Genomic DNA, 71,008 nt, shown 5'->3' on the forward strand with positions numbered 1-71,008 from the left:
TAAAGGACTGTCCATATAAATGCAAAGATGCAATCATCCCTCAGCCTGATCCTGATGGACCATTAAGAAGCTAACACAGGAAGCCAGAAGTAATTCTTTCATATTTGGCAAGTTTTAATAAACCAGTTGCTCACTGGACAATCCTTCCTACCGTCATGGAACTGTAAGAGGTCTGAGAGACCGCAGGTGAGCCATATGAGGAGCCCTCTTGCAGACCTCCCTCAATCCTGCCACCCATTGCAAGGCCATCCAACTGCTCACACTCCACCTTCTCCCAGTATCTCGAACCTTCTAGCACCAGAGAAAGGAAATAGGAATTAGCAGAAAACAGAAGCTGCCTTCTCCCTTTCTGTGGCTGCTGGAAGAAGAAACTGAGTTCCGTCAGACAGTGGGTGTCTGAATGAGCCATTTGTCTATTCCAGTGCAGTATTAGTCTGGGTGCCAATTACAAAGCAAATAAGCTGTGCAATGTGTGTGTGTTCCAGAAAAGATGAAACAGGGCCAATCCATATAAAATTTAAAGGGAGGGGGGAGGGAGGGAGGAAAAACCACAGAGAGGGCTGTATACTTACTGGAGATCTCTTCCTTCTAAGGGACTATTGGGGGGAAATCAGAATATTTAGTTTTAATTACATCGATTCACTTGTATTCTGTTAACATTTATTTCTGTTTCAGTTCCCACCCTGGTATTATATGAATGTAGCTTGCCTCACAGAGGATGGACCCACAGATCTTAATTAATGAAGGAGATTGCCCCCCAAATGGTTGAAGACACAGTCAGTAACAACTCAGTCACATTAGAGTGGGTGAAAGGGCAATGCCTATTGAAAAGCCACCCCAAGCAGGATTGCACTTGACGGGTGGGACATAAACATTTAAAAAGAAATAAACATCAATGCTAGATTTCTGCAAAGAGTCCACGCTAACCTCCCAGTCGGACACGAGTGTCTCTTAACCTAGTCTACTTGGGTGATCACAGCCAGGCTCAGAGAAGTAGATTAGAGCAAGTCAGATCCATTGACTCACCTGCCAGTCCTCTAGAGGGGTCAGGGTTCTTTCCGTGGCCTTGTTGCCCCACATACAAGCCATTCAGCCATTCAGATAAGTCTGGAGTGGCATTCTCACCCTAATACTCCCAAGCAGCCAACGACTGACATACCTCACCCAACTCAAAATTCCGAAGGGTGCTCATGCAAAACTCCCTTCTATCCTCTCCCCTCCACTGCCGCCAGCACTGAACCAGCCAGTTTTGACCAAAACTACTAAAGAAGACAAAATGGAGCAGACAAAAAACTTCTCAAACTTGGCAATTTGGGAGGAAGCAAAACAAAAATCCTGATTTCCCCTCTGAGTCCCAGGGTGACCAACTAAGCCAATTTTGTCCCCAAGGAGGGAGGGAGGGATGGGCATAGGTGATCTTGCCAAGTGAGATGCAAAGCAGGGTGCCAAACCTCTGTCTCCGCACTGAAGCCGAGCCCTCTCCCCTCCCAAAGCCAAGCATACCTCTTTGAAGCTGCAAATTCTGTGGCGCAAAGCCACCATCACGCTGCACAAGACTGGGAACATGGCCATATCTCGCATGTTCACCAGCAAATCCTGAAGGTTAAAATTCTTCCTCCTAATGTGAACGGGACCCGGGTGCTCATACCTCATTACTTAGTGTATTTACACTACTAGTAGCTTGTGCCCTGCCTGCAAAATGGCAATAAAGGGTTGCCAAGTTGTGCCTCCAGGGAAACAATGATGCTCTCTAGTGCATTTTCACTTGTAGTTTTTCTGCAAAGGTAAAGACAACCTTGCTTTGTAGGACTAAATGTTGAGTTATGGGGCAATTCCATCAAAAGCTCCTTCTACTGCATACATGAGAGAAGAGTGAGCCACAGTTGCCCCATGTCAGACTGGCTCAGAAGTAGAGCCATATCCACAGAAGAAAGGGAAATGACATCGCTCGCTGTCCTGCGTTCCACCCTTCCTGTGTTTCAGTTTAACTAGGAGATTCTTCGACATTCATTTTGAGATTGGGGCCAAATAAGTTGCTGCAGCTTTTATTTTCCTCAGTTCAATGGCAAAGTTTACTCTTCTCCATTCCTGATACACGTTTGTGCAAATCCAACAAACACCTCTCTAAGTATCAGTGAAAAGATGCTCAAGATAAACTCAGATTGCTTGCAAATATATGAGCAAAACTCACCTGCCAATGGGGAAGGGAAGAGTGTTCCTGGAATAGAGAATGGTGCAATTACTTTTTGTTCTTACTTTCACAGAAGCTAATGGGGCAAATCAAATCAATTCCCCTCTAAAGAGAATTGAAAGAATTCTCAGTACAAACTCACAGATTGCCTCTGCAAAATCATGAGCAGTACTCACTGCCACATGACCAACTAGAAGTGTGCAGTTACTTTTGTCCTCTGTCTTGCATGTTTCTTACAGACTGATTTATATATGAACAATACTCACCTCCCAATGGGGAAGGGAAGAGTGTTGCTGGAATAGAGAAGTGTGCAATTACTTTTTGTTCTTACATTAACAGAAGATAATGGGGCAAATCAAATATATTCCCCTCCAAATAGAACTGAAAGAATTATCAGTAAATATTCATACTCCATACTCCTATGGAGTCCCATACCATAAGATCCTCTTCTTTGGGCCCCCAAATAGTCACATGTCCTCTATAAAAGTCCCTAGATGGCAACCCTGCCACCCAACCTCTCACTTCTACCAGTGCCTTGCGCCTTCTAGCACCAGAGAGAGGAAGTAGGAATTAACAAAGTCTCTGCACAGACTACCACTTACCCCCTGGACCTTACTGTATCCCTACTTTGGCTCCCCAGATTTCAAATTGGTTATCATCGGGAGAAACTTGTAGAAAATGCTAGCAGAAAAATACTCTGTGTACTTGTGCTCTATTGATGACACTAAGGTCACATCCAAAAACCAGTTACCTCCACAAACAAATGAAAGTCATGTTCCTCAAAGAGTCTCAGTATAAATTCCAAGTTTGCCTATACAATTATGAGCAGTACTTACATTGTTTACAACTTATATACCCAACAGGCTGCCCAATGTGTGTGTGTGTGTGTGTGTGTGTGTGTGTGTGTGTGTGTGTGTGTGTGTTTTCTGGGGATAGTCATGTTAAAGAGTAAATTTCCCCTTCATGTTATATGGCCCTTAGATTAAAGGACTGTCCATATAAATGCAAAGATGCAATCATCCCTCAGCCTGATCCTGATGGACCATTAAGCAGCTAACACAGGAAGCCAGAAGTGACTCTTTCATATTTGGTAAGTTTAAATAAACCAGTTGCTCATTGGACAATCCTTCCAACCGTCATGGAACTGTAAGAGGTCTGAGAGACCGCAGGTGAGCCATATGAGGAGCCCTCTTGCAGACCTCCCTCAATCCTGCCACCCACTGCAAGGTCGCACCACCACTCACACTCCTCCTTCTCAAATCCTAGCACCAGAGAAAGGAAATAGGAATTAGCAGAAAACAGGAGCTGCCTTCTCCCTTTCTGCCGCTGCTGGAAGAAGAAACTGAATTCTGTCAGACAGTGGGTGTCTGAATGAGCCATTTGTCTATTCCAGTGCAGTATTAGTCTGGGTGCCAATTACAAAGCAAATAAGCTGTGCAGTGTGTTCCAGATAAGGTGTGCAGTGTGTTCCAGAAAAGATGAAACAGGGCCAATCCATATAAAATTTAAAGGGAGGGAGGGAAAACCACAGAGAGGGCTATATACTTACTAGAGATCTCTTCCTTCTAAGGGACTATTGGGGGAAAATCAGAATATTTAGTTTTAATTACATCGATTCACTTGTATTCTGTTAACATTTATTTCTCTTTCTGTTCCCACCCCGGTATTATATGAATGTAGATTGCCCCACAGCTGATGGACCCACTGAAGGAGATTGCAACCCCAAACGGTTGAGGTGCATTCTGGAGTAGTAATCTTAACCCTCACACTGCCAAGCAGCCAACAGTCTACACACTCCACCCAACTCAGAATGCCCAAGGATGCTCATGCAAAACATCCTTCTATCCTCTCCAACCTCACACCGCTAGCACTGAACCAGCCAGTTTTGACCAAAACTACTAAAGAAGACAAAAGGGAGCAGGCAAAAAACTTCTCAAACTTGCCAGTTTGGGAGGAAGCAAAACAAAAATCCTGTTTCCCCCTCCCAGGGTGGCCAGCCAAGTGGATTTAGTCCCCAAAGAGGGAGGGAGGGGTGGGCACAGGTGAGCATGCCAAGTGAGATGCAAAGCAGGGTACCACACCTCTGTCTCCCCACTGAAGCCAGCCCTCTCCCCTCCCAAAGCCAAGCCCACCTCTTTGAAGCTGCAAGCACTGGTTGTGACAAAGCCTCCACCACCCTGCACAAGACTGGGAACATGGCCATATTTCTCATATTCACCAGCAAATCCGGAAGATCACAATTCTTCCTCCTAATGTGAAAGTAGTGATGATACCTCACTACTTAGTGTGTTTACATTACTAGTGACTTGTGCCCTGCCCTGCCTAATGGCAATAAAGAGTTTCCAAGGTGTGCCTCCAGAGTAACAGCGGTGCCACTCTAATGCATTTTCACTTGTAGTTTTTCTGCAAAGGTAAAGACAACCTTGCTTCGTAGGACTAAATGTTACCATGGGGAGTTATGGGGCAATTCCATCAAAGGCTCCTTCTACTGCATACATGAGAGATGGGGGAGCCACAGTTGCCCCATGTCAGAATGGCTCAGAAGTAGAGCCATATCCACAGAAGAAAGGGAAATGACATCGCTCACTGTCCTGCATTCCACCCTTCCTGTGTTTCAGTTTAACTAGGAGATTCCTCAACATTCACTTTGGGATTGGAGCCAAATAAGTCGCTGCAGCTTTTATTTTCCTCAGTTCAACAGCAAAGTTTACTCTTCTCCATCCCTGATACATGTTTGTGCAAATCCAACAAATGCATCTCTAAGTATTCGTGAAAAGATGCTCAAGAAAAACCCAGATTGCTTATGTAATCATATGTGCAATACTCACCACCCCAGCAGATCCCTGGAATAGAGAACGGTGCAATTACATTTTGTTCTTAAGTACACAGAAGCTAATGGGGCACAACAAATCTATTCCCCTCTAAAGAGAATTGAAAGAATTTGCAGTACAAACTCACAGATTGCCTCTGCAAAATCATGAACAGTACTCGTTGCGACATCACCAACTAGAAGTGTGCAGTTACCTTTTGTCCTCTATCTTGCATATTTCTTACAGACTGAATTATCCTCTTGGCACAGGGTAGAAAGCACGACTTGTCCACTTAGCTAAGCAGGGTGTGCCCTGGTTGCATATGAATGGGAGACAAGAAGTGTGAGCACTGGAAGAGATTCCCGTCAGGGGATGGAGCCATTCTGGGGAAAGTAGAAGGTTCCAAGTTCCCTCCCTGGCAGCATCTCCAAGATTTGGCTGAGAGAGATTCCTACCTGCAACCTTGGAGAAGCCGCTGCCAGTCTGTGAAGACAATACTGAGCTAAATAGACCAATGGTCTGACTCAGTATATGGAAGCTTCCTATGTTCCTATGTTCCATTTTCTCCACCTGGGAATGCTCCTTGCTCCCTGATGGCTTGTCATATGGCACTGCCTATTTCTAGCCCAGACTGTTACCTTTAGCCTGCCATTTTCTATTTTGAAAGGGAGCATCTCTCCAAGATTTGAGGCAGAGTCCTGCTCCCTCAGATCCTAGTCTGAAATGAAGAACCTAGAAATGGAAACAGGGTCTTTCTGCATGGAAACAACCTGCTTCCTAACCCTCAGCTAAGTTACTCCCAGAACAAGTGCCTCCCTTCCCTCTACTCGATGTCATTCTCTCTGTTCTTAATTAGGGCTGTGCAATCAGATTGCCAGCAACGACACCCTGAAATGTAGAATTGTGCAGTTGTGTTTTGTTCTTATGTTTACCTCACAAAATTTTCACCGAGGTGGGCAGAGCCTGAATCATCATCAAGGCATCCAAAGCATTTTCTCCACTTGAGGAATTCCCTCTCCATGACTTGCCACATGGCATTGTCTCGCTGTACGTCTGTTTGTTTTAGATCAGCACCAATCTCTGCACTGTAATTCAGCGACTCTCCAAGGTTGGAATCAGAGTCCTGCTCCCTAAGAACCTAGCCTGAAATTGAGGTCCAGAATTTGAATCTGGCTCTTTCTACACGCATGTGCTTTCTATCCCTCAGTTTACAGTTTCACAGTTTGGTCTGGTTTTTATTAGGACTCTGAAAGCAGCAGAGTATCAGCTGCAATCTATTTCCACTCCAATTAATATACAATTGTATCAGTTCACTGATACAAATGATTTCATACATTGAGTTAATACTTGGAGCTATATAGGATCAAATCCATTGCATGGCCACTTGGAAAGAATGGGAAATAAAAATCAAGGATATCCCCAGTTCCATTCCAATCCATTCAATTCCAATTTGTTTGGAAATGGGGGCTGAATAATTCCCTGCAGCGTTTTCATTCCTCAGTTCAGTTGTATGTTCTTCTCTCTGTTCTTAATGCACATTTAGGCATTTGATCAAACATGGCAGAGAAGCATCTGGATGTGACCATACGTATGACTGCATCAAGAGGTTTTGACACCACTTAGGTCACAAGAATAGAGCACCAATTTCCACAGAAGCTCAAGAGTGGGACAAACACATCCATGGCCTGCTAAGTCGAAATGAAAAGATTCTCGGAATAAACTCAAAAAGATTGACTATGCAGACCAATGGGCAATACTCACTACCAGATCACCAACTACAGGAAGGCCACCCTGAAATGGAAAGTATACAGTTACTGTTTGCTCTTATGTTGCCCTCACCAATGTTTCACAGAGGTGGGCAGAGCCTGAATCATCATCAAGGCATGCAGAATCCAAAGCATTTCCACCACCTGGGACGTTTACACACAGCAGGCTTTACCATGAGTTTACTGGGAGGCTTTACTGCAAACTCGAAGTTGGAAAAAAACAAACCCGACACAAATAGTGGACTTTTTACGCTGGATATAAATCGGGCTACACTCTAATGTGCTGTGAAACACCTGAATTGTGTGTGAACTGCTCCCCGATAACTCTCAGGGACTTTGGGGTAAATCTGGCCATTTTGTGAATGCAGCCCCCTTCATTCCAAAAGAGATGTGAGTTAAAGGGCTTTAAAAGCCCCATCTGAAAAACATCCTGGGGAATTCCATCCCCATAGCTTGTCATATAGCATTGTTTTATTGTATGCCTGTTAGTTTTAGCTCACCACTCTTTGCACTGAAATTCAGCCACACGGCAAGGTTTGAGGCAGAGTGCTGCTCCCCAAGAACCTAGCCTGAAATGGAGGTCCAGAAACTGAATATGGATCTTTCTGCATGCATGTGCTTCTAATCCTCAGTTTAGTTTTGCAGTTTGGTCTGGCCTTTATTAGGGCTGTGCAAGCAGCAGAGAATCCAATCCTATCTATTTCCAGTCCAATTTGGATCTAATGGTCTTGATTCACTGATACAAATGATGGCATACATTGAGTTAATAAATGGTGTTAAGGGCTGTATGAGTTCCACAGAGTTGGAAAACTGAGTCTGCGAAGGGCTCCTTCTGTGAGAGGCTCAGCGATTATTGGAGGCTGCAAAGGGTTCACACTTTCGTTCATTCGTTCACTCTGCCTGGAATCTTCTGGTGCCAGCAGAGAGGAAGTAGGGAGTCAGAGCAGAAAACAGGGCTGTTCTCAGACCCTTCTGCTGCCGGAGGAGATAACTGAACCAAGGAATACCTACCTTACAATTTTGATATTGGTTTATTGCAAGCTAGCGGTCAGGGTTTCCCAGAAAGGCAGTGAGAAGGTCATGTTTGAAGTCAGGCTGCCAGGCTGGCTGGTCATTCTCCCCTTCCTGCCTCGCTCTTGCTCCCCTGCTGGTATGTGTGTCACCTGGTCTCCTCAGCGATGGTGTGGGCCGATGGCAGTCAGTGCTCACTGCATACCCAGATGACAGAGCCGGCACTCAGAGGGAGCAGATAGGCATAGCCGGTAAAGGAAGGAAGTTCCTTCCGCAGCTGGCCTGCCCTCCGGCTATGCCACCACAAATCCAAGCCATCCCCACCCCCTCAGCTCTACCCACACTGGTTCCCTCCTGCCCAACAAACCAATGAAACAACAAATTTGACTCTCTCTTTCTCTTTCTTGTTGCTCTCGTGACGAGCAGAGTGTCCGGCGTTGCCGCCCGGAAGCCGATCGTATGGTGCACACTAACATTGCCAACCAGAAGCTGATGTGATGGCGCACACTGCTGCCCCTCCCCTTGTCTAAGCTCCTTTGCATGCTGCTTCCCACTCCCAGATCTTCTTCCCTCCCTTCTGGTGCCATGTGCCAGCAGTACTGCCCACAGCCGCCGGCCGACCCGCACTACAGAATTCAGACTCTGTGACTGTGAGTCTGTCTGATGACAACAACAACAATTTTTTTTTAAAAGTGATCCCAACTCAAGGTTTGGGCACACGCCCTTATTTCCTCTCGGAGTCAGTCAGGGTCAGGCCAAAATCTGCCGCCATAGGCAGGTGCCTACTCTGCCCGTCCCCTGATCCACCCCTGCTGCTGGTTGATGCCTTGATCTCATTTGGGGTCAGCTTCGGATGGGCAGGGATCAGCTTTAGGTCTGTGATATTGCTCTGAGCAATGATGCAATCGCCCAATATTGAGCGGGGGGAATGTCCCATCTTGGCTCAGAGCTGCTGATAGTTGCAAGACTATAAAGGCAGTGGAGAGGCCAGCTCCACTGCTATATAGCTTCACGTGGCTATTTGGTTTAAGAAAGTTTTGACCTCTTCCTTCCAGGACTCTACCTCCTGACTTTATTGGTGTGGCACAATGAAGCTGTCCTTTTTCCGTTGGGTCTTTCTGCCTTTTTTATGCTGGAACCACACTGAGAACACATGTGTGCAAGAGTGGGTCTGCAGTTTTGGCACAGCAAACCAATATCATTTCATCCATTGCATTCATGGTAAGTTTCTACAGTACACTTCTTTGCACATTATGTTCTGCAATCAAAAGCAGGCAGCAGGAGGGGAGCACAGCTGGAGAGAATCCCTACTATCGTTTTCTTGTCACTTGACCTCTTTCTAATCAATTTCAATATTTCTGGTTCTCCAGCTTTACAGAAAGGGAAATTATGGGGGGCAGGACTGCTCAGCTATTTTATTGGAAGCAAGCTCAGATTCTTTCCTAACTAATGCAAATCAAAAGGAGCAGCTTGATTGTTTATTCAGGAATGGAAGAAGGAACAAAAGAAGGCCTACATGTGCATTTTGCACTGGTGCTTTATCGGAGGCTCTCCAGAATGAAGAGGTCAGCCTTTACTGTAGCACATATGAATAGCTACAGTGGTGGCTGGTCAATAGGGGCACAACAAAACAAACAAGCTAACAAAAGATCAGATTTACCAGAAGCCAGGGAAACCTTCAGAGCAGGGAGCTTCTTCCAAACCTCCTCCCCTGCATGTAACTTCTTGTTTTGGTCCTATTGGCTAGAACAGCTGCTACTCAAGCTGCTCCAGCCAATCTGATTCGTAGGGTCCTCCTCCTAGCACTGCCCCCAGGAAGAACTAAAATAATAGGTTAAAAATGCACTTGCTGGTTACTTCAGGGAGAATACTTTTAATACATTTTCCCCTTCTTCCTGGGAGCAGTGCCAGGAGGAGCCCCCTAAGAATCAGATTGGCTGGAGCAGCTTGAGTAGCTGGTAGATTAAGGGAACTTTATACAAGATTGTTGTCACTTTAACTGAAATGCCATTAATAAAAAGCTCACTGCAGTGGCATCACACGGCTCTCAGCATCACAACTTTACAGTTGTTTATTGCTATTGTTCAGGCCAAAGTGCAACACATTCATAATACTAAAAACACTCAGCAGTGAGATATGGACACCTGAGTCCCCTTTATCTTAGTGAGAACGAGTTGCTAAGAATCAACCAGAGGAATGAAATGGATTGGAATGGAACGGGGATATCCTTGATTTTGATTTACCATTCTCTTCAAGGGGCCATGCATTGGATTTTTTTCCTATATGGCTCCCAGTTTTAACCCGATGTACTGTATGCTATCATTTGTATCCGTGAATCGATAACAATCATATCTTAATTAGACTTTGCATTTGATTCTCTGCTACTTGCGCAGCCCTAATAAAGGCCAGACCAAACTGCAAAACTGTAAATTGAGGGTTAGAAAGAACATGCAGGCAGAAAGATCCAGAATCCATTTCTGGACTTCCATTTCAGGCTAAGGGAGCAGGACTCTGCCTCCAACCCTGGCATGTGGCTGCATTTCAGTGCAAAGAGTGGTGAGCTAGAACTAACAGGCGTACAGTAAGACAATACTATTTTATCCTAGTCCAAGATGAAGGCCCTAGATATGGTAACGAGGTCTTTCTGCATAGAAACAACTTGCTTTATAACCCTCAGCTATGATCAAGTGTCCTTCCCTTAATGAAGGACATTGCCCCAAGCAGTTTAAGAAATGGTCCGTAACAACTTGGTCACATTAAAGTGGGTGAAAGGGCAATGTCTATTAAAAAGCCACCCTGAGCAGGATTGCACTGAGGGTGGGACATAAAGATTTTAAAATAAATAAACATCAACAATAGATTTCTGCAGAGGGTCCATGCTAACCCCCCAGCAGGGTGCTAAACTCTAGGCATCAGGTCAGACATGGGTGTCTCTTACCCCGGCATACTTGCATGATCACAGCCTGGCTCAGAGAAGTAGATAAGAGCAAGTCAGATCCTTTTTAATTCTTGTCAATCCTCTAGGGGGTCGGGGTCTGTCTTTCAGTGGCCTCGTTACCCCACACACAAGCCGCTCAGCCTTTGAGGTGCAGTCTGGAGTACCAATCTTAACTCTCACAGTCCCAAGCAGCCAACGGTTGACTCAGCCCACCCAACTCAGAATGCCCAAGGGTGCTCATGTAAACACCCTTCTATCCTCTCCCCCCGCAAACCCTCCAGAACTGAACCAGCCAGTTTTGAACAAAACTACTAAAGAAGACAAAATGGAGCAGGCAAAAAACTTCTCAACCTTGCCAATTTGGGAGGAAGCAAAACAAAAATCCTGATTTCCCCTCACAGGGTGACCAGCCAAGCCCCTTTAGTCCCCAAGAAGGGAGGGAGGGGTGGGCACAGGTGATCATGGCAGGTGAGGTGCAAAGCAGGGTACCACACCTCTGTCTCCCCACTGAAGCCAGCCCTCTACCCTCCCAAAGCCATGCACACCTTTTTGAAGCTGCAAGTGCTGTGGGACAAAACCTCCACCGCCCTGCCAAAGACTAGGAACATGGCCATATTTCTCATATTCACCAGCAAATCCTGAAGGTCACAATTCTTCCTCCTAATGTGAAAGGGACTCGGGTGTTCATACCTCATTACTTAGTGTGTTTACATTACTAGTGGCTTGTTCCCTGCCCTGCAAAATGGCAATCAAGGGTTGCCAAGTTATGCCTCCACGGAAACAATGATGCCATTCTAGTGCATTTTCACTTGTAGTTTTTCTGCAAAGGTATAGACAACTTTGCATCCTAGGACTAAATGTTACCATAGGGAATTATGGGGCAATTCTATCAAAAGCTCCTTCTACTGCATACATGAGAGATGAGTGAGCCACAGTTGCCCCATGTCAGACTGGCTCAGAAGTAGAGCCATATCCACAGAAGAAAGGGAAATGACATCGCTCACTGTCCTGCATTCCCCCTTCCTGTGTTTCAGTTTAACTAGGAGATTCCTCAACATTTATTTTGGGATTGGAGCCAAATAAGTTGCCGCAGCTTTTATTTTTCTCAGTTCAACAGCAAAGTTTACTCTTCTCCATTCCTGATACACACTTGTGCAAATCCAACAAACACCTCTCTAATTCTTAGTGAGAAGATGCTCAAGATAAACTCTGATTGCTTGCAAATATTTGAGAAATACTCACCAGCACTTTAGGAAGGTCATTCTGGAATAGAGAAGCGTGCAATTAATTTTTGTTCTTATGTACACAGAATCTAATGGGGCACAACAAATCTATTCCCCTCTAAAGAGAATTGAAAGAATTTTCAGTACAAACTCCATCCCTGATACACACTTGTGCAAATCCAACAAATGCACCTCTAAGTATTAGTGAAAAGATGCTCAAGAACAACTGTTTAATTCACAAATTTTTCACAGAGGTGGGCAGAGCCTGAATCATCATCAAGGCATCCAAAGCATTTTCTCCACCTGAGGAATTCCCTCTCCATGACTTGCCATGTGGCATTGTCTTACTGTACATCTTTTTGTTTTAGCTCATCACCACTCTCTGCACTGAAATGCAGCGACTCTCCATGGTTGGAGGCAGAGCCCTGCTCCCTAAGAACTTAGCCTGAAATGGAGGTCCAGAAACTGAATCTGGATCTTTCTGCATGCATGTGCTTTCTATCCCTCAGTTTACAGTTTCACAGTTTGGTCTGGTTTTTATTAGGACTCTGCAAGCAGCAGAGTATCAGATGAAACCCATTCCCACTCCAATTAAAAAACAATTGTATCCGTTCACTGATACAAATTATTATTATTATTATTATTATATTTATATCCCGCTCTTCCTCCAAGGAGCCCAGAGCGGTGTACTACATACTTGAGTTTCTCTTTCACTGTGAAGCAGGTTAGGCTGAGAGAGAAGTGACTGGCCGAGAGTCACCCAGCTAGTTTCATGGCTGAATGGGGATTTGAACTCGGGTCTCCCCGGTCCTAGTCCAGCACTCTAACCACTACACCATGGAGCTATATAGGATCAAATCCATTGCATGGCCACTTGGAAAGAATGAGAAATAAAAATCAAGGATATCCCCAGTTCCATTCCAATCCATTCAATTCCATCCCTCAGTGTATAGCCCTGCAGTTTGTTCTGCACTTTATTAGGGCTGGGCAAGCAGCAGAGAATCAGAGCCAATTGTTTTCCAGTCCAATTCGGCTGTGGTTCACTGATACAAATAATGGCATACTTCGAGTTAATAGAGAGAGTCATAAGGATCCAATCCAATCCATGGCCCCTTGGAAAGATTGAGAGGTCATGGAAATTAATATTTAATTTCACGGAGAATGAGATTATGCCTTGTCAGCACCTTCCTATATTGCTGCTGCCCAATATAAGTGTTTCCCATAGTCTGGGAAACATACCAGCGGGGATTTGAACTGATAGCCTCTTGCTCTCTAGGCAAGTCATTTCCCCACTGCCCCTTTAGGTGGTCATCACATGGGATTAACTCCGTGTCAAATTCTAAATAAAATTTAAAAGGTAAGATAAATAGGGACATGGCTGAGATCATTGCCCTGTGCTCCATTCCTCCTCTTCTCCTGCTTAACAAATGCATTTTTCATCATTTCGTTTGGAAATGGGGGCTGAATAATTCCCTGCAGCATTTTCATTCCTCAGTTCAGTTGCCGTGTGTTCTTCTCTCTGTTCTTAATGCACATTTAGGCATTGATCAAACATGGCAGAGAAGCATGTGGATGTGGCCATATGTATGACTGCACCAAGAGGTTTTGACACCACTTAGGTCACAAGAACAGATCACCCATTTCCACAGAAGCTCAAGGGTGGGACAAACACATCCATGGCCTGCTAAGTCGAAATGAAAAGATTCTTGGAATAAACTCAAAAAGATTGACTATGCAGATCAATGGGCAATACTCACTACCAGATCACCAACTACAGGAAGGCCAGCCTGAAATGGAAAGTATACAGTTACTGTTTGCTCTTATGTCGCCCTCACCAATGTTTCACAGAGGTGGGCAGAGCCTGAATCATCATCAAGGCATGCAGAATCCAAAGCATTTCCACCACCTGGGACTTTTACACACAGCAGGCTTTACTGGGGGTTTACTGGGAAGCTTTAGTGGAACCTGAAGTTGTCCAAAAAACCCGACACAAAGAGTGGATTATTTTACCCCGGATATAAATTGGGCTACACTCTAACGCGCTGTGAGAAACCTGAATTGTGTGTTAACTGCTCCCCAATAACTCTCAGGGACTTTGGGGTAAATCTGGCCATTTTGTGAATGCAACCCCCTCCATTCCAGAAGAGATGTGAGTTAAAGGGCTTTAAAAGCCCCATCTGAAAAACATCCTGGGGAATTCCATCCCCATAGCTTGTCATATAGCATTGTTTTATTGTATGCCTGTTAGTTTTAGCTCACCACTCTTTGCACTGAAATGCAGCGACTCTCCATGGTTGGAGGCAGAGCCCTGCTCCCTAAGAACTTAGCCTGAAATGGAGGTCCAGAAACTGTATCTGGATCTTTCTGCATGCATGTGCTTTCTATCCCTCAGTTTACAGTTTCACAGTTTGGTCTGGTTTTTATTAGGACTCTGCAAGCAGCAGAGTATCAGATGAAACCCATTCCCACTCCAATTAAAAAACAATTGTATCCGTTCACTGATACAAATTATTATTATTATTATTACATTTATATCCCGCTCTTCCTCCAAGGAGCCCAGAGCAGTGTACTACATACTTGAGTTTCTCTTTCACTGTGAAGCAGGTTAGGCTGAGAGAGAAGTGACTGGCCCAGAGTCACCCAGCTAGTTTCATGGCTGAATGGGGATTTGAACTCGGGTCTCCCCGGTCCTAGTCCAGCACTCTAACCACTACACCATGGAGCTATATAGGATCAAATCCATTGCATGGCCACTTGGAAAGAATGGGAAATAAAAATCAAGGATATCCCCAGTTCCATTCCAATCCATTCAATTCCATCCCTCAGTGTACAGCCCTGCAGTTTGTTCTGCACTTTATTAGGGCTGGGCAAGCAGCAGAGAATCAGAGCCAATTGTTTTCCAGTCCAATTCGGCTGTGGTTCACTGATACAAATAATGGCATACTTCGAGTTAATAGAGAGAGTCATAAGGATCCAATCCAATCCATGGCCCCTTGGAAAGATTGAGAGGTCATGGAAATTAATATTTAATTTCACGGAGAATGAGATTATGCCTTGTCAGCACCTTCCTATATTGCTGCTGCCCAATATAGGTGTTTCCCATAGTCTGGGAAACATACCAGCAGGGATTTGAACTGATAGCCTCTTGCTCTATAGGCAAGTCACTTCCCCACTGCCCCTTTAGGTGGCCATCACATGGGATTAACTCCGTGTCAAATTCTAAATAAAATTTAAAAGGTAAGATAAAAAGGGACATGGCTGAGATCATTGCCCTGTGCTCCATTCCTCCTCTTCTCCTGCTTAACAAATGCATTTTTCATCATTTCGTTTGGAAATGGGGGCTGAATAATTCCCTGCAGCATTTTCATTCCTCAGTTCAGTTGCCGTGTGTTCTTCTCTCTGTTCTTAATGCACATTTAGGCATTGATCAAACATGGCAGAGAAGCATCTAGATGTGGCCATATGTATGACTGCACCAAGAGGTTTTGACACCACTTAGGTCACAAGAACAGATCACCCATTTCCACAGAAGCTCAAGGGTGGGACAAACACATCCATGCCCTTCTAAGTAGAAATGAAAAGATTCTTGGAATAAACTCAAAAAGATTGACTATGCAGATCAATGGGCAATACTCACTGCCACACCACCAACTACAGGAAGGCCAGCCTGAAATGGAAAGTATACAGTTACTGTTTGCTCTTATGTTGCCCTCACCTAAGCCTCTTTTTGTTGCGTAAACTAGAGAGAAGGGATCTTCGGTAGCTCACACGGGATTAACTCAGTGTCAAATCCTAAATAGTCACCAACAAGAAGGACAACCTTGAATGGTGAAGGTGGTTATGGGACAGTTTACCAAAGGCTCTTTTTATAGTGCAAATGGGAGAGAAGGGACCACCATTAGCTCACATGGGATTAGAAAGAAAAAGAAAAAGGTTGTGCAGTTGAGTCGCTCGCTGTCGACTCCTGGCGACCACAGAGCATGTGGTTTTCATGGTGGAATACAGCAGGGGTTTACCATTGCCTCCTCCTGCACAGAATGACATGATGCCTTGTCAGTACCTTCCTATATTGCTGCTGCCCAATATAGGTGTTTCCCATAGTCTGGGAAATATACCAGCGGGGATTCGAACTAACAACCTCTTACTCCCTAGGCAAGTTACTTCCCCGCTGCGCCATTAGGTGGCCTTCATATGGGATTAACTCCGTGTCAAATCCTAAATAAAATTTAAAAGGTAAGATAAAAAGGGACATGGCTGAGATCATTGCCCTGTGCTCCATTCCTCCTCTTCTCCTGCTTAACAAATGCATTTTTCATCATTTCGTTTGGAAATAGGGGCTGAATAATTCCCTGCAGCATTTTCATTGCTCAGTTCAGTTGCCGTGTGTTCTTCTCTCTGTTCTTAATGCACATTTAGGCATTGATCAAACATGGCAGAGAAGCATCTAGATGTGGCCATATGTATGACTGCACCAAGAAGTTTTGACACCACTTAGGTCACAAGAACAGATCACCCATTTCCACAGAAGCTCAAGGGTGGGACAAACATATCCATGGCCTGCTAAGTCGAAATGAAAAGATTCTCGGAATAAACTCAAAAAGATAGACTATGCAGATCAATGGGCAATACTCACTGCCACACCACCAACTACAGGAAGGACACCCTGAAATGTAGAAGTGTGCAGTTACTGTTTGCTCTCATGTTGCCCTCACCTAAGCCTCTTTTTGTTGCATAAACTAGAGAGAAGGGATCTTCGGTAGCTCTCACGGGATTAACTCAGTGTCAAATCCTAAATAGTCGCCAACAAGAAGGACAACCTTGAATGGTGAAGGTGGTTATGGGACAGTTTACCAAAGGCTCTTTTTATAGTGCAAATGGGAGAGAAGGGACCACCATTAGCTCACATGGGATTAGAAAGAAAAAGAAAAAGGTTGTGCAGTTGAGTCGCTCGCTGTCGACTCCTGGCGACCACAGAGCATGTGGTTTTCATGGTGGAATACAGCAGGGGTTTACCATTGCCTCCTCCTGCACAGAATGACATGATGCCTTGTCAGCACCTTCCATTATCGCTGCTGCCCAATATAAGTGTTTCCCATAGTCTGGGAAATATACCAGCGGGGATTCGAACTAACAACCTCTTACTCCCTAGGCAAGTTACTTCCCCGCTGCGCCATTAGGTGGCCTTCATATGGGATTAACTCAGTGTCAAATCCTAAATAAAATTTAAAAAGTAAGATAAAAAGGGACATGGCTGAGATCATTGCCCTGTGCTCCATTCCTCCTCTTCTCCTGCTTAACAAATGCATTTTTCATCATTTCGTTTGGAAATAGGGGCTGAATAATTCCCTGCAGCATTTTCATTGCTCAGTTCAGTTGCCATGTGTTCTTCTCTCTGTTCTTAATGCACATTTAGGCATTGATCAAACATGGCAGAGAAGCATCTAGATGTGGCCATATGTATGGCTGCACCAAGAGGTTTTGACACCACTTAGGTCACAAAAATAGATCACCCATTTCCACAGATGCTCAAGAGTGGGACAAACACATCCATGGCCTGCTAAGTCGAAATGAAAAGATTCTCGGAATAAACTTTAAAAGATTGACTATGCAGATCAATGGGCAATACTCACTGGCACAACATCAGGTACAGGAAGGACACCCTGAAATGTAGAAGTGTGCAGTTACTGTTTGCTCATGTTGCCCTCACCAACGTTTCATAGAGGTGGGTAGAGACTGAATCATCATCAAGGCATGCAGAATCCAAAGAATTTTCTCCACCTGAAACTTTTACACACAGCAGGCTTTACCGTGGATTTACTGGGAGGCTTTACTGCGAACTCGAAGTTGTCCAAAAATCCTGACACAAAGAGTGGGGTTTTTTCCCCCCTGGATATAATCTGAATTGTGTGTGAACTGATCCCTGATATCTTGTAGGGACTTTGGGGTAAATCTGGCTGGTTTGTGAATGCAACCCTCCCCCCCTCCAGTCCGGAGGAGATGCGAGATAAATGGCTTTTAAAGCCCCATGTGAAAAACTTCCTGGGGAATTCCATATCCATAGCCGGTCAAATAGTATTGTCTTACTGTACACCTGTTAGTTTTAGCTCACCACTCCTTGCACTGAAATGCAGCCATGCGCCAGGGTTGGAGGCAGAGTCCTGCTCCCTTAGCGGTATATAAATGTAAGTGCTATTATTCTGAAATGGAGCTTTGCAGTGTGTTCCATTCCTCTTCCTGTTTCATACTCTCCCCCCCCCCCCGTAATTTGTGTGGAATTGGAGGCTGAATAATTTCCTGGAGAATTTCTTTCATTTCTCCGTTCAGTTGCAGTAGATGTGCAGACTGATGCACATTTAGGCATTGATCAAACATGGCAGAGTAGCATCTTGATGTGTGAAGAACTACAGTAATGGGTTAAAAATGCACTTTCCCGGTTGCTTCAGGGAGTATATTTTTAATACATTTTTTCCTTCTTCCTAGGAGCAGTGCCAGGAGGATTACCCTAAGAATCAGATTGGCTGGAGCACTGGAGCAGCTGTTCCAGCCAGTTAGACCAAAAGAGGAAGTTGCAGGGGTTTGGGAGAAGCTCCATGCTCCAGTCCAGAGGATTCCCTGAATGCTGCTACCTTTGACCTTTTACTAACTTATTTGTTTGATGGGAGGGGGGATGCAATCCCTTATTTCTTACTGCCTTCTTCCCCCCCCCCAAAAAAACAACGTTTCTCTTTTCTACTTTTGTCCCTGCTTTTCTGCTTATTTTCTCTTTCTGTTTTCCTCAATGCTGCCTTGGGTAAATACTCAAGCCTGCTGGCGTGGAGGGAGGGGAGGCACCATTTCCCTTGGTGACCAGGATTTCCCCTGCCACCCACCCACCACTCCAATGCCCACCAGCCGCTACTGAATAGCTGGACACATTAAAACCAACTGGGTGAGAAGAACACAACTTGGATCAACATGCAATCAAGTCTACTTGACTTCCAAGTGTGCAGCAGTTATCCACCACTGCTAGTGGTAGTATAAATCTCTCATGCTGGAAATAGCACTCAAATATATTTGCGGCTTTCTGAAACCATATGGGGAACTAGGATTATTCCTTCAGTACGCCAAATATCTGTAATACTCACCCCAAGAAGTGACCCAGGAGCCTAGATTTAAAAAAGAAAAAAAGAAGAGTTGTTTCTTCATGCTTTGGGGCACCTTTATGATCCTGTTTATTTTCACAGTTATCAGTTATAATCTGCAAGCCTCTTTTACCTACAACTCTTTGATTTAAGTCAATACTATTATTATTATTATTATTATTTTACATTTACATCCCGCTCTTCCTCCAAGGAGCCCAGAGCGGTGTACTACATACTTGAGTTTCTCCTCTCAACAACCCTGTGAAGTAGGTCAGGCTGAGAGAGAAGTGACTGGCCCAGAGTCAGCCAGCAAGTCTCATGGCTGAATGGGGATTTGAACTCGGGTCTCCCCGGTCCTAGTCCAGCACTCTAACCACTACACCACACTGGCTCTTATTTAACAAAAAGATAGAAATCATTATGATTTCTCAAATGTAATTGACAAGGTAGCCTTTCCTGCTTTTGAAGAGCAATCATGTTGTTCAGATCTGATATGTGTTAGTCCAACCCACACAAATTATAATTTTTCTGGAACACCTCCATGGTATCATGATCTACAACACTGCTCTGGTGCAACAATGATACACTAATTCACTAAAGCAGGAGATCTCGGAACTATGCTGAAGATCGGTGACAAGAATAATATGCAGTTATCCTTGTTTGCTAATATGTATCGATGTAATTGATGTAGCTGTAACGTATTAATGTAACATGGATCACACATTAAAATGGGAGACAAAACATATCTTAACAAAGTTCCTTATCTGTGAAAAACAACATTTCACCACTAAGGATGAGTCATATTACCTGGGACTAAGTCTTACTTGGGAGTAAGTCCCACCCTGAACTCAGTGGGCCTTACTTCTAAACAAGCCTGAAAAAGATTGTGCTAACGTTTCAACAATTTGACTTTAGTCTCTTTGTTTCTCCATCTATTTTATCATAATGTAGAGATGACATAGGAAGCAAATGTGCCTAAATTTTATCTACCTGGAAACCATTTGCAATTAAGGTGAGCTGCTAAGTATAATAATGGGATTTTTTGTGTGCATGTGCAGAGAATAAAACAAAAACACATGGAGTTTTCATATTAGCATGTTTGGTCTTGCTCAAGAAGAATTTTGTGTCACGATAAAGCCTGCAGTCCTATCTCCACAGCTCATTGAATATCTTATCTTACTAAATGTTAATAAAAGCTATCATATGACTCTGTTAAGAACAAAAGTAGACTTACCGACACGCTTTCCTGTGGGCAAAGGAGAAAGACGAGAAGAACAGCGGACACAACCTGGAGATGCATCTTGATTTTCCTTTGGTGCCTTTTAGGAGAGAAGTCACCGATGTGAGGACTGGGTACCTTAGCTGCTGTATTTATACCATGCATCTGTCCTAAAATTTCAAGCCTGGTTGGTCAAACATAATCCTTCCATCGTCAGGTGAGCCAATCACTTTTGTCAATAAGGAAGCCCAGTCAGTTTTGTCAATAAGGAAAGGTTACATTATCATAATCCTCATCATTGACTTCAAAATTCAGGGGGACAACCTGATGCCAAATAATTCATTATTCTTCCTAAACTGGATGCTAAAACTGGCTAACTTGACCTTTTGTAGATATGGGCCAGAACATATGGGTAGCTTAGAAGGAACCCTGAAATTTGATGAAAATTTTAGTTCCTCCTTAGGAGGAACCCTAACATTTCAGAGAGCTTTTCATTTTCTTCTTGGAGAACCCTGAAAATCCTGAACTCCAAAAAGAATTTCCACTTTAGATATTTCCCCCACCACCACCACCACAATTTGGGAGGGAGTATGAAAGGAATTTGGAAGTGTTGGGAGAATTCTCAGGAAAAATGCAGGGGAGAAATAAGGTCTCCGAAGCTGATTGAGTTTGGTAAGTTGTTACTTCGATATTTAGTAGGGCTGTTCTCAGGACCCTCAACAAAGTCAGAGGAGTCCCCAACCAGGGTAGCAGAGCCGTGTGTGTTCCTGATTGGCGGCCATGTGTGTTCAAAGATCGAGGTAAGCAAAGGGGAGCACGGGCAGATTAAGCTTTTTGCTGCCCATATAGGCAGCCCCAGGGGGCCCAGATTTGCTGCCCCAGGGGCAAGGGTTCCCCTTTATAAGTAAAGGTATTTTTGGGGTGGTGAGGAGTTTAATCTTTAAAAAAAAACTTTTAAAACTGCCGCAGCATGGCGGCAGCGCAGCAGGAATGACAGTGAGAGCTCTGCCGGCCTCTCAAACCATGACAGGTGAGGTCGGGCGCTGGATGGTGGCAGAGACAGCAAAAGTGCTCCTCACACTGGACTTCCTTCCTTCCCGATGACACAGATCAGCTCAGGCCGGGTCTGGCCCATTTTGGGCCCATGCACACTCAATGTGCACGCGCAGAGGCTTGAAATTGGTCCAATCTGTGTCATTTGGGCGGAAGGCAGGCCTGTGTGAGAGATTCCCCATCAAGCCAGACAGTCTAGGCGTTCAGCTCTGTGTAGACACAGGACCCCAGCACCAGAGGTAATGGTGCACTTGCGCCCTTAAACCCTGGCAGGAGGGCAGCTCCGGGATCAGGCTTGGTCAGGCTGGGCTGCCCCAGCCTGTGTAAGGCTGCTCATGTGAATCGCCTTTTTGTATCTTTAGGTGTTCTCTTTCAACATCTCAGCTGTTTACTTGAAAATGTGATGTGTGGAAATACCCTCAGATAGCTTGAGAAGGGGGAAAGTACCTGGGAACAGGGGTGTAACTATAACAGGGCAAGGGGAGACAGTTGTCTGGGGGCCCACTGCCTTAGGGGACCCCCCCAGAGGCAAGTCACATGACGGACTCCCCCAGCCGGGCTTCCTTCAGTTGTATTCATCCTCCGAAACTGATGTGAATGTTAAGACCTGGAGCTCCCAGAACAGCAGGTCTTTTTCTAGTACCATTCAATGACTTGCATCGAGTTTCAGTGAGACGGGGGGCATTTTAAAATCTTGTCTCTGAGCCCACTCCAACCTTGCCACACCCCTGCCTGGGAAAGTTCTTTGGCAGATCAGCAGAGGAGAAGAGATAGTGAGAAGAGTCTCCGGACTGCCTTGAGGGATTACCTTCGCCAAAACAGATACTGCCAGGCTCCTGTCAGCTGTCGCTCAGGCATCATTTTAGGAACATAGGGACATAGGAAGCTGCCATATACTGAGTCAGACCATTGGTCCATCTACCTCAGTATTGTCTACCCAGACTGGCAGCGGCTTCTCCAAGGTTGCAGGCAGGAATCTCTCTCAGCCCTGTCTTGGAGATTCCAGGGAGGGAACTTGGGAACTTCTGCTCTTCCCAGAGCGGCTCCAGTCCCCTAAGGGGAATATTTCACAGCACTCACACATCAAGTCTCCCATTCATATGCTCCCCTGCTTAGCTAAGGGGACAAGTCATGCTTGCTACCACAAGACCAGCTCTCCTCTCCTTAGCTCTCCTCTCCTTTTAAAAGCTGCTCTGCAATCATTTTGATCTTAGGTGCCTGAAGTCTGGTCTTCTATCTCTCTTCAAATGCATGCATTGAGACCCCTCAGGTCCACCTCTCTCACTGGCCCTGTGTGTGGAACAGGTAGCACTTCTAAGAATGCTACCCGTTAAGCCTTGGACTCCAATGTGCTACCTAGCAGTCTAAATTTGGCTTCAAGGACCAGAGCTTACGTCCCAGATGAGATTCATTTCCATCTATTTGCCCATCCAGTGTTCTGGACACTGCACAGAATAGAAACCATTTTGGTTCTAGGTCTTTTCTACACTCGCAATAAAACCAAGATGGTGCAACTTCCCTAATAGGATCCACCACCCTGTGGGCTTTCCATTAGTCCTCTACCTGACCTTTCTATAATCGCTCAGAGTACCAACCAAAACATGACACACACACAATGCTGTAGCGCAGAAAAGCGCACACAAAGATACGACTCTGGATAAGGTCTATCTTATCAGTTGCCTGCAGCATTTCTGGCTCCCTGCTCTTCCTTGTGATGAAACAACCTTTCCAATGTCTCAGTGGATCCCCTTGTTCAGCCCTGGCATTAATAGACTCTGCAATGATCCAAACTGATAAGAGGTCTTGGATGCAGTTTCCTGCTCCTGATAAAGGTGTGCTCCCGTTTTCTACAAAGAAAAATAAATAGCCTGTCCATCCAGTGAGCATCACAAGGCAGATTAGCTTCTGAATGTCAGGGCATGCTGACTGGACATCACCTGAAAACACAAACTTTCCATCCTTATCAAAGAAGATGATGTGCCAAGAACAGTCCATGGGTCACTGCTTCTTAGGCAGTTCATGTGCATGGAGTCACTGTGTGGCAGAAACATTCACATGTGGCCTACATCTTTAAACTCTTTCTTAAAACTCGATGTGGTCTAGAAAAACTAGTAATGTTTGAGTTAAGCAGAGAATCTGCACCCATCACCCTTTTTCCAATCTGACAACTGAAGAATACCTTTGTACCATCTTTGTGGGGCCAGTAGAGTCTACTAATTATTCCCATTAATTTAATTCTATCAGCCAGCCAGAACTGGCTGTATTCTGTGTTGTATTCTATACAGTAATCTGTTGCAGTTGGCCTGCTTGGACATTGGTCCCAAGGGAGATCCTAGAGACAGTGTGGGCGATGAGTTAGAAAGAAAAAGGGAGGGATAGGAGAAGGAGAAAGTGGAGTTGTTGCGGAATACATCTTTAGATAACTCTACATAAGATTTTCTTGTGTGTGTGAAGGAAGCAGCTATAAAACACACTACTACTATGACTACGAATATATATATGAAGTGGTTTTCACAGAAAAATAATAACAAATAAATCAGTAGTTCCCTGACCCAAAAGGGCTCACAATCTATAAAGAAATGTCAGTAGACACCAGCAATAGCCACTGGAGGGATGCTGTGCTGGGGATGGATAGGCTCACTCACTGGGCGGAGCTGTGATAAAGCAAACAGGTCCCCAAAACCCATGCTACCCTTCCTACAAGGCCACCTTTCTTGTCTCCCCTCCCCTGCTGATCAGTCACTCCACTCAGAGGTGCTTTGAACCCTGGATTTCCAGGCTGAAGTCCAGGGCCTCCCCAACCCCTGGGGGACTCCCATATCCCTTTTAGTCTGTCCTTTAAATGTGTTTTAAAATGTGTTTAAAATACTGTTTGAGGGGGCTCCAAAGGCCTTTAGGTCCAGGATCCAAAGCTACCTAGGTGCACCTCTGACTCCACTGCGCTCTTATGACTCACGGCCATTATGCTAACACCATCCTCTTTCTCCCCACAGCACCATGCACGGCACTGCCCATCCCCAGCGGTGGACTCCTGCAGCCCACTGGCACTTCCCACCCATCCTCTGCCCTAATGTGTGCCTGAAAAGAAGTCCACACAATATCGACCTGCCTAGCAGTAGAGCATTTGTGCCGTTGTGCAACCGCGCTCTTGCACAAGATGCTAGAATTGTGCAAGTGCAATTGTGCAATAGAGAGTCATTGGAAATAATGACTCTCTTGCACAGCTGGTATCTGAGCCAACTTGAACACCAGAAGGAAAGACAGGTTTCGGTACCTTTAACATAAGAAAATGAGAAGGCCAAGATGGCACAGCAATGAGACATGATGGAAAGTAATGGAACAGAAGAGAGATCTGGAACCGAGAGGCAAAATTCTGTAAATCACCTGAGTCAGGCCTGGATCTAAGCTAGCTGGAGCCAGAAAAAGATACTGCAATAATCAAGAGAAGAAGGGATTGAAAGGTCAATTAAAATCTTAGCAGTAGAGAACAATAAGAAAACATATTTTCTATAGAGCTGCAGTTAATAAGATTGTGCTGAAGAGAGTGCAGAATCAGATTTACTTGCGTGAAGAGAAAGATAGATTTTATCATCACCAAAATGGTTTTCACATATTCATTAGGGTATAATGAACCGCTGCACACACAGAGGTTTCCCTACAGATAGGAATATAGGAAGCTGCCTTATACCGAGTCAGACCCTTGGTCTATCTAGCTCAGTGTTGTCTACGTAGCCTGGCAGTGGCTTCTCCAAGGCTACAGGATTCCTCTATGCTGCCCCCCTCCTCAGGGGCGTAACTATAATAGGGCAAGGGGAGACAATTGTCTGGGGGCCCACTGCCTTGGGGGGGGGAGAGGCAAGTCACATGACTGACTCCCCCAGCTGCGCACCCGCCCGGGCTTCCTTCAGTTGTGTCCATCCTCCAAAACTGATGTGAGTGTTAAGACCTGGAGCTATCAGAACAGCATGTCTTTCTCTAGTACCATTCAATGACTTGCATCACTGGCGTCTTAAATGTTTTGATTGTTAAGGGTTTTAAACTGTTCTTAAGATCAGTTTGTATTGATTGTTGTTACCATGACTGATTTGTGGGTTTTGTTTGTGGTGTTGTGCATTACCTAGAGCTGTTTGGATATGGCGATAGATAAATGTAATAAGTAAGTACAGACAGGAGTCTCTCTCAGCCCTATCTTGGAGATTCCAGAAAGGGAACCTGGAACCTTCTGCATGAAAGCAAGCAGGTGCTCTTCCCAGAGCAGCACACTGTAAGCATGAGTGCTGCTTGCACTTATAATGTTTGAAGATGGCTATAGAGTGTTCCAGGAGCCTCTCTGCATTTTGTTTGTTTATTTATTTATTTATTTAGCTATAATATTTGTAGGCCGCCTCAAACATCCATCTCTGGGCAGTTTAAAGCAACATGAAGCATATTAAGACAAAACTGAGAACCTTAAAACAATTTAAAACCACAGCCGGGTGGGAAAAAACAAGTCTTTAAGGGCATGGTGATCTAAAGCAGCTTCGCTAGCTACACTTAGGCTGGAGGCAGCGGCCGGGGGGGGGGCATTATTCAGCTTTTTTCCTGATGAGTTGCAGCTGCAGTGCATTATGTGCATCCTAAAAAAGCAGCACTTCGGTGCTGTGCTCAAGATGGCTTAACCTGAGGCACTTCCTGCCTCCATAAAGCCACCCATCTGGGAAAGCTCCAGTTGTGGGATGAGAAGGACCAGGTCTCTGCCTGCCTCAGAAATGATTCACACTGACACATGTATTCTGTCTGCAGCAAACAATGTTAAAGGGAACTTCCTGAAGGAAAATGCTTTGACATGAAGGGAGACTCTGAAATTTAAGTTTGTTTATTTATTTTATTGTATTTAAAATATTTCTGTACTTCCTAAAACTTGCATCTCTGGGCGGTTTACAATGAAAATCATTTACAACATTAAATCAATTAATAATTAAAATCATTTAAAACATTTAAAACCCAATATCAAAAATATTAAAATTAAATGTAACTAAAACATAAAATAAATAAAATTTATTAATTTTAATAAATTAATATTTATATTAATTTATAATTAATATAAATATTAATTATATTTATTAAATATAAATATAATATGGGCAAATAACAGTGTCTTCAGTGCCTTTTTTAAAGTTGCCAGAGATGGGGAGGCTCTTATTTCAATGGGGAGTACAATTCAAAGTCCAGGGGCAGCAACGGAGGAAGCCCGTTCCTGAGTAGCCACCAAACGAGTTGGCGGCAACCACAGACGAACCTCTCCAGATGATCTTAACAGCCTGTGGGGCTCATGACGAAAAAGACGTTCTCTTAAATACCCAGGGCCTAAGCTGTTTAGGGCTTTATAGGTAATAACCAGAACCTTGCTTTTTGCCCAGAAACATATTGGAAGCCAGTGTAGCTCCTTCAATACGAGAGTAAGATGGTCTCTCCAAGATGACCCAGAGACCAACCTGGCTGCCGCATTCTGGGCCAACTGCAGTTTCCAGACTACGTAAAAAGGCAGCCCCACGTAGAGCGCATTGCAGTAATCCAGCCTAGATGTTACCAGCATATGTACCACTGTTTTGAGGTCATTCATCTCAAGAAATGGATGCAGTTGGCGTATCAGCTGAAGCTGATAAAAATCAGCTCTGGCCATCACCTCAACGTGGGACACCAGGGAAATGTTCCGGTCCAGAAGTGTTTTATCATTGTTTTGCTGTGGCCCGTGACTAACACAAATAAAAACTATCTGAATCATTAATGAGCGTAGAGTTGCAGTGTGGAGAAGAGAACAACAGGTGGCTGTCTATTCAATCAATTGGCAAAATACCAGCGGGATGGATGCTGTGTGGGTTGGCCGAGGAACAGCACAACTTATGAGACTGAGGCAGTGTTCATTGATTGTCGTCATCAGATTGCCTTCATCATCTTTAATGGCAAGAACAGCCTTTTTATTACGGATTGCATTGAATTTATATGTAAGCAATTGACTAGCTCTTTCCCCAGAGTCCCAGAATCACTGTCAAGCGCAAGCTAATAAAAATCCAGCCTGTTGTGCTTGCAAATAGTTAACACCATATTGTAACCTAACCATTTGATTATCCAAGGATGGGGTTGCGGACGAACTATACTCAGACATCTTTTTCCTAAGGAGCTCCACCAACTCAAGTAATGGCTTACTACTCTTTTCTTTCAAGGTGAGTATGAAATAATAGAACCACATAAAAAGGCTTTAAGACAATCCCATAAAAGGGTTCTAGAGATCAGGGGCGGACTAAGCCTTTTGCTGCCTGTAGGTGGCCAAGGATTAGCTGGCCCCACTGCCGCAGCGAGGGTAGGGGTGGTGAAAGGGAAGTCTCCCTTTTTTTCGTCTAAATACCGCCACAGCGGTGGGATGCGGGGCAGTGAAGGCCACACAGCAGTGGCTGCGTGAAGTGGGGGATGAGGGGAAAGTCCCCCCTTTTACATTAAAATGCCACTGCCTACGTGGCAGGATTGGGCAGCAGCCGCTGTAGTGGATAGGGTTGTGGTGTGTGGGGGTGGCAGGGAGTTCCCCTGTTTACCTTAAAGCAGGGAGCTGCTGCACAAAAGGTTGGCGAGGCAGAGCTTCTTCCAGCTCCCTCCTCCCTCCCAAATGAGTGCACGCCCCCATCACAGCCCTTTCCGGACCTTTCTCCACATATAGAAAAGAAGAGGAGTGACCAGGGAAACCCACAGTATGAACAGTCTACTCGTTTTTCTTTTAGGAGGCACATGGATTTTGCATACACTAACCCAGACTGTTCCCAGACGGCAATTTTACTGTGGAAGGGCAGGTGTGTGTCCACATATCCTCCAGATTAACATCGAATTCCCTGCCAGCTATCTGAGAGCACTCCAGACACAAATTGAGTTTTGCATTGCACATTGGAGAGTAGCCCAGTTTATGTCCGGGGTCCAAAAATCCCTCGCAGTACTTCACAATCCAACAGTAAAGGCTGCTGTCTGGGAAAGCTCCAGGGAATGAGACTCCGAACAGCAGTGCCAAGCCCTGCAGATATCTTCTGCTTTATATGCCATACAAGTTAGGAGAAGCTGGGCTGCTTGCTAAAGTGAAGTTTTGAACCAATAGGAGGAACTGCATGCGAGTAAAGCTCTAGTCTGGTAGATGAGGAAGCAAAAGAAGGAGCAGGAAATATATATATATATACTAACTGGGCCGGGCACAGAGCATCTGCACCTCTAGTTCTCCCCCATTTCCCCCCCCCCACTGGCACTGCTGCCGTTTCCCCCCGCCCCCCCCGTACCCCTACACCCAGCGCTGCTGCTGCATCCTTCCTTTTGGCCTTCCTTTTGGCCTTCCTTTTGGCTCGCGAACTCTCGCGAGAGCTGCCACACATGAGATTAGCAATGGGTAAGCCTAAGAGAAATATATATTTAAAAGTCATGGTCGGGGAGTACCTGCTCACTCTTGCTACCCCTTAGAGTCACCCCTGAATCTGATATATTTTGCACAGTATAACTGAAAGCTGGAAAATATTATTACTGCTGACTGAGCATATGGCATGAAAGCATATGACATGCTTTAGAAAGCATGTTAAATCCTGGCTTTTTACCCAGGCTTTTATATTATTGTCTCTGCTGCTGCTCTTTGTATTTTGTACTGTTGTTATGCTTGTGTTTTAAAATTTTAATCCGATTTGTTTTATATTTTTAGCTTAATATTTCAATTGTGTCATTGTTACAATCTTGTTTTTAAATTCTGTTGTAAACCGCCTTGGGATTGTTTTAATGAAAGGCAGTAAATAAATTTAACAATAATAAATAAATAAATAAATAAATAAAAATAAAAATAAAATATGCTTAAGCATCTCCAAATACATGTCTCATATAGTTGTGTTCAGTTTAAGACTTTTACCTCAGACAGAAAGACTATGTTATTAGAGAGGCATGACTCCCACTTTAGCTTGGAAATAAATTAATTTCTCAGAAGAAGAAGGAAGACAAGATGTTGTTAAATTGTCATTTTTTATTTTGCAAAGCAAGCAGCAAGCAGGATTGTTCCCCTGCCCTTGGTTGTAAGAAGGGCACCAGAAATCAACAACAACCACAACAAAAACTGCTGTCACCAGAAGCCCCCATCAGAAGGAAGTTGCATTTCACATTTGGAACTTGATTGGTAAGAAGGTTGTGCAGTTTGTGAGTGGAGAGCGTAGCAACAGGCACTGAGGTTTCTTCCCAGCAGATCCAGTCTGTAAATCTAGAAAAGTAAAACTGAGAGTCAAAATTAAGGATAATGGAGTGTGTGTGTGTGTGTGTGTGTGTGTGTGTGTGTGTGTGTGTGTGTATCCTCACTTGTTGATTGTTCCGGCACAACAACACTGTGTAGAGTGATATCATGGAGCTGTTCTCACAGCAGCCCAATCCAGGCTAAGGTAATCAAATCTGGGCTGAGCTGCTTGTGTGGAGTGCTAGGTTTACTCCTGATCCCAGTGCTTCTGCTCTCATTAGCCCCCAGCCCTTAACCAGAGTTAGAGCATGGGAGCGCACCCTCAACCTTGCCTTGTTCCTCTTTCCACCCACCCTCCAGACGCCAATGATAATATATATTTGCATCCCAAAGCAACTCGCATATTATTTATTATTTATTCTATTTCTATACCGCCCTTCCAAAAATGGCTCTGGGTTTTTACACAGAAAAATAATAAATAAATAAGATGGATCCTTGTCCGCAAAGGGCTCACAATCTAAAAAGAAACATAAGATAGACACCAGCAACAGTCACTGGAGGGATGCTGTGCTGGGGGTGGATAGGGCCAGTTACTCTCCCCCTACTAAATAAAGAGAATCACCACCTTAGCAGGTGCCCCTTTGCCAAGTTAGCAGGGGTATTAATGTTTTGGGGGGAAATCAGCAAAGTGTAAACTTCCCTTAGAGCAAAGGCAGCATCTTATACTCACCTGAGCATTTTCCCAGGAGAGATGGTCAGGTTTATTCTGCCTGAAAAAATAAAAGGCAGGCAACCAGCTCAGAGCATGTGCAAAACAACATGAAGGTTGACGATCTTGAAACCACAGGAGAAATTTCATCACGTATTTGCTAGAAAGGGGGGATCATTAATTTACTCTCTTTGGGGGGGAAAACCACTTTGAAAGATGACTTATCTGCTCCCTCGCAAACAGTATTCAGAGGCATCCTGCTTCTGAACCTGGAGGTAGCATACAGCCACTGATATTCTCCACGAATTTGTCAAATCCACTATTAAAGTCATCTATGCTAAGGGCCATGGTCAAATGCTCCTGTAGCAGCAAATTCCAGCAAAATTAATGGTATGCTGTGTGAAGTGAAATTGCAAGAGAACTAACCAACAGCACTCAAAAAAAAACTGTTGAGGAAGAAAGCATGCCTATTATGTTTTGTGATGCATAGGTACAAATGCTAAACTCTGCCTAACTTTCATTGAGTGCACACAACATTACAAGGAAGCATTCTGGGGGTGGGGGGAGATGTAGAGCCCCACTTGGAGTGAGAGTGGAACTTAGTTGTAATGAAACAAAAACACAATGGGGCTGAGCAGCACCATTGCCCATTCCCCATTAAAAAAAAACCAAAAACCCCAGGAAGCAGGAAAAATAAAAATTGTTTATAAAATAAGACCCACTTTTGAGACAGAGCTCTTATCTTTGTTGCTATCTTTTGGGTTTTTTTCCACCATGCTCAGCAGCAGACTCAAGTTCACACATGCACACAGGGGATATACTGCAACATTATGTTGTGGGTCTACACCTTTCATTTATATTTTAATAGACTCAAAAGATGCAATTCCTCATCAGGAATGCAAGAGTCTTAATAAGAGCAGGAGGTGGGGGTACCCAAGAATTGCTTACATTTCTTGGGGTTGTATAAAAGTGCCAATCATGACTGTAGGAAGGAATGCTCACCTGCTGGGTTGCTTGAGGTGATTCAGTAGGCTAAAAGAAAAAAGACAAGAATTACCGTATACATTTCAAGACAGAACCAAAGGTAAGAATCTTGTTTATAGGAAAGGATACTCACCCCTTGGGCTGGAGATCCTGAAGATACTGGAGCAGGCTAAAAGAAGAGCAAAATGGGAATTATGTATGTTTCAAATTACTGCAAAAGCTGCACATCCTGTTAATGGAAAGAGATACTCACCCCTTGGGATGGAGACTCTGGAGGAGGCTAAAAGAAGAAGAAAAAGGGAATTATTTGTATTTCAGGATACTGCAAAATATGCACATCCTTTTTATGGGAAGGCATACTCACCCCTTGGGGTGGAGATCCTGGAGCAGGCTGAAAGAAGAACAAAATGGGAATTATTTGTATTTCAGGATACTAGAAGATATGCCTGTCTATGGGAAAGGATACTCACCCCCTGAGGAGGAGATCCTGGAGCAGACTAAAATAAGAACAAAATGGGAATTATTTATGTTTATGGAAAGGGATACTTACCCATTCGAGTGGAGATCCTGGAGGAGGCTGAAAGAAGAACAAAATGGGAATTATTTATATGTCAGGATACTACAAAATATGCACTTCCTATTTATGGGAAGGCATACTCACCCCTTGGGGTGGAGATCCTGGAGCAGGCTGAAAGAAGAACAAAATGGGAATTATTTGCATTTCAGGATACTAGAAAATATGCCTGTCCTGTTTATGGGAAGGGATACTCACCCCTTGGGGTGGAGATCCTGGAGCAGACTAAAATAAGAATAAAATGGGAATTATTTATGTTTATGGAAAGGGATACTTACCCATTCGAGTGGAGATCCTGGAGGAGGCTAAAAAAACAAGAAGGGAATTACTTTATATTTCAGCATACTGCAAAAGATGCACATCCTATTTATGGGAAGAGATACTCACTCCTTGGGGTGGAGATCCTGGAGCAGGCTGGAAGAAGAACAAAATGGTAATTATTTATATTTCAGGATACTGCAAAAGATGCATATCTTGTTTATGGGAAGGAATATTCATTCCTTGGGTGCATATCCTTGAGTAGGCTAAAAGACCTCTTGGGGTGGTAAAAACTAAACTGCCTACTTTCTTTTCATTATAAGCTTAATTGATAATTACCATCTTCACAAGTTAGCCCACTTCTGCTTCAAAGTTCAAACACTCATGCATCCACCATCTTGAACTGGGGTGGATGACATCATTACAAATGACACCATTGAGGTGTCCCTATGGGTCCTGACAATTGTTCCAAATGTGGTTCAAACTTGATAAGGACACACACACACACACACACACACACACACACACACACAAAACTGGGTCATATAAGCTTACTTTCCTTCAGGAAAGTAGGCTAAAAATAAATTTATGTTTCAAGATACTGCAAAAGATGCATATCCTGTTTATGGGAAAGGATACTCACCATTTGGAGTGGAAATCCTGGATATTCTTGAGGAAACTAAAAGAAGAGCAAAAATAAAATTATTTATGTTTCAGGATACTGCAATAGATGCAAATCCTGTTTATGAAAAGGGATACTCACCACTTGGGGTAGAAATTCTGGATATGCTTGAGGAAACTAAAAGTGCAAAACTGGAATTATTTATGTTTTGGGATGGTACAAAAGAAGCACCTCATATCTATGGGAAGGGATACTCACCCCTTGGGGTTGATATACTGGGTATCCTTGAGGAGCCTGAAAGAGCAAAACTGGAATTATTTATGTTTCAGGATACTGCAAAAGACGCACGTCCTGTTTATGGAAAGGGATATTCACCCCTTGGGGTGGAGATCCTGGAGCCAGCTAAAAGAACAACCATAATTTATGTTTCAAGGTGATGCAAAAATGCACATTTTCTTTGTCATTTTGTGGCATTCACCTTTTCGCTTTCCCTGAGGAAAGTTGGGACTTATTTGCATTTCAGCAGGATAGAAAAGATGCACAGGACAGCTGGACACATTAGCCTGCTTCCTCTCATATTCCACCCATGTGCTGACGGAAGAGTGGGTGGGATCATGCTCACGGGCCCAGCCCCAACCCTGCCCAATCTCCATGCACTCAGAGGAAGATGAAAATGGTCTGTACGTATGTGTATGTGTGTGTAGAGGCTATATAACTCATACATACAGTCTGAAACTCTGGGTGTACCAGAATTCCCAACTGTGAGTGAGTGCAGCTCCTATGCATGCATGGCTGTATGCATGAAAAGCCCAATCTCAGCATTACTGCCTTTGTCATTTGTGGAGCTGCTTGATAGTCCTAGGGATGCTCAAAGGGAAATGCTGGGAGTTACCATATGTAACCTAGCCAAACTATCATTCAATTTGGGGAGCTACCAATACCAATGTGGTAGCTTATTTGATATCTGTCAAAAGGGGGGTAGGACACAAGCAGATAACCACATGTATCAAACTCACTGGGCCCGGGTTGAAAACACCACCAAAGCCAGGATCAACCTACAGAAATAAATAAAAATTGACTGAGTTAGTTTCTGAATCTAAGCAGGCCAAAAAACAAGGGAAATATCCTGTCAGAACCTTATAGACCAATCTCATAGCATAGGAAACTGCCTTCTACCAAGTCAGGCCACTGGTCCATCTAGCTCAGCATTGACTACACTGACTGACAGCAGCTCTCCAAGATTACAGGCAGGAGCCTTTCTCAGACCTGCCTGGAGGTGAACCTGGGATCTTCTGCATGCCAAGCATAGGAACATAGGAAGCTGCCATATACTGAGTCAGACCATTGGTCTATCTAGCTCAGTATTGTCTACACAGACTGGCAGTGGCTTCTCCAAGCTTCTTCTCCTGCAGGCAGGAGTCTCTCTCAGCCCTATCTTGGAGAAGCCAGGGAGGGAACTTGGAACCTAGATGCTTTTCCCAGAGCAGCTCCATCCCCTGAGGGGAATATCTTCCAGTGCTCACATGTGGTCTCCCATTCAAATGCAACCAGGGTGGACCCTGCTTAACTAAGGGGACAAGTCATGCTTGCCACCACAAGACCAGCTCTCCTCTTTTAATGTTCTACCACTGATGTTCTACCACTGACCGATGGCCCCATCCCCTAAGGAGAAAACCTTTCAGCTTTTTACCACAAAATCAGCTCTCCTTCCCTGTAGGAGAGGGGTTGTAGCTATTTAATCCGAACTCTCTTGCTAGAATGGACAAGGCAATGAGAAACATCCCTGCCCTCTTCCACTTCAAAATACTCACCTGTTGGTTTTGTTTGAAAAACCGGTCCCAAAAAGACTAAAAGGGGAAAGGCAGAAGTTATATTAACCTTCACTTCATCTTAATGTTCTCTGCAGTAACAGATGTACATTCTTGATCTCTGAAACCAGAGATATCCCCTTTACACTTGCTGTACAATGAGGCCAACTGACATCCTGACTAATGAAGCACTGGTTCTTCTGAAAAAATATGCCCCTGAGGGCCGTACAACCCTCAGGGGCATATTTTCGGGTGACACTGAGGACTTCTGGGGGAAATGGAGATCATTGAAGTACATATATATACACTAGCACTAGTGTAGCATCCATGCTTTTGTGTGGTCCTAAGTCACTGGTCATGCATAATATGGCTGTACTGTTGTACAACTGCATTTGTGCAACTTTTGGCATTCGTGCAATTGTGCTCCGGTGCAACTGTGTGATGAGTGCCTTAGGGCCACACATCACATCACATCACCATACAACCGCACGGAGGGGGCTCCTATCACCCGTGGGACGCTGTGTGGGATCTCAGACAGTGAGGCTCTACACACGATCAGTGTCTATTGCCTAAAGGGGTTTTGTGGGGAGAGCTTGAGGCCACTCCCCCTTTGCACGTGATGTTGAACAGTTTTGGGTGATAGCTATCATTTGGGATGTAGGCGGGTTTGGGTTAAGAGGGGTATCGCCACCCGCTCTGCCACCACGCTGCCCTGCTGTCACACGGCGGCAGTCTTAACATTTAAAAAAAATTTTTAACTCTCCCCCCTTCCTCCCTTGCAGCTGGGATGGCAAATCTTTGGCCACTTACAGGAAGCAAAGAACTTAATCCGTCCCTGGGGGAACCACACTGAAGCAACCAAAAGGGCTTATCTGGCAGGCGGGGAGAGTGAGAGAGGGCCCTGGTTGAGGTCACAGCGGTGGGAGGCAGAGAAAGACAAGTGAGGAAGAGAGAGGGGAAGGAAAACCTCATGACTTCTGCCCTCACAGTAGTGGGTAGAGGTTGGGGATGCAAGGTAGCCTTTGCTCTCTCACACAACCAGCAGAACCTCCCATCCCCTCACTGGCGGCCAAAGAGAGGAAAGGAAACCTTTCAGGCTCTTTCAGCAGCACGTGAGGGGAGGAGATGTTTCGCCCAGCAACAAGAAGAGCAGAAAGGGCGCCCACCTTTTGAGTGAGTGGGTTACAGATGAATCTTCCCCCTGGTTTTGTGGTCCAAGGTGTAACGGACCAAGAATTACTCGAAATAACTCCACTGGGCGGCTTTCCGCAGACGCCATGATGGCAGAGAAATTTAACTACAGGGGTTTGACTGGGATTGCCTCTGAGTTCTCAAGGCATGCTCTGCAGGAGCACACCAGGCATGGCAACTGTGGTTAGCTCTTTGACCGCCATCACCATGGTCATGAGAATACAGCCTTATTTGGATGTTGTCTGCATGGAAATCTGTCTGGCTGTCCATCTGTTGTCTAACCAACCAGGAGATACAGGGCCACATGAAACATGATGATAAGGCATCCGCATGTAATTGCAGGCTTACTTGTGAGTAGCATCCACGGAGGCTATGGTTCATGTTGGGACCACAGCATGGAGGTAGCGGGTATTTAGCCTGTTATCTCTGGGCTGTTTTTCAACCAAAAACCTCCGCACACAGAAAGCAGCTATTTAACTCTTCACTACAATGGCCAGTGGGAAGGGAGCATTCTTTGGCAAGGAAAAGAGCACAGAACATAGGGACATGGGAAGCTGCCATATACCGAGTCAGACCATTGGTCTATCTAACTCAGTATTGTCTACACAGACTGGCCGCGGCTTCTCCAAGGTTGCAGGCAGGAATCTCTCTGTCCTGTCTTGGAGATGCTGCCAGGGAGGGAACTTGGAACCTAGATGCTCTTCCCAGAGCAGCTTCATCCCCTAAGGGGAATATCTTCCACTGCTCACACATCTAGTCTCCCATTCAGATGCAACCGGGTGAAATAGCCACACTTTTATGCTGTAGTCCTGATCCAAATTGCAGTCCTGCATGCTAGATGCTCACAAATAAATGCAAGCCTGTAACAACATGCTGCCATATTCCTGTCAAGGCTAGTTTGACACACACACACACACACACACACACACACACACACACACACACACACACACCCAAAATTGTAATACTTACCATGCCAGGGATGCTAAGTGGTTGCTGCAGAAATTATGATAAAAAAGAAACATTAATCCTGTCTGTTTCAACAAAAACCATTTAACAAAGCTTTCTGGAAAGCCAGGCTCTTTCAGGTATGCTGTTAGTACTGCAATCATTTGCAGACAGGCTTCAATTATTTCCATGGTGCTTTCCAGATTACCCACTGAACAGCGGTAGTTGACTTCGGCATGGCAAAACCGTTTTGAAATTATAAAAAGAGGTTGTGTTGTAAAGCAACCAGCAGGGGGAGCAGTCTCTTCTAGCTTGTGTGAAACGTTTGCATCGGGAAAACACCACTGTCGATTTACAGTGTTGTAGCGCTGTATTGCAAAGATAAAACCCCAAAGAAGGCATCCGAAATGTGAACGGCAGCTTGCTGACAGCGCAGGGACTGTGGTGTCAAAACACAGGCAGTCCTGAAGCACACTTAATGGACACATAGTGACACTGTCATAGTGTCCATTCTGGAAAGGGTCCTTCTGTGCTTTATCTAAACGGATTGTTTTGGTTTTTATTTGTTCTATCCCAAACTGATCGTTCTACTAGGGCTTCCTGGGGAACAGTAGGGTGACCTCCGTCCCCCAGAAATATTATACTTACCATGCCAAAGAAGCTCAATGGTTTCTGCAGAAATAATGAAAAGAAATGATAATACAAAGAGACATTACTCCTGTCTGCTTCAACAAAAATAAATTTAACCATGCTTTCTGGAAGTCCAGCCTCTTTCAGGTATGCTATTCCTACTGCGATCATTTGCAAGCAGGCAGGGAAGGTTGGCGAAAATTGCTCTCCTGTGCGAATGTGCCTGTTGTGTTACTCTGGGAGGTGCCAGCAGCGCATGGGCAGCATTGCCACTTCCGGAGAAGCAATGGTGCTGCTTCATTACTCTTCAAGTGAGCCAACATACATGGGCAAATGTGAGGGTAGGGTTCCCCCCCCATACAACATCAAATATTCAGTTATTCCCACTCAGGATTCCTTTATTGCAGAGGTAGTCAATGTGTGGCTCTCCAGAGCTTGCTGAACTACAACACCCATCACTTCCAGCCTCAATTTATTACAGCCGGGCAGGATGGGGAGTTGTAGTTTGGCATCACCTAGAGAGTGTGTGGGGCTCTCCAAACGTTGCTGAACTACAGCTCCCTTCCAAGTTGCCTACGCCTGCATGGTTGTGTGGATCCCGATGTCTCCACTCAAAGAAGTACTTCTGTCTTCCATTCTAAATTCATCAGAGGAGAGATTTGGATGCACATTTCCCATTATCATGAACCTGGAGCATAGATCCTACAATCTCGGTCCATACGCAATATAACCCTATGCATATTGGCTCAGAGGTTCAGTGAGGGCTTACTCCCAAGGACGTACACAAAGGACTGCAGCCACAATATATTTGAATGTTTCAGCTGTTGCATCCTGGGAAAGACCAGTCTCTCTGAATGGCCTTTTAGAAAGATGGCATCTGCATTCATTTTGCACAGAGCCAGCTCATTGCTCATGTCCAGGAGTGAAGAAGATGTCCAATCTAACTTCAAAATCAATTGTGTCCAGTTTCATTGGACATTGCGTGTTCTCTTCATACCCCTGGAAGAAAAGTCTGCATTGATTTATGGGTGCAAACTGAGGTGAGCACAGGCCTTCCTTTGCTTCAAGCCCTTAGTGTTCAGTCTGATCTCACTTGCCTTTACAATAAGCAAGATTATTTGAATAGCAACTCCAGTAATACTCACTGGTTGAGGTCTCCATCCACTGAACAAATTATTGAGCATATCCTATGAAGAGGAAAAGGCAGGAGTTATTCTAAGCTGCATTTCATCGTGATGCTCCACAGAGCATCAGAGATGCACCCATTATCTCTGCAACATGCCTCTTGTAGTCTAGTAGCCACAGAGAAACAACAGATAATTAAAGAAATAATATGCATAGGGTTATATTGCGTATGGACCGAGATTGTAGGATCCATGCTCCAGGTTCATGATAATGGGAAAGGTGCATCCAAATCTCTCCTCTGATGAATTTAGAATGGAAGACAGAAGTACTTCTTTGAGTGGAGACATCTGGATCCACACAACCATGCAAGGGTAGGCAATTTGGAAGAGAGCTGTAGTTCAGCAACATTTGGAGAGCCCCACACACTCTCTAGGCGATGCCAAACTACAACTCCCATCCTGCTCAGCTGTAATAAATTGAGGCTGGAAGTGATGGGTGTTGTAGTTCAGCAAGCTCTGGAGAGCCACACATTGACTACCTCTGCAATAAAGGAATCCTGAGTGGGAATAAACGGAATATTTGATGTTGTATTTGCCCAAGTATGTTGGCTCATTTGTAGAGTAACAAAGCACCATTGCTTCTCTGGAAGTGGCATGCTGAAAACGCACTGCTGGCACCTCCCTGAGGAACACAACAGGCACACTTGCATAGGAGAGCAATTTTCACCAATTGTGCCTGACATGACAGTGCCATGACCTAGGATCCAGGATCCCCCTCAACCACGGAACGAGGTGGACCATTCTGAGGGCGGGTCTAGTGGGGAAGCCTCCATACTAGTGGACCCCAAGAGGAACCAGTCCCAGACACTCCACAAAGCCAGAGGAAACACTCTTGCCTTCAACTCAGAGGTCTCAAGCTATTTCCCCAAGGAGATTTTAGATTGTGAGCCCTCTGGGAATAGGGAGCCATCTTTATTTTTCTGTGTAAACCACTTTGAGAACTGTTGTTGAAAAGTGGTATAGAAATATTTGTTGCTGTTGTTGATTGCCTAGGGGGCATCTTTTGGCTGGTTAGATCTCCTGCTTTCCCATACGAGAATGAGAATATCTTTTGGGAAATTAGCCTCCTTTGAACAATCAGAAGACACCAAATGGATTTCACTGCTGAGTCCTTTAAACGGTATCATCCTGAACTGATATCTCACTGTAGCAACTGGCCCTCCCTTACCCTAAAGAGTGAACTGGAAGTGAATCCTGTCCTGTCTGTCAGGCAGTGACCTCTGGGGATCACCCACTCAGCACACAGTGACCTGGACCTAGAGGGCACTGAGGCAGAAAGTGAAGGGGGTCTTTTTTCTAGAGAAGCAGCCAGGCAGGAGATAAGGAAGGATGGGCAGAAGGCTTAGTGGGGAGTGATGGGGCTTTTGCTGCCTCATGGTCAAAGCTAGCCTGAAGAATTCTCTCAGGGAAGGATGTCTGCAGATCCTTGGGAGACAGGATTGCAGGAAGCTTGACTCCTCTGCCATGGATTTGGTGAGTTCAGGAAGGAAGCCAAGGCTTTGGCTTTGGGGAAACATTAGGTTTCTTTGATTTCATGCTACTGCAATTCCTTACAAATGGTCTATGTTTTATCTGTAAGGTAAGAATGCTGAACCTGTGCCCTTTTTATCCATCCAAGGCCCTGTAGATGTACCCCATAAAGGTGTTCTTAAAGGTTCCTTGCAATGGGGGGGGGGTGCTTTTTGAATTTTATGTATACCTGGGTAACCACAAGTTTTTAAAGTGTTTTAAACTCCAGTTTTAAACTCCAGATGCCAGCCGGAAGGCTTTTTGGATGCAATCATGTAAAGCACTGAGTGTTTCTTTTGTTACCTGTAACTTGAAACTGCTAGAGCCTCAGACCGAAGTAGTCTGTAGTATTATGAATAAAAGTTTTCTCTTTTTGATTGTTTGTATCCTACCTGCCTCTGAGTGGATTTTTCACTCAGGAAAAGGGGTTTTACTCTGGTGCAAACATGCCTCAATTTTAATTGCTCAACAACCTACCAAGTTTTCCTACCACATGGAAGCTATACATGGAGGGGTTTTGTATTTGTCTATTGGGAAAGAAGAAGGAGAGTTCCCTGGACATTCACCCAAATCCGGGGGGGGGGCAGACTCTGTAATTAGGGTGTGGTGGAAGTGTATTTTCTACCAGGTTAAGTTTAAAGGAACAGCCTTTATTGAGCAAACATGGAGGGAATCAATCAGCATTTTTCTTTCCCCCGTGTGGGCTTGCCTTGAGACAAAGGCTGGGCTGAAATCCACCATTCGCCATCGCTAAATCGTTACACTCACATTGAGCTACTGAAACTACATGACATTGAGTGTGTGGTGATATCTCTGCCCAAGTACTTTGCAAGCCTTCTGCCAGTGACAGAGCTTCCAGGGGAGAAGGCAAGGGCAGGGTAAAATACCTGTTGAAAATTGTGAGCATCACTGATGGTGGTACCCATCATCATGTAGGAAGCCCAGGAGGCCAATGGGATTCCATGGAGAGCCCATTCTGCCCCCGGTGGTGGCCATTTGAGTGGTCAGCAGGCAGCCAAGTGATATGCTGAGTACTCAAATGGCCACCAGACATCTCCAGAGAGCAGCTGAGCAGTGGGGGAAGATGCCAGCCTCCCATGGGAACAAGTCAGCCTCCTGGGTTTCCTGCAGGATCCTGGATTCCTACCATCTTGACCCACCTTCCTTCAATCAAGCCTTTGGCTCAATGTTAGGGCCTAACTACATGTTCAGGATTAGGACTGCAGCACGGGGGGAGTGGGGGTTAACCTTTGCCCTACCACGATCCTGCTCCAGGCCCCCACCCACAGCTGCTATTTATTTTATAAAAAGCAACGGCCTTCCTCACAAGCTCAATATAAGATGCCGTCGAGCCCTGAGATGATGGAAACCCACAGAGAACAAAACCCACTTCTGTGTACTTACGGTAATTCTCTTGAATAAACCATACTGTGAAGGGAAAGGCACAGATTAATCAAAGAAGCTCATTCTCCCCTGTCCAGTTCTATTTCCCTTCCCACTTGCAGGGAGCAATATTTTGTGGACAAACCAGTGGTGGTGGTGGTGGTGTGTGTGTGAGAGGGGGGGGTATCTTTAAAATTCTTTACTGGTGATGTTGCCAGCATCTAGAAGCCGAGTAGCAGCACCTTGTCCAGCATCCCACACAGTGGCTGCCCTGCCTACGGCAATCACCTGCCCTCTGTGCGTGCTCTCCAACTGCAGTGGCCTGGGCTGCACACTTACAGCACTGCTCAGGTCACCAGCAATACATTTTCTGATTTTGACTCACCCTTCCCCCAAAAAACTCAGGGCAGCATGCACAGGCCTTATCCCTATTCACACAAGATGTTCACATTATCTCCTACAACAAGTGTACAGTGTACACAAGTACAGATCAGTGCACAGGTGCAGTTATTCAAATATATCTGATCCTATTCCGATGTTCTTCACCCCAGCAGCACTCATGGTTACAGTGCCAAAGTGGGTAGGAAGGACCACCTAGGGAAGTGCACGAAACCCAATTCGGAAACCGAATCGCAGCACACCCCTTTAAAACGGAGGGATCACACATCACGGTGGAGATCAGGTCCATACCTGCTCCTCCTCTGCTCGCCACCACTTCCATAATCATGGAGCTCCCCCCAGCTATGATCACACACTGGCGGGGTGTCTCCCAGCTGCCCGTGCACAGTGCCGGCATGCCCATGGCCGCCGTGCATGCGTGTTTCATGTACATCCCTAGTCCCACCCAGGTGCTGTCACCTACCTTTTCCAGCCGGCCACTCATGGTTACGGCACCAATTAGGTGAAGAGGGGAGCACCGTAACCATGATGGCTGGAACTTCCATAAATGGCAGATGTGAAGGGCTGGAACCCCTCTAGAAAAGAACCATTCCCCCCCACCCCAGTTCCCGCCCCCCAGCTCTTCACATCTCTAGACATAATTAAAACCCTGCAAATCATTGCAGTCATTGCAAGCAATGAGGCACAACTCAGCAAACGCTAGACATCAGTGAGTCCCATTGAAGTCAATAGGACTTTAACTATTCTTTACTAAGTTCCAATGCCAGGGTTTTTTCAATGGGATGAATAATTTTGCTGGATTCTGCCCATTATTCCTTATAGCAGAGGTAGGCAACCTTGATTCTCCAACTGTTGTTGAACTACAAACCCCATCACCCCAGCCACAATTTATTGTGTCTGGGGATGATGCAAGCTGCAGTTCCATAACAGCTGGAGAGTCAAGGTTGCCTGCCTCTGCCTTATAAGGTGTGTGATCTGGGTCTTTGTAACCATGTCTATAACCCTCTTCTCCCTTCAAAACCCCCAGCCCTGACAACGCCCTTTTGTGGCATCCCTTTGAAGCTCACATGTTTAGAATATAGATCTAAAAGCTTGTGCAACTTGGAAGTTGCACTGAAATCAAAGCAAGAGCAACACTCAACACTGGGGTGTTGATCCAGAAAGCAAAATTGGTTTGGTCCCCCCCACCACAATCCAGAAAACAAATCCAGAAAACAACCCAGATTTTACAATCCAGAAAACAAAATTGATTTTACCACAAAGTTGCTGTTGTCAGATCCACCCTACAAAAATGAAAACAATAGGCACCTTATTTGATCTTGTTTATCTCCACATCAGCGATGAATCTGTATAGAAGCACTAACTGTTAATCATGTGTAGTTGGAAGCGATCACCAGGGAAATTAATTGGGCTGCGTTTCGAGAAACTCCATTTCGGCTCAGCCTTCTAGTAATGCATTTACACCAATACTCTGGTCCTGTTTCATTTGACTGAAGTGTTCAGTCCTTTGTTGGCCTGAAATTACCCTTGCACATTTCCCTTGCAGGTTCACTTTCTCACCACCATAATTGCAGATTCAGACATTTTGGATTATATGGTCAAAAATTATGGTGGCCACATTCACACGTAATGGGAAATGAGAGGTGAAGGAGCCTGAGGTCGACTTTCTTGTACGTCCAAATTCGTGAAACCCCAGTCGTGTCAGAAAAGCAACCTGAGCTTTCCCATCCCAAACTCCAATTTGAAACCTTGGGCTGTAGTGAGTTTCACTGCTCCTACCTGAGTTTTGCAGCCGCCCGCGTTACATCCGAATGCTGAACTGCTGGCTGTACTTGCTGTAGCCACAGTTGAGGGAGGAAGCTCCTCCCTCTCTCAGACCGTGATTGGCTGTCAGGGGTGTCCTTCATGCCAGAAAGAAGCTCACACAGCCAGTTCCTCATTTGCCCTTGCCAAATGAGGTGAGGCGGGTGGCTACAAGGGAGAGGGTCTTTTTGGTGGTTGCACCATGTTTATGGAATAGCCTCCCCAGTGAGGTTCGCCTGGCTTCATCACTTTGTTCTTTTAGACACCAGGTAAAGACTTTGTTGTTCATCCAGACCTTTTAAATTCTGGTTTTCAGATTTGATCTGATTTTTAACTAATTTTAAAATGAGTTTTTAAGCTGCTTTGTATTGTATTTTGTACATTATTTCTACCTTTTTTGTCTGTTATGATTTAATATGTTATGTGTTCTTATTGGATGTTTTAACCCTCTGTTGTGAGCCACCCAGAGAACAGGTTTTTATGGGGCAGCTAACAAATAAAGTTTGTTTGTTTGTTTGTTTATGTTGTTGTTAAAGAACCAGAGACATAATCAGTAAAACAACCAAAAACGAAAACACTTTAAAATAATTTATATAATAGATGGTATAAAATCAAATTGTTCATCTTGTATCATGTTTACAAATGAAATTTCATGGAGGCCCCAAACCCTTGCACCTATCTGTCCTATTGCAAGTGCAGTCATGTAGTGGGGAGGCTTTGACTATGTTCATCTAAGAGAGGAGGGAGGCCACTAAGACCTCAGTGCTCCAGAGAACTTGTGTGTCATTCAAACATTCAAAAACTGTGTTCTACCTGGGTTTGGGAGCCGTGTGTGCTCCCAATTTTTGGTTGTGTGGAAGCAAGGTAGAAGGAAAACCTGGGCAGAAATGATTGTGTGGAAGTAAGGTAGGAGGAAAAGCTACCCAGGTTTTCCTCCTAACTTGCTTTCACACATATGAAAATTCTGGAGCACACACAGCTCCCAAACCCGGGTAGGACACAGTTTTTGAATGTGTGAATGACCTCAAAGTGTGGCCTGCGGCAGCCCAAACAGTGATATGCCCACCTCCTGCATGATTTCCAGTAAAGGTCCATGCTGGAAGGGTTTGCATTCTGGTCGAAACCCATGGGTCCAGCCTGGATTACACTGAGACAGAACTGTGTCCCATCCTTGTCTAGAAATAAGACTCATTGAAACTGATAATGGGCATTTCTGGTTGCCAGCCTGATACCCACCTGCTTTCACTGAAACTGTCTCATAAGAACAGCCCTGCTGGGTCAAGCCCGAGGCCTATCTAGTCCAGCATCCTGTTTCACACAGTGGCCCACCAGATGCCTCTGGGGAGCCCACAGGCAGGAGGTGAGATCTCCTTTTTAGGGGCACTCATAATGAGACTCCATTGGTTTCCTTGGCTCACATCTTTAAGGTAGTGACCTTCAACAACACATCCTTGAAAGCAGATTGCATGGACATCAATTGGATGAGTACTGGACTATTCACCTACTATCTATCAAAAGGGAGTTATGATGGAAGTAGAAGAATCAAACTTGTCAGACTCACTGGGTTGGAGTAGATAGGGAAGCCAGGTGACCCCTACAGGGAGAAAAAATTCATATATAGTTCTTGCTTGTTTCAATAAGTAACATTCAGAAATGAAATAGCATGGGGACCCAGACTCTTGTCTGTACCCTATACAATGGCAATTGTGTATGGGAAGGCTTCAACTGGAGTTCCCAACCTGTGGTGCTCCGGATGTTGCTGAACTACCACTTCCATCATGCCCAGCTACAATATTGCCCTCAGACTAGCAGCCATTGAGAGGTCTGTCCTCCCAGCCAGCCCCTGGAGGCCATCCCTGCCTGCCTTGCACAAATCTCTATCAGCTGCCTCACCGCCATTGATCCCAAGGGCACAGGGTCACCCAGAATGAGCCAGAGGTTCACGAATAGCGTGGATTCAGACAGCAGTGCAAACTTCAAGGCTAGCAGCACTTAGTTAGGCAAGCCAGCTTCAAGTCTTGGTCACACAACGAGGTACGATGTCCTGTGTGAACCTCTGACGGCCATGGACAAGTCAGTAACTGGCTTTGTAAGCTGTTTCCCCGGGATGTCTGAGCCTACCTATAAGGAGCTTCCGGCGGTTCCCCTGGCTCATGTTGCTAACCCATGTCCCCAAATGACATATCCTCGGAAAGTCGGTGGCATGGAAGTCAACAAGTGTCAGACGGGGGTGCTCATCTGTTAGCTACCCAAAGGGCCATGGGGCCAATGAGAGTCAGGAAAGGGTCATACTCACTTGTCCAGGGTACGGTGGAGAAGGAAATTCATTAGGAAAGCCAGGACCCCCCTAGAGAGATCCAAGCATACATTAACTGGTTCATAATTTACTTAGGTTCTCAATTTTTTAACTATAAACCGGCTGAATATTTAGACCAGATCTTGGTACCAGAATTTAGGAGATTTCTGACCCTTGCGCAATTGAACGTTCTCCCTTCGGCAGTACTTGATGGTAAATTCAAACGACTTCCATTATGATCAGCGCTGTTGTCCCTGTGGCTCAGGGGATATAGAGTCTATCACCCATGTTATTCTTTATTGCCAGTTTTATAAGGACACTCGCACCAAATTTATTGCTCCTATATTAGCTATTTATCCTGGTCGCACAGACCAATTTTATTTGGAAATTATGCTGGCCAATTTTAAACCTGTAATTTCAGATCATGTGGCAAAGTTCTGTTTTGTGGCGTCGAAGCTCCGTAAAGACTGTATTAGTAATTTGAATGGTTTGTGGTTTTGTAAACTTTTGAAATTTCTGAATTTTCTTCTTGACGCTATTAATTGTTATTGTTTGTTCATCTGGTCTGTGACCGCAATAAACATACTACTTTACTGGTTCATTTTGTTTCCACAAATACCACGCCGGGCATGAAACTTGGTGGAAGGCCAACTTATGGCACATATCCCATTCCAGCTGCCATCTTTGGGGGACCAGATTCAAGCGTTTTCATATATATCATACCCAAAATAGTGAGTGAATGCATGTCCCATGGTAGAGATGGTTTGCCCTGGAGCAGTGAGACACTGCAGGAACAATTTACACAGGTCAGCTCAGACTCAGGGCTGGGACCCCACCAGCAACTGGCCCTGTCCTGCTCCAGCCAGGGATGCACCTAGGCAAAAGCGGTGCCCGGACCGCCCCACCACGAGGCCCCACCACCACCACGGGGCCTCTGCATTTGAGGGGTGTCCTGCCACCACCCCACACCCACTCGGTCACTGCTCTGCTCCCCTGCCCCAGGAAAAGTTACCTTCCTTGAGCTGCCAATGCGCATGAGCAGGGGTGGGGGTAAGCTAAGCAGGCCTCCCCACACTTTGTGGCGGCAGTGTCAGCCGCTGGACCGGCCTGTCTGGCAAAGGCAAGCTGGAGCTAAAGGAAGGTAACTTTTTGCAGGACAGCATACAGCAGGAAGTCCCCCGGAAGCTCCATCGGACCTTGGAGGCCACGGGCTGGGTCCCCAAGGTCCGGGGGCTAGAGCGCCTCTGGCTCCAGCATAGCATCTCTCCAGTGCAGGTCTGCTCAACTTAGCCCCTCCTCAGCTGTTTTTTGACTACAACTCCCATAACCCCCAGCCACAGTGGCCAATAGCCAGGGATTATGGGAATTGTAGGCCAACATCTGCGGGAGGGCCGAAGCTGAGCAGCCCTGCTCCAGTGTCTCTACCAGACATTTTAAAAACATTTTTAAAAAAATAAATTCCCCATATGTAGTCTCCCATTCAAATGCAAACCAGGGTGGAGCCTGCTTAGCACAGGGAATGACTCATGCTTGCTACCACAGGACCAGCTCTCCCAGTTGTGTTAGGGGATGCCATACCATACGAATATGAATACGAATACAAATGGCCATTATTAGCAAGAGAGGCCCACAGGCACTCCCGGAGAGGAAAGGCAGAATGGGAATAGGATCAAAGTACTCATAAGAGCTCTCTTAATGGGTGATGGGGCACACACAGACAGACAACACTTGTCATACTCACTTGACCACCAGAGCCAGGACCACCAAATGCAGGACCACCAAATGCGGGACCACCCTATAGCAAGCAAAAGAATGGCAGAACTAATTTAAATAAAGTGTCGTACTGTGCTCTCCGTCTGTCCAGCAATTTGGTGAATTTCCAGTGAAAAATTGTGGGGGGTGGGGAGATTAATTTTGTTTTAACTAGAAGAGCCACATAATGGCTCCTTTAAGCAGAACGACCTCGGAGGTCATTTCCAAGCACCTAAGGACCGCAGATACGCGGGTTTTAACCCTTTTGTATCCACAAATATTTGGGTCAGGGTACAACTGCAAATAGCATTGCCATGAATAATATTTTTATATTTATATTATCTGTACTTTTGTAATTGTGCATTGTTTTAATTATATTGTAAACCATTTTGAGGTTATTTTAATGAAAAGTGGTATATAAATTGAACAATGAAAGAATGAATGAATGAGGTTTGCCTGTACAATTATTTACAGAGTTAATTAATTATACCATGCAGCATATTTTATACAATGGACTGAAAAAAGAATGGGGTGTTTGTGTGTGTGTGTATGTACATACATGCATACCACGTAGTAGTTAGATGACATGTGTCCTGGGGCAGCCCGAATTGTGATATGTCCACCTCCTGCATTATTTATTTATTTGTTTGTTTGTTTATTTAACATATTTTTACACTGCCCAAAACTTACATCGCTGGGCAGTTTACAACAAAATAAAAACAGAAAGTAATACATTAGTTAAAACAAAAACGAGAAGTTTAAAACATCCCAACAATTTTAAACTTTCTAAACAATATTTTAAAACAGCATTAAAACCATCAATATTAATTAAAAGCCTGGGTGAACAGATGCGTCTTTAAAGACTTCTTAAAAGCTGTCAGAGATGCTCTAATTTCGCTATTTTGGAGCGCCTTCCAAAGCCTCGAGGCAGCAGCAGAGAAGGCCCGTCCCTGAGAGGCCACCAGATGAGCAAGTGGCAAATGCAGACGGACCTCTCCTGATGATCTCAGTGGGCGGTGGGGTTCATGATGAAGAAGACGTTCTCTTAAATACCCAGGGCCCAAGCTGTTTGGGGCTTTATAGGGTTATAACCAACACCTTGTATTTTGCCCAGAAACATATCGGCTGCCAGTGTAGCTCCTTCAATACAGGAGTTATATGGTCTCTCCCTTTCCAGTAAGGGTCCGTTCTGGAAGCGTTTGCATGCCAGTGAAAACCCAGAGGACCGGTCTAATTCAACGAGACCAAAATGTGTCTCATTCTTGTGTAGAAACAGAACAAACGGAAACTGATAAATTTATTTATTTAGATTGATATACTGCCCTTCCAAAAATGGCTCAGGGCAGTTATTGAGTGAGTTTCCGGTTGCCAGCCTGAGGTTCAATGCGTTTCCTGATATGCTCATCATCTGTAGACCTCTCAGACTCAGATTCTCTTGGCTTCCGTGGCTGATCGTTAGACTGTGCCCCTAAGCGACAGATCTTTGGAAGCAGGTTGCATGGAAGGTTACATTTGTTCATCCAGGCTTTTAATTAGATTCTGTTCCAATAGTTTGATGGTTTCTAATAGTTTTAACTTTATTTTAAATTTTAAATTGTTGCAACGTTTTAACCTTTTTATTTGTTGCTCTTTTTTTTGGTATTGCTATAAACCGCCCAGAGACTTGCCTTTTGGGCCGTATGTAAATATGTTAAATAAATAATAAATAAATAAGTCCATGGGATGAGTATTGGGCTATTGAACTGCTATCTGTCAGAAAGAGGATATAACATAAGGAGACGAGCCAAACAGCTCCTACTCACTGGATAAGGTCCATAGACATCAAAATTCATCTGCAGAAATATAGATAGATAGATAGAGATAGAGATAGAGATAGAGATAGAGATAGAGATAGAGATAGAGATAGAGATAGAGATAGAGATAGAGATAGAGATAGAGATAGAGATAGATCTTGTTTCAACAGCTATCATATCCGAGACTCCTGTGAGGCTTGGGTGAAGAGCAGCCACCTGACATCCCGACACCATGCTCCCTTCTGTGGGGAGCAATGTCGCTCTTGAGACACCCAAGTGCCATCGCAGCAAGAGAGAGGGGTGGGGGCGTGTTCTGGCATGCAACAACATGGTGCCTGGGTTGGGTTGAGTTGGGTTGGGTTGGGTTGGGTTGGGTTGGGTTGGATTGGGTTGGGTTGGGTTGGGTTGGATTGGATTGGGTTGGGTTGGGTTGGGTTGGCCTGGCGTGCAGCCTCTTGGCTGAGCCAGGAGGAGGCAGTCGAGACAGGCACCCTCACCACCACGGAGGACATCGGGAGAGGACAGGACAGGGCTGAGCACCAATGAGGGCAGCCAGGGGAGGCTATGATTGCTACCACAGGCCACCAGGGAACAGAAGGCAGACCCAGAAGGGGGTGGGGCAGAACCAGGAATAGGGCCATGCCTGGGAAGGTGCGGTGTCTGTGAGGGTATGTTTAGGCAGCCCTGCACCCGTGTTGAGGAGGTCCATCCAAGACAGGACGTGTGGGCATTTTGGATCCTTGGGGAAGGGCGAGCAAAACTCTCTTGGTGGCCAGTGGAGGATGAAGACAGGTGATGTAACTCCCTGTAAGTGGGGCTTCTGGAGGTGTTCACGGCCCTTCACCATCAGCAATTGGTTGAGTGTGTTTCCGTCTTCCCAGTAATGTACGCACCAAGTCAAGGGCCAGCAATGCTCAGCTGTTGAGGGGAAAGGCTTGATAGGATCAAGGTGCTGAGATACACAGCGATGTGGCACAAGCAGACAGACACAACTTGTCATACTTACTGGGCCAGGAGGACCACCAAAACCGACACTGCCCTGTAAGCATCAAAATACCGATTCTGGTCATGCCCACCAATTTAATTGTGTTTAAAATTAAATTCTTTTTAAAAAAATTACACACACATCTTTACAAAGAGGCTTTTTAATGTATCAGCTGCTTATCTCTGAAGGTGTTTTTTTTTTAAAAAGTTTTTTAGTTCTTAGTTTTTAGCATTTTTTTTTTAAAAATGAACTTTTTAAAAAATGCAGTTTAAAATGTGGTTTCAGCTTTGGTCTTTTAATTTGCTTAATTGCATCAAGCTTTTATTTTCTGTTCTCGGCTACAACTGTGGATAATCAAACTGTGGATCACGAATTCTTGAGGCAATGAGAATTGGGGGGTTAGGTTCCTGGAGGCTAAAAAGAGCTTTAAAATGCTAAAAATAAATGGGGGGGAGGCATGAATCAATGAAATAAAGTGACTTGCTGTGCTCTCCTGGACTCCATCTATCCTGCAATGCCTCCCCAAACCCCGAATTTTGCCAATATTCTGTGAAAAATTGTGCATATTCGTTTGGTCTAGGACCGTAAATAAAACTTGACTTGACTTGACTTGTGCATATTTTTATATTTGTTTTACATATGAGCCACAAAATGGCCCCAATTAGCAAAATGGTGGCCGGAAATTACTTTGGAGGTCATTTCTGGCCACCTGGCAACCACGGAGACCTGAAATTTAACCCCTTTTAAACCCACGTATTACGAGGTTGTGTCTCCATTGCCCTATATATATATATATATATATATATATATATATATATATATATATATATATATAAATAAAGTTCATAATACTTACTGGAATACCATAATACCCCTGGAAAAATAAAGATACACAGGTTACTTAGTATTGTTTCTTGTCACAAACATCATCATCATCATCACCATGAAACCTACTGGAAGTACAAGGGTCTAGTGGTGACTGAAGTCGAAGGATGCAAATGTCTTGGATCTGCCCTTATCAATAATCCAATTTACTGGCAGTGCCAGAGAACAGGGATAGCCATAAAGTGAGGATTCTCTTTATTGAGCAGGGGGAGAGCAACTGGCCCTACCCGTCCCCAGCACAGCATCCCTCCAGTGGCTGTTGCTGGGATCTCTCTTATGTTTCTTTTTAGACTGTGAGCCCTTTGGGGACAGGGAGCCTTCTTATTTATTCTCTCTCTCTTTCTCTCTCTCTCTCTCTCTCTCTCTCTCTGTCCATCCATCCATCTATCCATCCATCCATCTATATAAATTGCTTTAGGAACTTTTGTTGAAAAGCGGTATATAAATATTCATCATATTCAGACCCCCGCTAACTGAGCAAAGAGGCACCTTTCAACGTGCTGATCCTCTTGTATTTAGCAGGGGGAGAGCAACTGGCCCTACATCCCCAGCACAGCATCCCTTCAGTGGCTGCTGTTAGTGTCTACCTTATGATTCTTTTTAGACTGTGAGTCTTTTGGGGACAGGGAATCCTCTTATTATTTATTTATCTTCCTAGGTAAACTGCTTTGTACACCTTTGCTGAAAAGCGGTATATAAATCTTGGTAGCGGTATTCGTAGAAGTCCGTCTCCAACTCACCTGTGCGCCCGTCTCCCTTGTGCAAAGCACGGAGGCCAAGATAACGGCGACTGCCATGGAGAGCTTCATGTTGCTGGGTTTTCGATACTTCCTTCCCAGCTGTGTGGAATCTCCTCTGTCTGAACACTGTGTTCAGCACTGGGTATTTATGGATGACATCAGAAGCCCAAAAGCCCAAATGTACAGCTTGTGTTCATGCCGCCACCAAATTACCTTATCAGTACAGAAAGGTCAATAGGGATTAACTGATTGCAGACCTACTCTTGCGGAAAACAGCCTCTGTTTCGAAACCCAGATACAACATACAGTGAGAGGAGAGCCGGGCTGGTGGTTGCAAGCATGAATGGCCCCCTTTGCTAAGCAGGATCTGCCTTGGTTTGCATTTGAATGGGAGATTCCGTGTCCGAGCCCTGTAAGAGATTCTCCTTGGGGAAGAGCATCTGCATGCTTGAGTGCAGAAGGTTCCAAGTTCCCTCCCTGGCATCTCCAGGAAAGGGCTGAGAAAAACTGCACAGCTTGACCTTTCATTTGCTGCCAGGACTGAGTAGAGTCAACCCCTGAGCTGTCCCAGCTGCCATTCATGCTGCTGCTGAGCAAACATTATTGTAGGATCTTGACTATGAACGCAGACACACCTACCACCCAATAGGGATGTGCACAAAACCGGTTTGCCCGGTTCGGTTCGAATTCAAACCAGGTTCGAACCAGGAGGGGTGGTTCGGTTTTGGTTCTGCTCGAACCTCCCCCTGGTTCGGTTCGAATTTGAACCGGTTCGCACATCCCTACCACCCAATCCATTTTTCTGCCCCCAGGAGCTTGCCATAGGGAATAATGGGCCGGTTTGAATCCCCATCATTCCATATATTGAACATTGTCAACATGTAGAAAACCATTTGAGTATGAAGCGGTTCGAGTACGGTTCAAATTCGAACTGAACCACGAGTCTGCTTGACCAAACCGGAACTCAAACAGCGGCAGCCGGTTCGAGGCCGGTCCAAATTTGAACCGAGCCACTCAAACTGGTTTTGTGCATATGCCTAGTAGGCATTGCTGGATACTATTGTGCTATATTAAGTGACATGTGGCATTGGCCTTTGCATTTTGCTACGGGTGGTAGTATGAAAGCAATAGCAGGACTAAAGAACCCAAGAGTGGAGGCCATCCAAGAGGCAGCCATGGTTCACACAGTCGTTCAAGTCTAGGTTTAAATTGGGTTACCGAAGTTGGCGTGAGTATGTGGACCCATGCCACAGCAGTTTAGGACCCAAGATGAAACTGAGATTCCCACCTTGCCGTGGGTTCACACAAGCACAGTAGCGCTGGCAACCTGCATTAAACTTAGATTTGGATGGTTGTGTCAACAAGACAGCAAAATCTCTGGGAACGGAGGAATAGATGGATGTGTAGGGACAACCAAGTTTGGAAGTGGGGAGAGAAAGAAATAATAAAGGCTGTAATAAAAGATACGGAGTATCTTAATTTGCACAAAGCTTAAGTGATACCAGTCACCTAATGGAGCAGCGGGGAAGCAGCTTGCCTAGGGAGCCAGAGGTTGCCGGTTCGAATCCCCGCTGGTGTGTTTCCCAAAATATGGGAAACTCCTATATGGGGCAGCAGCAATATAGGAAGATGCTGAAAGGCATCATCTCATACTGTGTGGGAGGAGGCAATGGTAAACCCTTCCTGTATTCTACCAAAGACAACCACAGGGCTCTGTGGGCGCCACGAGTCAAAACTGACTCGACGGCACTCCTTTACCTTTACATTTAGCGATGCCAGAGCTTCAGTTCTTCCTTCCTCCTCCATCCTTCCTTCCATCCTTCCTTGGGAGCAGATGCTGCTGACCAGTCACAACTATGCTAAAGTTCTGAATTTTCCATTATCACTAAGAATAGCTCCCAGGGAGACAACAAGGGATGGGGGAGGCTCCAAAACAGCTGGGAAGACTCTTCTCTAGACAACAGAACTGCCAACTAAGGGGTTTTTAGAAGTCTTGAAGCAGACAACAAAATGGTCTATCACTGCCACCTAGTGGATATATTTGGGAATTGCCAATTGATCGTAAATCATTGGTTGCTCAATATTGGGGGTCGTGCACCGCGGCAAATGGGGTGGGAGTGGCGGCGGGAGGGGGGAGTATAGCCATTCCAGTACTTTCCCAATAGAGCTCCTCAGCAGGCGCCATCTCTCTTAAAGGGGCCTCTCCCAGCGCGGAGACAAGCACAGAATTGTGCGGAGGTCAGCACAGTGGGAAATGGCTCTCTCCTAATGTAGGCTTTTTGCCAAGTGGTCCCCTCTAGGAAAACTGTGATGATTACTGTCAATCAATCAATCAATCAATCAAATTAATTAAATATGACAAATAAATAAAGTTTGACCAGATGCAAGTATTTGGAGGAGGAGAGACTAAATTCCACCACAGTATTTTTAAGCACGTTAACAACCCAACTGCCCAAACTGCATCTCCGGGTTTGTGGGGGACACGGGGGGGTGGGATTAGGAAATCTAGGCTGGGTGGGGGGGCTGCACAGCTGAGCACAACAGGGCCCTTGGGGAGAGTTTGATTCACCCTTCCCCTTCAAGCTGGAGTTGCAAATACAATCAGCCCACCTGCACCACTGATGCAATCAACTCTGCGGTCCCTCCACTATGGAAATAAGAACAAAGATTATGCAGGGCCCCACCCCCCCCACCCCCCAAAAAATCAGATCCAATTTGATCCAATCATTGCAGGACAGTTGTAAGCCCCTCTCACGCGCAATATGGAGGAGGAAAATTATGGACTTTATTTGCAATTTCAATTTAAAAAAAGAATTAAAAACAACTTTCACAAGAAATAAAACCTGAGTTAGAAAGAGCAGGGACTTTCTTTCTTTCTTTCTTTCTTTCTTTCTTTCTTTCTTTCTTTCTTTCTTTCCCTCCCTCCCTCCCTCCCTCCCCTTCCTTCCTTCCTTCTTCCTTCCTTTGGAGCAGATGCTGCTGATCAGCATATTTCCCATTATCACTAAGTTTAGCACCCAGGGAGGAAATAAAGGCATGTGGGGGGGCCCCCTCCAAAAACGCCTGGGAAGGCTCTTCACTAGACAATGGAACTGTCAACAAATGAATTTTTAGAAGTCTTGAAGCAGACAACAAAATGGTCTATCGCTGCCACCTAGTGGATATATTTGGAACTTGCTAATTGAGCGTAAATCATTACTTGTTCAATTGGGCCGCCACTAACGGAACTGTTCCTGAAGCGCTGCCAAGTTTTTGCTGAGCGCTAGGAATGCAAAGAAGCAGCAAGAGCCACCAACAAGGGGTCTAAAACAGCTGCTGCCAGGTATCTCCACGGTGCCCTCGGTCAGCCATACGCCGAGGGAGAGAGATGGAGGGGAAACAGAACAGAAATGTGAAAATGCGAATGGAGATCCATAAGGAGACTTGATGTGTGAGCACTGCAAGATATTCCCCTCAGGGGATGGAGCTGCTCTGGGAAGAGCATCTAGGTTCCAAGGACCCTCCCTGGCAGCATCTCCAAGATAGGGCTGAGAGAGATTCCTGCCAGCAACCTCGGAGAAGCCGCTGCCAGTCTGTGAAGACAATACTGAGCTAGATAGACCAATGGTCTGACTCAGTATATGGCAGTTTCCCAGGGGCGTAACTACCATTAGGCAAGGGGAGGCAGTTGTCTTGGGGCCCCACTGCCTCGAGGGGCCCCCCAGAGGCACACCACATGACTCCCCAGCCACCCGTGTTGCACCCCCTATGAATTACGTTGCATCTCTTGGAGATCGGCAGGAGCAGAGAGTAAAAGAAACTCAATTCAATGTGAACTAAGTATTCACCGTATTCATAATGGGGACGTGAGTGTGAGTGCACTATATATTGTGAAGCGTGTTTGTGTGTGTATATCAGCGGGGGGCCCATTTTAAAATCTTGTCTCTGAGCCCATTCCAACCTTGCTACGCCCCTGCAGTATCCTATGTTTCTAAGGTTGAAGGTGGGACCTGAGTCTGCAAATCTATCACTGCCCTTGATCCTAAATTTTACCCAACTTCCCTCCGAAAGAAGAATAAATGTGCCGTTTTGAGCAGCAAGCTGGGCGGCCTATTCACAAATGCTTATGGGTAGACATCACAGCCTAGTTCTGTATTTCCATGGTCCCCCCCCCGCCCCGTGCCATAGTGGAACATGGAAGGAGCGTCACTCGGCTAGTTTCCCTACAGCCACACCCCCCCACACACGCGTTGGAATGAAACAAAGAACCATTCCCCCCCATTCAGAAATGATTGTTTGCATCACAATCCTGTCTCCTTTCTCCCCATTTATCTGCTGTGATGTCATCACAGACAGAGCCATTACAGTTTCCTAGGTGACTATAGTCAACAAGGGTCACCACCCTTCCCAGGTCCACTTCCCAGGACCTACAGTGTCCTCCTTAGCACCAGAGACCATGGATAGCCCGTCTCAGCCTCCAGGTGAAAGGACTGCAGGGGTTGGGGGGGGGGACACTGGTTCTAGGAGGCTCCGAAGGGGGTGGAGGATTCGAATTGGCAGCTGTGGGCTCTAGGAGCAAATCCAGCCCCAGAGGGTGCCCATTGCCCACCGAAAGGCAGGAGAAGCAGGAGACGGTAATGGTAAAATGTGCCATCGAGTCGGTGTCAACTCCTGGCGCCCACAGAGCCCTGTGGTTATCTTTGGTAGAATACAGGAGGGGTTTCCCATTGCCTTCTCCCACGCAGTGTGAGACGATGCCTTTCAGCATCTCCCTATATCGCTGCTGCCCAATATAGGAGTTTCCCATAATCTGGGACACATACCAGCGGGCATTCGAACCGTCAGCCTCTGGCTTGCGAGTCAAGTCATTGCCCCGCTGCTCCATTCGGTGTAGTGGATTACAGAATTAGACGTCTTGATGGTCCGCTTTGGAGCTGACTGAGCACTTCCCATCCCTTCCTTGGTGACTTTTGTTGAGTGGGATATAGAAGATGAATCTAGAGACCTGAAATGCATGTCACTCTTAAGAAAGTTAGACTCGTGCTTGTCATGTATGTCTTTCCTGTGTCTTTCTCCGCTGACTATTTCTCCACCCCCTGCCAGCCAACCATCTCCCTCCCACTGTCTCAATTCCCTAAGCCAACAACGTAGGAAGCTGCCATATACTGAGTCCAACCCTTGGTCCATCTAGCTCAGTATTGACTACACAGACTGGCAGCGGCTCTCCAAGTCTGCAGGCAGCAGTCTCTCCCAACCCGACCTGGAGGTGCTGCCAAGGGATTGAACCTCGGACCTTCTGCATGCCAAGCAGATGTTCCACGACTGAACTGCAAATGCTTCTGATGCAGCTGCCTCTTACTGAGTCAGATTATTGGTCCATCAAGCTCAGTATAGTCTACACTGACTGGCAGCAACTTCTCCAAGGTTTCAGTCAGGAGTCTCTACCAACCCGACCTGGAGATGTCGGGAATTGAACCTGGAACCTCCTGCATGCAGAGCTGGTGTTCTGCCCATGAGCTATGACCCCACCCGCAATTCCTCCCTCTCCTAGTGAAGTACACCCCTTCCACTGCCAAGTCAAGACCCTTTGATTTACAAAGGTATTTGAAAGGTGAACTAATCCGATGACTGGCTTTCCGTTTCCTTTGCATTGTGTGTAATTTTTTTGGGGGGGGGTCATTTTTCATGTTAGTTTTTGTGGGCTGCTAGCATCTGCATTACTGGAGAAGGAAAAGCCCATCAATGGTACAAAGAACCACATGAGCAAACCGAGAAGCTGGTTTCAAACACCATATAGCCATATGGAAGAAGGCTTATCAGGAAAGAAGACAGTGAAAGAAAATAGTGGATAATACGGCAGATACGAGGATGGTGGATGAGTTGACGGGGATGTAATCGGTGTTAGAGCATCTGTTTGCATGCACGAGGTCCCGGGTTCCCTCCCTGGCAGCATCTCCAGGTAGGGCTGGGAGAGACTCCTGCTTGAAACCTTGGAGAGATGCTGCCAGTCAGTGTAGACCAGGCCTGCACAACATAAGGCCCAGGGGCCAGATCTGGCCCGCGGGGCCTTTTTTTAATGGCCCCCAGGTAGGAATCTCCTGCAGTATCGTCGGAGCTGGAAACTGCCTTACCGTGCCACCCTAGGCATGTTTGCTCAGAAATATGCCCCATGGTGCACCCAGTGAAGCTAACTCTCTAGTCAGCAGGACTAGGATTACAACCTGAAAGTGACCGTGATTTAGGGAGAGGAGAGGGCTTTTCTTTGGGGCTGGCATATACTCCGGGTGCTGAGTGACTCGGCAGAGATAAGGCCTATTTTATGGCCAATATCCTTGGGTAAAAATGGTGGGTCCCTCAACAGGGCAGATCAACAAATAACTAAAACGGCTTGTGTGTGTGTGTGTGTGTGTGTGTGTGTGTGTGTGTGTGTGTGTGTGTATTGAATTAATATACGGCCTAGTATAAAAATCTCGAGGCAGTGCATAATTTAATGTAATAATGTACTGGAAAGGGACTGGTCCCCATGAGCTAAGTCGCGGATGGTTCTGGCCCACTGGGGGGCATTTGAGTTGTGCATCCCTGGGGTAGACAATACTGAGCTCGATGGATCTCTGGTCTGATTCCGTAGAAAGCCGCTTCCTATGTTCCATAGAATCGGTGCCATTGCTGATACGGCTCAGGTGAGTCCTCTTGAGGGTGGCTCTCATGTGCTCTCTCTTGCTTGTCAGCTGCTTTCTGTGGCCACCACAGACTGGGTGGAACTTAGTTTGGAACTTAGAACTTAGCCTAGAACTAGTCTTAGAACGTAGAACTTAGTTTGGAAAATGTCCGGAATCCGTCAATGGGCAGGGTCTCCACTGCTTCTCATTTTCAAGCCACTCCACCGACGGGTGCTCCAGAAGGGGGTATCTATGTGTCACCGAGCATCCTCCTGGTCAGAGCACTGGGGGCTCTAGCCCCTGGCAAGCTGATCTGCAGAGACTTCGTGGGCTGTAACCCTGCTGCCTTTGGGTTGTGCACTCACAGGTGACGAAGGGACTCCCATTCCTCCAGCCCCGCTGCAGCCAGGTAAGTTCCTCCCTGTGGCAGGAAGCAGCTCCAGCGTTGGGGTCGGAAACAACTCCCCCGAGTTCCTGCAGCTCCCACCGCTGCCCCCACCGCCCATCTTCAACCAGGCAGCTCTACCAAGCAGCCCGGCCGGGGTGGTCTACAGCCTGCCAGGATCCATCACGGCCTCTCCATCCTCGAGGCTCGTCCAGACCCTTCCGGGTTCCTTTCCAGACATCTACGACGGAGACATGAAGAGGTGGGAGGAGCATTTCCACAGCATCCAGAGGGCCTACAAAGAGTTTGGCAAAGAGGATGACTTTGCCATCCGGGTCCTCACGGAAGATTTCACGCTCCCCTTCCCTTTCGCCTGGCCCAGCGAGGGCGAAGCGAACCGGCAGACGGCCTACGATCCGGCCGACTGCTCCGGCTTTGATTTCTTCCTACACCCTGGGCAACCCATCCCTCGCCTTCTCCAACCGCTACACGCCACCACGCAGGCCTTCTTCAAAAAGAGGCGTCTGGAGCAGCTAGCCCTCAGTTACGCCAGCAAAGCCTCCCGCGCCGGTGCGCCGGGGCTGCCCTCCCCGCCAGAAACCAGTCCCCCCTTGCGGTCAGACATCATGGTCATCACCAACATGCCGTGCGTGAGCACCACTGCCGCTAGCGAGCCAGCCTTTCTCCTGCCAGATGGCAAAAGCCACCGGAATATCCAGCCAGCCCCTCTTGCTATCCCCAGTGCAGCACCGCTGCAGCCAATCAACTTTCATTTCATGAGCCCCACCCACCACGGCCCGTTTTAGCCTTCTAGAACGTTCCGGATATTCCTACTGCGCCCCAAAGGGAGACATATTTTTAATGACCGCGGTTGCTGCTCTGTGTGACTTTTTCATTATGCTCTCAATATTCCCACCCCAGACATGTGGGGTGTTCTCCAGACACTGACGTCATGAAGCCGGGAGTCGCTCCCCTAACCTCTCTCTACAGCGACACAGACGTCCATCTCAGTGCCTGGATTCATGTTCCCATTAAGGAAGAAGGTTAATAAAAGTCGGTCTGTCTGCTACACCTCAGAGCTTTGTGGTTGAGATCATTAGGCTGGGGAAAATGCTGTTCCGTTGTCACCACTGAACATTTTATTTCACTTATGGTTTTTCTAAACAAACTTGCAGATTGGATTGCCGCCATTGAAGACGGCTTGGAACCTGCAGCCGATGGCCAAATTTCATAGCGTTTTTAAAAGCTGACTTTCTGTAAGGAAAGTAAGCTTATGAGATCACCCGGCATTCTCTGTGTGTGGCCATGTGTGTGTTTCTGTGTCCCCCTATCAACTTTGTGAAGCCTGGACCAATATGAACCAAATTGGGAACAGTTATAGGACACATAGGGACACCTCAACGGTGTATCTTATGATGATGTCATCCACCCCGATTCGAGATGGCAGACACATGAACATTTGAGGCACAACTTATGAACTGCCTAACCAATTTGAACCAAATTTGCTACAGGTGTAGGGACACATAGGGACACCTCAGTGGTGTACTCTGTGATGATGTCATCCACCCCACTTCAAGATGGTGGCCGCATGGACGTTTGAGGCTTGTGGACCTCCCAACTTGTGGACCTCCTAGCTGATTTGAACCAAATTTGGTACAGTTGTAGTGATTGACACATAGGGACACCTCAGTGGCATAGTTTGTGATGATGTCAGCCACCCCAATTCAAGATGGCAGATGCATACATGTTTGAGGCACAAGTGGACTAACTTGTGGGCTGCCTCACCAATTTGGATCAAATTTGGTGCAGCTGAAGTGAGTGATAGAAAGGGACACTTCAGTGGTACAATTTGTAATGATGTCACCCATCCCAATTCAAGATGGCGGATGTGTGAACTTTTAAGGCCGAAGTGGGCAAACTTGTGTGGATGAGAATTATCAATTCAGATTAGTGTGAAAGAAAAGCAGGCAGATTTCTTCTTACCAGAACAACTTGTTCCTATGTAAACAGCTGTGAGATTGTTTTTCGTAGAAAACCAGTATATATATTAGCAGTAGCAGTAGCAGTTGACCATGATGGGCCACAGTTTATTTATTTATTTAACATATTTTATACCACCCAAAACTTACATCTCTGGGCAGTTGATATGTCATCCTCATGGCTATGCTGGCCAAGAGTGAGCGTCCAAGCCGAATTCAAGGTACTGATTATTACTTTAAAGCCTAAATATCCTTAGCCCCATGTACTTTGTTTGTGTGTTTATTTGATGTATATTCCACCCTTCCAAGAATGGCTCAGGGAGGTTTTAGGAGGCACTTCCTCCCTGCAGTCTGAAATTCAAGGATGAAAACCCTAGTCCATGTGCCATCCTTGAGGATGAAGGGCCACTGAAGGGCCTTCTTGGTTGTGGCACCTACGTTCCAGAAGAACCTTCCCAGAGAAACTCACTGGTCTCCCGCAGTACTTGTGTTTCACCAGGAGGTGGAGGCCTGCCTCTTTCCCAAAAGCTTCAGGCTTCTGTTGTCGTCGTTTTGACAAGTTCCAGCTCTAGACAATTATTTTACTGTTGTGCTTGCTTGCTTTCATGTATGTTATCAATGTTTTTTTCTGTCTTTGTTTCACTGTTTTGTTAATGTGTCGCCAGAAGCGCTCTGTAGAAAGGTAGCTAACTGATGTTTCTAATAAATAAATGCATACATAAATAAATAAGCAAAAGCCAGAAGTTCTGGGAGAGGGAAGTAGATTTGTTGGGAGACAAGAGACTTGGGAACTTTCGCTGCCCTGTGCATGACAACTACATGTGGTGAAGTACCAGGGTGACAGGATGGAGTAACTCCTTATGCCAGGCTTCCCCAACCTGAGGCCTTCCAGATGTTGCCAAACTACAATTCCCATCACTCCCAGCTACAACTTATTGTGGCTGGGATGATGGGGATTGTAGTTTATCAACATCTGGAGGGCTGCAGGTTGGGGAAGCCTGCCTTATGCCATGGGGTCTCAAGCGAGTCCCCAGACGTTGGTCAACAATTCCAGCCACAATGGCTGAAGACATGATGGGAGCAGTCCAGCAACATCTGGGCACCCAACCTTAACAACCCCTGTACTGTGCAGTAGAGAAGGATGCCCAAGTACTAGAGCGACTCTGCCCACCCAGGCTAGTAATTGGCTGTCCACAACAGGATGTGGCTATATAGCCTTCCTGTTCAGGCTGGGACTTTCTATTGCAGTGTGTGTTCTGTTTGTGTGGATAAAAGAGCGAACACCAGTGAAAGGTTTTGAAGATAACTTTACTTGGGATATAAAGGCACTACTTTATAGTACTGCACTTGCTGACTCATACACAAAGAAACAGCAACGAAGAAGAATAGGAAGGAGAACAGAAATGCCTAGCTAGCCCAACGAATTCAGAGGAAACTATAGCGCCCCCTCTGGCTTTGTAGTAGATTGCATGCAAACTAAGCTGCAGCTGTTGCATGTCCCAACACTTTCGGCAACAACGGACTTTGGTTCTTGGCTTGCTCTTTGGTCCGAACTTCCCAGATCAGACTCCCGATTCCTACTTGATGGATCCTTATGGATCAAGTCTGACACACTTCTCTACTCATATTCATGGTAGGGGTGTGCACACAACCAGTCTGCCCAGTTCGGTTCAGGTCCAAAACAGACTCAAACTGAATCGGGCATGTTCAGTTCCCACCCCTGAACAGATCCCTGGCTTGGCTTGAATCTGAGCCAGTTCGGCGTTTCTAATGTTTTTTCTTTCTTTTAAACTAAACTCACCGCCTCCGGGGAGTGCTGCCGAAGCCGTAGGAAAAGGGTCTCCAGTTGTTCCCCCTCCCATCTCTGGCCTTCCCCCAGTCACAAATGGCCCAGTTTGGGCTGTTTTGGGCCCATTCTGGGCCTCTCTGCAGTGGTGGTGGCCCTTTTGGAGGCCACCATGCATGCACACTGGCCATCTGTGTGACTCTGGTCTTCCAGACGGCCCGTGCACTACTGTGGCAGCCTCCAAAATGGCCGCTCAGAGAGTAGCGGGGAGCTGCAGCTGTCACTTCTCAGCCGAACCTACTTCACAGGGTTGTTGTGAGAAGAAACTCAAGTATGTAGTACACCGCTCTGGGCTCCTTGGAGGAAGAGCGGGATATACATGCAAAAATAAAAATAAAATAAAATAATTAATATGTAGAGTTTATCCGTTTTTTCCAGGAAAGCAATGGATTTTTCAAGGGTTGTTTTGTGTGTGTGTGGTGATCTGGGTGAGGTCTGGAGTTTATCTGTGAAAACATGTCTCTTTTTTTCCCTTTTTGCAGTTTGGTCTGGGAGTTTTGTGCCAGTCAGTCAGTCAATGACAATGCAGCTTTGCATTATAGATACAGTAAAAGGCTTGGAGTTTGCAAGTGAACCTCTAGGGGGCGTCTGTGACTGAAGTCTTCATGTAGCCGAATGAGATCTCACCCCTAATTGTTTCCAATGGGAGAGTCTGTCCGGTTTCCCCAGGAAAGTAATGAATTTTCCAGTTTGGGATTTTGGGTGGTCTACGCAAGGCCTGGAACCTACCAGCAGAAATGGCATGTCTATAGGCCTCAAAATAGAGGGCTCGATTCGTGGTTGAGGAGAATCACCCTGAATCAATTTGCCCTGAATCAATTTGGGTGATTCGGAAACTATTCTGATGTCCAATTTGCTGTGGAAACAGGCCTCAGATGGAAATGGCAACACTTTTCTGGGGAGAGTTGGTCCACCAATTGGGATCTCTGGGCAGACCAGCCCGCCACTCTGGATTTGCCACGTCAGCCCACCTGGGAGGACTGGTTTTTGTGATTCGATTCGAGCTCGAATAGCAAAAATGGATTTGTGCACACCCCTAGTACACACACACACCTCACAATCAGAATTAGGGTAGAAGCTTCTGATATAGTGTGTACGTGTGTTTATATAAAACTGGGTGCCACTCACTCCAGGACATAAAATTCCCAGCCTAAACCATGAAATATAGAAACATGCTATTTGGCAGGTAGATTCCAGACCTCACTACCAGAAAAATCAGCACCCCTCCCCCTGCCAGGAAAAATTCATTAATTCCCCAGAAAATTGATCCCATTGGAAAAGCATGGGAAATGATGGCTTCCAAAAAACTCTGGCAGTTTTCTTGGGCACTTTTACAGCCAGGACGTCTGGACTTTTGACAAAGTGATGACGAAACAAGTGAGCTATATTGTTTCAGTTCACTGGATTTCTATCCATGTCGGATTTCCATGCAACTTGCTTGCCTGCATCCTTGGAGAAGCTGCTGCCAGTCTGCATGAAAGTTCTGGCACTAGATCTCTTCGTTCATCTATTTCATTCAGTCTCTAAGAATTTGTCTTTTCAGAGGATCTTGGCAGCAACACTATTAAATGCTCAAAACAAAGTGGCTCTTCCGGTCATCAACTAGCATGGAGTGAAGAGAATGTACATGGCCATTTCACAGTACAGGAGGAAGGCCTGCAAAACGCAAGCCCATTTTGTGTGTGCGTGTGTGTAATATTCTGAAGAAATTGTGTTTGTGCAAAATAAAGTCATTCTTCCAGATGCCAAATGTTGCATACACAATCCTGTCACTGAAATTAGCGGAATGCAGTATTTTTTGCACTGGAATATGCTCAGTGAACATTTAAATCTTTCTTTTTTTCAAAAACCATTTAGCAAAAATACTGAAGATAATCATATTTTAATGGCTATTGTTCTCAACAAACTTTTAACACTCAGTAATAAGATCAGAAAGCCAGATAAATGGCACAGTGGGGAAATGACTTGCCTAGCGAGCAAGAGGTTGCTGGTTCGAATCCGTGCCAGTGTTTCCCAGACTATAGGAAACACCTATATCGGGCAGCTGTGATATAGGAAGATGCTGAAAGGTATCATCTCATACTGTGTGAGAGGAGGCAATGGGAAACCCCTCCTGGATTCTACCAAAGACAACCACAGGGCTCTGTGGAAGCCAGGAGTCACTGTACCTTTAATAAGATCACAAATATCATGCCCAAGAGAAGCAGGTCTTTCTCAGATTCAAATTTACTATGATTCAAATTTACCAGATGTGGTAATTATTCAATAAAACCAATGTCTGGAGTTGAAATTCTACAAATTTCAAACTGCTCTTCTACTTCCCCTTTGCAAGCACATTAATTAATAAAAAAGTATTCTCTCTCTCTATCCATTTAGTCATGTCTGACTCTCAGTCACTCTATTACACATATTTAATTTCTTGAACTTTCCTGCAAGTAGGATCTATGCAAAATGACTTTGACCGATGAACGGCAGGCATCACTTATTAGCAGGGGTGCAGAAATCCACTAGCCTACTAGTCTGTGAGGAGTGAAAAACGATCCCTGGGTAGGGGGGGGGGAACAGTCCTGATGATCAATGTACCAACACAGGCTGACGAGCAAAATATTGTGTCTGGCTGATAAACTGAGCCAACATTTCTTCACCCCTGCTTTGTAGTATTGAACAAATAAATTCAGGATCCCTGCACACTCCAGATTGGCCATTGTGAGGATTCTACAATCAAGGGAGTAGGAGGGGAAAATGCTCACCTACGAGACAGGTATGGAGGCAGGAGCGTGCCCAGAACCCAGATCCAAAGGGAGGGTGGAGCAAAACTCTCTCTGCTCCTCCCGCTTCTTGGTTTTTCTGAGATAAAGCTGTGCTCCGCCCCACTCATAAGAACAGCCCTGCTGGATCAGGCCCAAGGCCCATCTAGTTCAGCATCCTGTTTCCTACAGTGGCCCACCAGATGCCTCTGAGGCTGGAGGTGGCTTGGGATTGAAATCCATAGGACTTACTTGCGAGTAACATGCCTAAATTTGGGCTGCATGCCTCTTCACCACGGCTGCTCAACTCTGGCCCTCCTGCAGAAGTTGGCCTACAACTCCCATAATCCCTGGCTATTGGTCACTGTGGCTGGGGATTATGGGAGTTGTGGTCCAAAATCAGCTGTCAGGCCTGCGTCTTCACCTTCCCGTGTTCCCCACCTGTACATTTTTGTACTGGAATGGGATTACTTGACCACTCTCTGGCTTGTATAGAACATTTGGGAAGCTAAAAGGGGTAGGAGCAAACGGGGTCTTCTGAATATGTCTGCTCCTTGCTAGATGTGATTCTTTCCCCAGATGATTTATAGTTTTCCAAACACATACACATGTACATTTTCCCCTCTATTTAGGAAGCTGCCATATACGGAGTCAGACCATTGGTTCATCTAGCTCAGTATTGTCTTCACAGACTGGCAGCGGCTTCTCCAAGGTTGCAGGCAGGAATCTCTCTCAGCCCTCTCTTGGAGATGCTGCCAGGGAGGGAACTTGGAACCTTCAGCTCTTCCCAGAGCAGCTCCATCCCCAGAGGGGAATATCTTACAGTGCTCACATTTCTAGTCTCCCTTTCATATACAACCAGGGCAGACCTTGCTTAGCTAAGGGGACAAGTCATGCTTGCTACTACAAGACCAACCCTCCATCATGGGCTCCCAACCCTGGGTCTCCAGGTGTTGAACTACAACTCCCATCACCCCCAGCCACAACGACCACCCAGTGTGCCAGGGGGTGATGGGAGTTGTAGTCCAGCCCAATGTTCCCTCTAACAGGGGTGCCCAGGTGTTGTGGTCCACAACACCTATAATCTCCGATCAAAAGCCGTTGCAGCTGGGGATGCTGGTACTTGTAGTCAACATCTGGGAATCCCCCTTTGAGGGAGCACAGGTCCAGCCACATCTGGAGCCCCCTCCTGCTCAAGATCTTTTAGCTGTATCTAATTGTGATATGTGGCTGCAAGAAAAGAACATAGGAACAGCCCTGCTGGATCAGGCCCAAGAAGGCCCATCTAGTCCAGCATCCTGTTTGGCACAGTGGCCCACCAGATGCCGCTGGGAGCCCACAGGCAGGAGCTGAAAGGGGCATGCCCTCTCTCCTGCTGTGACTCCCCTGCAACTGCTGCTCTTTTGTTGGACCGATTCCTCTCATTCTATCTCGAAACCAGGCTGCCCTTGCTGGTAGTAGGGAGCGTGCCCAGGCCTACCAAGACAACAAGAGAGATTATAGCATTATGAGCCGCATGGAGGAACTGAGCAGAAAGCCATCTCTCGCGCAGTCTCAAAAAAACACTAGGAAAGGGCCGATCCACAAAACGGAGTACCAATAGATGATCACAACGCGTGTTCCGCACAGGCACCCCATAGCGCGGAGCGGTCTGGGGCGGGGGGGAGACAGCTCTCCACCGGGTTACGAGAAGTCAGGGAAGCTCCATCTACAGAAATAAAAGGCCAGCGGTGACTTGACTCCGGATCGTGCGCAACCCGAGGAGAGGAAGGCTGCGCCTCCGAAAACGGCCGTAGACCCAGCGCTGCCCATCAGCGAGCATGCTCAGCAACACCCCCGGCAAGGAAAACCGCAGCGAGAGCCTCCTCGGAAACAAGTTCCCAGGGAGTTCAAAAGCACTTCCTTTTCATCTAGCGCGACTAGGATCGCAGTCTGGGGCAGTCGAGTTTAAGGGGCTGCTGCGCGGGGCTGAGCTGAGGCCTAGCGTGGCCTCGCAGGGCAGCCAAGGCCCACAGAGGGTGGGTCTCCCACTCTCACGATCTCCTCTTGGCTTCCCCGCTCGGCCCGACAACAGGAGCTGCCTGGATCCTTGAGCGTGTGCGCACGCGTCCTAGGGACCATGGAGGGGTGGAGGGAGGCCAGGCCTCCACCGCCCGAGCGAGCGCCTCCCTCCCTCCTCCCCAGGCTCGCAGCGGTGCCGCCGCCATTGCAAGGTTCCTCGCTCCTTCCCCGCGGGGCTGCCGCTGCTGCTGCTGCAGCGTTCTAAAATAAAAAAAATTTAAAAAGAGCAACCCGCACCCCTCCCCCGCCCACGCCGTCGCAACGTTCGATCTGAGCGCCCAACGTTCCACCCGCTTGTAGGCAACGTTCCATTTCCACCCCTCCCCCGCCCGCTTCCCCCGCCCCGGATCGTCGCAACGTTCTATCCCCTCCCCCTCCCTCTCCGGATTGTTGCAACGTTCCATCCGCTGCTGCTGCTGCTGCTGCTGGCCCGACGCCCCGAGCAGGCCGCGGACGTTCGATCCGCAGCAGCAGGGCTCTCGCAGCCGTCTCCTCGGCTTCCTCCTCGGGCTCGGGCTCCCACGCTCTCCCGTCTCTTCCCCCTCACGTGTCCCGGGCTCCCAGCTGGGGAAGGAAGGGAGGGAGAGAATCTCTCTCGCTCTCTCCTCCTCACATGACCCGAGTGTTTGTCCCCGTGATCAGCGCCTCGGCTCCCGTGTCTCCTCCGCGTCCCCTCTACCTCCATCCGGCGTGAGATTTAAAACTCATTCCCTCCTTCTCCTGCCTCCCCCTCACCCACCCCTTTCCCCCTGGTGTTGCGGGGTGTCCCCCCTCTCCCTCCCTCCCCCTTCCCCCCTCCCCTCTCCCCCCATGGACATGCTGGATCCCGGCCTGGACACAGCCACCGCCTCCGCTGCTTCCAGGTAAGAGGAGGGTTCTCACGACCCGCCGCCACCCGGAGAGCCCTTTCTCCTCCTTTTTCGGGGCCCGAGCCTCCCTGCCCTTCCTCGGCCTACCCAGGGAGGGGGAGGGGAGAGAGAACCAGCTATGATCCTCCTCCTCTGGCGGCGGCGGCAGCAGAGGAAAGAGAGGGGGAGAACAAAATGGAGGACAGGGCAGAGCTTGGAAGAGGAACTCTCGAGGATCGGGGTGGGCTGGGGGAGGGAGCTGATTTGGGGGTGCGGGTGGGAGCCAGTGGGAGGAAAGGAAGGCTGTGGCCAGCAGGACGCTCTGTCGGCGGGCTGAGAAGGGAAGGGAGAAGAGGACCCCCCCTCCTCCAAACACACAGAGGGGTCTCTTCTCCTTCTGCACACACACACAGGGAAAGCCCCCCCCCCAAAAAAACCCCTACCCATATTACCCCTCAAGACCTTAAATATATTGTCAGGTGGGACTGGGGAAGCCTTGATTCTGTCTTTGCCCCTGGAGCGGTAGATTGGAGTGAAAGGCATTTCGAGTGTTTTCAGTGCCAGGAACAAAGTGGGGTGGGCTGGAAGAGGCACCTCGTTATTAAGTGGTGGTTTCCTTTCTTGAGCAGGGGGAGAGCAACTGGCCCTATCCGTCCCCGGCACAGCATCCCTCCAGTGGCTGTTGCCACTGTCTGTCTTATGTTTCTTTCTTTTCTTTTCTTTTTTCAGATTGTGAGCCCTTTGGGGACAGGGAGCCATCTTTATTTTATTAGATTTCTCGATGCAAACTGCCTAGGGAACTTTGGTTGAAAAGAGTAGTGCTGGTCATGTTGCTAGAATGGCAGGCCTCACAAGGTGGGATAGGGAACGGGCCAGGCTCTGCCCTACTGGGGCTTGTCACGAGGGTGCCTTCACAGGTTCCCAGAGCTCTCTGCACTTGTGGCATTTTAAGGACACGCTTAGAAACATCAGGTGTGAATGTTACACACACACAGGCCATGCTGGACAGAGGGCTGGGATCTGATGTGGCGCTCGCCCATTGTCCACGTAATGGCCCGCCTGGGTTTGGTGTTGCTGCCAGATGTGTAAAGCAGCCCTCTGTGTGCCTCAAGAACCCCGCAGGTAGCCGATCTTGGCACCAAGCAGTGTATTGTATGCTGGGGTGATGGGGGAGGTTAGCCTGGGGAAAATTGTGCCTGGCGTGCGTCTCCGGGCTGGCGCATACCCGGGTTTATAAACAGGCCAGGTAGTTGCTCGCCTTGGGTGAGTCAAGTTGGACTCTGGGCGACCAGGTGTTCAGGGAGGTTTTGTAAATTAGCAGCGAGTATGGGTGGTGTTTCTCATTTATGCTGTGGATGCACTGTGAGCCGCTAACGTGTAACTCCTGCAAAGAGGCACCTTTTTAAAAAGGGGTTGGTTCTCTTTATTTAGCAGGAGGAGAGCAGTTGACCCTATCCATCCCCAGCACAGCCTCCCTTCAGTGGCTGTTGCTGGTGTCTATCTTAGGTTTCTTGTTTACATTGTGAGCTCTTTGGGGACAGGGTGCCTGTTTATTTATTTATTGGTTTATTTGATTTATTAGTTTATTTCTATATAAGCTGCTTTGGGAGCAGTTATTGAAAAGTGGTATATAAATATTCGCCGTATTCATAACACAGATATGTGTGGCAGATGGGTTATTTATTGTTTGTTTATTTGATTTATATACCACCTTTCCAAAACTGGCTCAGGGCGGTTTACAAAGTCGTTGTGGACTAGGAACTTTGGGAGGGCTTATTTGCAGGGCTGAGTTACCCTCCAGGGAAAGAGCACAAGAGGCGTCCTGCTGGATCGGGCCCAAGGAAGCCCATCTAGTCCAGCATCCCGTTTCCCACTGTAGCCCACCAGATGCCTCTGGGAAGCCCACCAGCCAGAGAGGAAGGCATGCCCCCCCTACTGCCTATTCAGAGGGGCCCTCCCTCTGAACCTGGTGGTAGCCTATCGCCATCAAGGCTAGTAGCCATTGCTCGACTGGTCCGTCTCCTAAATTTCTGGGCTGGCTCCGAGAGCCAAATAGAACTTGCCAAGGTCTGGTGTAGGCAATACTGAATGCAGTGTGGACCAATGGTTCATAGCAGTGTTCCCTGTAAGAGGGAATCCCGGATGCTGTTGACTACAGCTCCCAGAATCCCTAGCTGCAGTGGGCGTTGGCTGAGGGTGCTGGGAGTTGAAGTCAACAACATCTGGGATTCCCTGTTGGAGGAATCACTGGCATAAGCAGGCTCCTTAGGCCTAAAACGGCTTGATTGATGGGTGAAAGGTTGTGAAGCATAAGAAGCTGTCTTAGAGTCCCATCATTGGTCCATCTAGTTTGTAAGGGGGCAAAGAGAAGGCCATTTATTCCCCGCAGCCACCTAATGGCGCAGTGGGGAAGTGACTTGATTAGCAAGCCAGAGGTTGCAGGTTCGAATTCCCACTGGTATGTTTCCCAGACTATGGGAAACACCTCTATCGGGCAGCAGCGA

The 71,008-nt window shown here is 46.3% G+C and overlaps 3 protein-coding genes across 8 annotated transcripts in view; 2 read left to right on the plus strand and 1 right to left on the minus strand.

Annotated features, from left to right (window-relative positions):
- Positions 1-29,341: 29,341 nt before the first annotated feature.
- On the minus strand, positions 29,342-52,128 carry LOC128333191 (proline-rich proteoglycan 2-like). 4 transcript variants are annotated; one of them, XM_053268378.1, is made up of 25 exons: positions 52,001-52,128; positions 51,232-51,249; positions 50,397-50,429; positions 47,587-47,640; positions 45,846-45,896; positions 45,111-45,143; positions 43,003-43,029; positions 41,369-41,392; positions 37,290-37,313; positions 36,666-36,689; positions 34,506-34,541; positions 33,711-33,749; positions 32,953-32,988; positions 32,836-32,871; positions 32,716-32,751; positions 32,202-32,228; positions 32,093-32,119; positions 31,902-31,928; positions 31,791-31,817; positions 31,605-31,631; positions 31,494-31,520; positions 31,374-31,409; positions 31,259-31,288; positions 30,278-30,317; positions 29,342-29,577 (listed from the first exon to the last, which is right to left on the minus strand). In XM_053268378.1, the coding sequence occupies exons 1-24, from the start codon at positions 52,067-52,069 to the stop codon at positions 30,309-30,311; spliced, it is 777 nt and encodes a 258-aa protein (XP_053124353.1). In that variant the 5' UTR covers positions 52,070-52,128; the 3' UTR covers positions 29,342-29,577; positions 30,278-30,308. The 4 variants fall into 4 exon arrangements, with proteins under 4 accessions (XP_053124353.1, XP_053124354.1, XP_053124355.1 ...); XM_053268379.1 differs by lacking the exon at positions 50,397-50,429; XM_053268380.1 differs by lacking the exons at positions 31,791-31,817; positions 31,902-31,928.
- A 4,231-nt stretch (positions 52,129-56,359) lies between these two features.
- Positions 56,360-60,093, plus strand: C7H8orf90 (chromosome 7 C8orf90 homolog). 2 transcript variants are annotated; one of them, XM_053268372.1, is made up of 3 exons: positions 56,372-56,460; positions 59,006-59,047; positions 59,261-60,093. In XM_053268372.1, exons 1-3 carry the CDS (start codon positions 56,436-56,438, stop codon positions 59,827-59,829), a joined length of 636 nt encoding a protein of 211 aa, XP_053124347.1. In that variant the 5' UTR covers positions 56,372-56,435; the 3' UTR covers positions 59,830-60,093. The 2 variants fall into 2 exon arrangements, with proteins under 2 accessions (XP_053124346.1, XP_053124347.1); XM_053268371.1 differs by having other exon boundaries at positions 56,360-56,460; positions 59,006-60,093.
- Positions 60,094-68,016: 7,923 nt separating this feature from the next.
- USF2 (upstream transcription factor 2, c-fos interacting) overlaps positions 68,017-71,008 on the plus strand; it is a 25,851-nt gene continuing 22,859 nt past the window's right edge. The window contains exon 1 of one of the 2 annotated variants that reach the window (XM_053267240.1): positions 68,017-68,519. In XM_053267240.1, coding sequence (XP_053123215.1) covers positions 68,467-68,519 — 53 coding nt within the window. In that variant the 5' untranslated portion in view covers positions 68,017-68,466. The remainder of the gene's footprint in view (positions 68,520-71,008) is intronic. The other variant, XM_053267241.1, reaches the window with a different exon arrangement.

This window comes from Hemicordylus capensis, chromosome 7 (genome assembly GCF_027244095.1).
Source record: "Hemicordylus capensis ecotype Gifberg chromosome 7, rHemCap1.1.pri, whole genome shotgun sequence".
Classification (NCBI taxonomy): Eukaryota; Metazoa; Chordata; class Lepidosauria; order Squamata; family Cordylidae; genus Hemicordylus; species Hemicordylus capensis.

What these genes read in the sequence shown, in the direction of transcription:
- LOC128333191 (XM_053268378.1), bottom strand. Translation starts at nt 52,069, where the DNA reads ATGAAGCTCTCCATGGCAGTCGCCGTTATCTTGGCCTCCGTGCTTTGC. An exon ending in TTTTCAAACAAAACCAACAG is followed by an intron (nt 33,750 to 34,505) that starts GTGAGTATTTTG and finishes TTATTTCTGTAG; the next exon opens with GTTGATCCTGGCTTTGGTGG. An exon ending in CAGGATCTCCACTCGAATGG is followed by an intron (nt 31,632 to 31,790) that starts GTAAGTATCCCT and finishes TTCTTCTTTCAG; the next exon opens with CCTGCTCCAGGATCTCCACC.
- C7H8orf90 (XM_053268371.1), top strand. Translation starts at nt 56,436, where the DNA reads ATGGATAGCCCGTCTCAGCCTCCAG. An exon ending in TAGCCCGTCTCAGCCTCCAG is followed by an intron (nt 56,461 to 59,005) that starts GTGAAAGGACTG and finishes GTGCACTCACAG; the next exon opens with GTGACGAAGGGACTCCCATT.